At 42.9% G+C, this 58408-nt stretch overlaps 1 protein-coding gene across 2 annotated transcripts; it reads right to left on the bottom strand.

The window, feature by feature from the left end:
• Window positions 1-6763: 6763 nt before the first annotated feature.
• IHO1 (interactor of HORMAD1 1) lies at window positions 6764-49562 on the bottom strand. 2 transcript variants are annotated; one of them, XM_071212062.1, is made up of 7 exons: window positions 49491-49562; window positions 42913-43087; window positions 41574-41737; window positions 18133-18181; window positions 17842-17929; window positions 9143-9246; window positions 6764-7795 (listed from the first exon to the last, which is right to left on the bottom strand). In XM_071212062.1, exons 1-7 carry the CDS (start codon window positions 49544-49546, stop codon window positions 7682-7684), a joined length of 750 nt encoding a protein of 249 aa, XP_071068163.1. In that variant the 5' UTR covers window positions 49547-49562; the 3' UTR covers window positions 6764-7681. The 2 variants fall into 2 exon arrangements, with proteins under 2 accessions (XP_071068163.1, XP_071068162.1); XM_071212061.1 differs by having other exon boundaries at window positions 6764-8823; window positions 49491-49561.
• Between the last annotated feature and the right edge of the window lie 8846 nt (window positions 49563-58408).

The raw sequence follows: 58408 nt of genomic DNA, 5'->3' as shown, positions 1-58408 counted from the left end.
CCCCCGCCACCCCACCCCTGTCCCTTCTGATCGAGTCAGATGGGCTGGCAGAACCTGGCAGGGTGTTCCCATAAGGCTTCCTGCCACGTACATACCACACCCGACACCGGGACCCTTGGCTGAGCGGGGCGGGGGGAGGGCAAGGTAAACACAGGTCTGGCCCATTCCCCTTCTTACTGGAGCCCCTCATATCCCACTCCAGGCTTGGAGCCCCTGGAGGTCACGGGCGTTTCCCACTGCGATGACCCTGTTGGGACCAGATAGGTCAGGGAGTGGAGGAGGCGGCCGCACGCCGTCCTCGTGAGGTCAGCAGAGCAGCGAAAGCTGAGAAGGGCTGGCTCCGCCCCAGCCCTGGACAGGCTGGCTCTCCAGCGATTACTTGGATTAATCTCCCAGAACCATGATGTTCCTCAGGAAATCTAATCTGTCACGCAGGGCTTGATGCCACCCAGCAACCAAGCCTCAGGGGTGCCTACCTCCTGGCTCACACAGGAGGCTTGCACTTTGCACTGGGGCTGTTGACAAGACCAAAGCTGAACAGACCAGAGTCCAAAGCACAGTTCTAGCCCCCAGACCCCAGGCCCAACAGACGCCCCCCTCCCAGGCCCCCTGGCAGGCAGGTGCTGGCCCTTCGCTGCGGGGCGAGTGAGTCTTCTGGCCTTGCCAGCTGAGGCTGTGCATGCCTTCTTTTGGCAGAGAATGATGGTGTGGACCGGTTGGGTGGGCCTTCCAGCATGTGCACTGGCTCCCACCCTGACCTGTCACCTGTCCTGCCAGGGCCACAGCCCCCCAAGCTGATGGGAGGCTTCCGTCCAGCCATCACATCTGCCACCTGCCAGGACTCTCCCTGACCAAGGAGAGCAGGAGCAAGTGAGAAGAAACGCCCCCCGCGTCTTCCACTGCTGCCCACCCATGGGGGGAGTGGGCTGTTTGGACGGAGAGCTGCCGGGTTCCTTGATTCGGGAAATCAGGCTTCCAAATAGGGCACTCCAAAAAGAATGTGCGTAGATTCTCCTCCTTCCAGGCAGTTGAGCTTAATTCCCATATCCCTGCCACCCGACCCCACCTCATCCACCCTGAGGATGAGCTAGACGTAGCGACTCGCTTCTAAAGCCGCAGTGAGGGAAGGGGAAAGAGAAGTGTCTGCAGGTGCTACTGGTGAGTTCCTGTGGAGAACTATGCCCTGAGAGGAAGATAAAGGCACCTCTCCGTTGTATTCTTACCCAAATCCCATAATCCCGTCTAATCGTGAGAGCAACATCAGGTCGGGGACTTTCTACAGGAGGCCTGGCCTGTGCCCTATCCTGTCATAGGCAGGGAAATCAACAAAAGAAACTGTCACAGACCAGAGGAGACAGGGAGACACGATGAGTAAATGCAGTGGGGGATCCTGCTCTGGAACAGAAAGGGGATATTCACTGGAAAGAGTGAAGTCTAAATTAAAGTCTAGGCAAGCGGATTTGGCTCAACGGATAGGGCGTCCACCTACCACATGGGAGGTCCAGGGTTCAAACCCCGGGCCTCCTGACCCGTGTGGAGCTGGCCGATGTGCAGTGCTGATGCGTGCAAGGAGTGCCCTGCCACACAGGGGTGTCCCCCGCGTAGGGGTGCCCCATGTGCAAGGAGTGCGCCCCATAAGGAGAGCCGCCCAGTGCCAAAGAAAGTTAAACCCGCCCAGGAGTGGCACTGCACACACACACAGCTGACACAACAAGATGACGCAACAAAAAGAAACAAAAAGATTCTTGTGCCGCTGACAACAACAGAAGTGGACAAAGGAGAAGACACAGCAAATAGACACAGAGAACAGACAACTGAGGGGTAGGGGCGGAATAAATAAGTAAATAAATAATAAACCTTACTTTATTAAAAAAAATTACCAGTGATGTACCAGTGTCAGCTTAGTTTTGGCAACTGTGCCAGTTCTGTAAGATGTTGCCAGTAGGGGAAGCCGGTGAAAGTGTGTAAGAGCCCTCTAGCTGCAACTCTTCTATAAACCAAAAATTCAAAAATTTAAAATGCAGAAAGTGGACTTGGCCCAGTGGTTAGGGCGTCTGTCTACCACATGGGAGGGCCACGGTTCAAACCCCGGGCCTCCTTGACCCGTGTGGAGCTGGCCCATGCTCAGTGCTGATGCACGCAAGGAGTGCCGTGCATGTAGGGGTGTCCCCTGCATAGGGGAGCCCCACGCACAAGGAGTGCGCCCGTAAGGAGAGCTGCCCAGCGCCTAAGTGCAGCCTGCCCAGGAATGGTGCCGCCCACACAGAAAGATGATGCAACAAAAAAACAGATTCCCGTGCCGCTGACAACAACAGAAGCAGACAAAGAAGACAATGCAGCAAATAGACACAGAGAACAGACAACTGGGGCGGGGGGAAGGGGAGAGAAATAAATAAATAAATCTTTAAAAAAAATTTTTTTTAATGTATTTTATAAAAGAGTACAATCGATCCCAAGCTTGAAAATGTATCAGCACACGTGCACCAAACTCCTTATGGGGAGGATGGGAATTACACGGTCTTTTTTGGTGTTTTTCTTGTCCTTATTTTCTGTTTTATCTGCAGAGGATGTGCATCACTTCTATTAAAAGAATCAAGTAAAGTTGTTTTCTAAAAACCCTCATCACCAACCAGCCGTGGGAACGGCGAGGGGCAGAGCACAGGACGGGGCACCTGGGGCGGAGTCCCGGGGCCCAGCAGGAGGGCTGGGCAGGGCGCTGGTCCCCTGCTGGGGCGAGTCCCTCCTGAGGACGCGGAGCTCTGCGGGTCACAGCTGCTTCTCAGGAGTTCAGCCGGTTGCTCAAGGTCCGGTCCCTGCGCCGGCGGGAGGAGCTGCTGTGAACCGGCCTCCAGCCTCCCCCAGGAAGGCTTGGAAATCAGACGGCGTTTTCCGCCTGGGGTGGGGACCGCGGCCCTGAGGAGCCGAGCACGTGGGGCGGGGGCGAGAGGGGGGGAGGTCAGGCTCTCCCCGGCCAGACAGGCAGGTGTGCCTTTGTTTTAGCAAAGCCTTTATGTGAAAACTCAGATTTACCAAACAGGCCGTTCATCCTGGACTCCTTGAACGAGGAGCTTTACCCCCTGTAGAAACAGGTGCACGGTACAGCAGCTGTGACCTGAGCCCCTGGCGTGCCAGGCCCAGCTTAGCAGGGGGCCGGCATAGGGGCTCGTCGTTTCCCTGGCGACGTCCACTCCTGTCAGCGTCTTTGTCCCCATATGGTGCCCCAGGGAGGCCTTTCCTGTCTTTGTTATCTGTGACACTGCAGCGGGCAGGTGTGAACCTATCTTCTCAGAGCAGGGGTTGGGGAGAGGGTCTCTGCGTACTGCGCTGGAAGGGAATAGGGGTGTAGAATGTGTCCATAGGTACCCATACTATTAGAGCAGGTGTTGGTTTCCAGAAGCATTTTGCAGGAAGAAGAGTGCATATACTGGAACATAGATTTTAATAGAACTTCCTCACATTTATAGGAAGTTGAGACCAAAAATCTCGGGGAGACGCTGATAATTGACCTTAGTCATGTCTGAGAAACTTCATGAATGTTTTACGTCATCCCATTCTCTCCCCCGCAGTTCATCTTGGCAAGCCAAACAATCACTGAATTGTTTCCGTGGAAACACCCGACTGCAATTTGGATCCACAGAATCAAAATAGAAACAAGGCGGCTTCAAGAATAAATAGGAGTTTTGGAAACTGCTAGTTGCAAACGGCAGATTCAGAGCCTTGGCCCAGGGCTCGTGAGAACCTGGGCCCATCCAGAGCCCTACGAGGGAGGCATTCCAGGTCCTGTGGCTGCGTTCCACCACCAGGGTTCATGCCGAAGCCCCAGAACCAGGACCACACGTAGGAGACTTTTTAACACGCTCAAGGAGGGAGCTGACCTGCAGAAGATGCTGAGAGGCTGGGGGAGGAGAGCCAGGGGCCAGAAGGGACAGTCACAAGGGGAGGGATGAGAATGGCAGAAGAAGGTCCAACAAGGAGCAGAGAGAGCTACAGCCAAAGCCTGGGAGAAGAGTAAATTCATTCAAAAGGACAAATAAAGAGGAAGGGCTGTGGTTGGAAGCAGTGACCCAGCCCTCAGCCCTGCCCAGACGGAAGGGTTCCCCGCACCCCGGGGTCCAGCTGCTGCCTGGCCACCTGGGGCTAGTTCTAGACTCTGACTCTTGCAGGTGAGCTGTGGGGATACTTCCGGTGAGCATGCTTCTCCCTCTGTGTGGCTTGAGCCAGCACAAGCCCTGTGCTGGCCCTGGGACCTGCCTTCTGATCTCTGGGACTCAGGCTGTTCCCCCACTCCTGCTTCCCTCCCTACGGGAATAGATGAGCCACCTCCTGGCCCACCTGCCCTGACTCCTGGATATTCTCCTGGACTCTCCACTTCCATCCTAGGCTAGACTCCAAGGAGACCAGGAGACCAGGAGGAAGCAGGCAGCCAAGCCAGGGGCCTGCCCTCCCACCTGGGCACCCAGAAATGTGCCAAGGCAGCAAATCCATCCTGCCAGGGAGGGGCTGTGGGCTGCTAACAGTCAAAGAGTTTCCAAGAGGATTTGCACAAGAGGCCTAGCTCATGTCATTCTTCCTTCTGAGTGGCCAGGCGAGGGGCTCACCTGGTGCCAGAGTCACAGGACATTTAATGTGGCAGTGATGACAAGTGAAAGCGGCATGCAAAGAAGGTGAGGCCTTGGGAAGCCATTATGCCTGACTGTAGTAATTGCCAAAAAGGCTCTGCTATCCCAAGACAGTCCGAGGCTCTGGTAATTTGCTTTCTCCTTGGAGTTGTGGGAGAACACTAATATTTTAGGTTACAGCTAAATATTTACAGAGGGAACAAAGTTTTACTCAGGAAATCTACTTGACAATGGATCCCAGCCCCAGTGGGAAGGACTGTCTGTCCTCGGCCTGTTAGAAAATGCCTGATTTGATAAAGAGTTTTGGCCTAAGGCCTAGCATAAAAATATGTTCAAAACTGTCTGACACTTATAGGAAGCTACTATCTCTTCTGAAGACAGAGAGGCTGTTGGTCTCTGGGGCCTTTGGGTGAGAGACGAGGGCTCAGGAGCAGGCCTGGCAGTGAGAAGTGGGAGTCTCCAGAGCCCTTTGGAACTTCTAAGGTAAAATACAAAAAAAGAGAAGCTGCAAAGGGATGCTAGAAAGACCTCACTTGCAGGACAGGGCTGTAAGGGGTTGGTTGGATGCTAAGATAGCATCCCTTGCTCTCAACAAATATTTGTCAAGTATGTACTACTATCGGACATTTTCCTGGGTGCTGCAGATACAGCAGGAACAGTCTTGCTCCAGCTTCTGGAGTCAATATTCCACTGGGCAAGGCAGGTGATACACAAGGACATAGATTAATGATTTCAGGAGAAAACTAAAACAGAGCAGGGGGCAGGCAGGGAGTAGGGTGAGATCCTTCAGAAGAGGAGAGGATCTGGAAAGACCTCTCCGTAGAGGTGACATTTAAGTCGATACTTGACTGCCAAGACAATTCGGTGCTGAAGCAGCTTCATGCCCATCCTCAGACTGTAGCTGGAGTTAGATCAAAGGGGGGGCCCTGGGCAGCTCTCCAGGCCCCAGGCCCACAGCCCTCCCATGGTGTCCGCCCCCTCATAACCACATACAGCTCCAGCAGCATCCCACGAGCCAAAAACAAATACGTTACACGCTCCAGGGACATGCCTGGGCTGTGTCATGCTCACCAAATCTGGCAGGAACACAGTAGTTTAAAAAAAAAACAACCACCTTAGAAATAAAATAGAAACACAATATCCTTCTCTGATGACCACCAGAGGCAGACAGAGTCATTTTAATTAGCCCAGCCTCTTCAGGAGAGAGGTTTACCATTCTTTCTACAAAAACGCTCTGCTCATGGGACACTGAGTCACTCTGACCTTTGACTTCATTACACAAAATTAATTACTTCTGAAGAAATATAGAATTTTATAACAGCATAATAAAAGAATGAGGATCCTGCTTTGGCATTTCAAAGTCAATGAGAAGGCCACAGTCATAAACACTGATGAAATTCTCTCGAAAGGGGCTCAACTTTGAATTAAACTATGACTAAATATTAAACTTTTCAACTTAGAGTAATGAGAGATTTCGAGACACAGATTCCTCTGGCCACAAGCCTCATTCTAACAGCTTGACGGCCCTTTGGGCAGCCAGTGAAGGGCTGGAAGGAACCCTCTGCGTGGCTGAGCGCCTTCCTGCACAACGGTGAAAACCAGCAGGGGGCGCAGTGGTGGCTGGTAGAGGGCAGGACCGGCAGACATCCCGAGCGTTCCACCAGGGAGGGGACAGGCAAGGGCAGCCTGAGGCAGATTCCCAGGTCTGAACTTCACTGGCCTAAGAGAGGGTTGCTGCAATTGCTAGTGGCACCCAGCTAACGGCCACAGGAGGACCTTGATCTGGAAATGAGAGTAAGAACAATTCAGGCTGGTGCCTCACATCTGCCAAAGGTGTTGCAGACAAACTCAGTGCCTCCAGACTTTTATGGGATACACATACCCCCTGAGAATAAAGAGTGTAAAAATAAGAGATCAAGAGCCATTCCCTTCTACAATGGTCCACTCAGAGGCTCCAATCTCATTGACTGTACTGGCTTGGAAATGAGCAATCTGGAAGTCTTCCATCCCATGAGGATTTTCACTTTCACACGTAAGGGAAATTTTTAAAAAGAAACCAAACAAAAGAAAACAAAACAATCTGAGCAGTGTGGTGTTTGTTCAAATTCATCTTGTGAGATGCCTAAGGAACAGAAAAAATGGTATGCATCTTATCTATTTGATTTATTTAATTAAAATGATGGGAGGTCAGTTCAACAAACTTAATGAAAGAAAAAATACATGTTTTTAAATGTTTTATCTTTATTTTTTATTACAGAAGAAATACATGTTGCAAATATTCAAAACTTCAGCAAAATACAAGTGGAGAGCCATTGTTCTCAGAAATAACACAGGGACTACAGATGCTATTATTAGCTTTAAAAGAACGACTAAAAAACAGGACGGGGGAGAAAAACAACCAGGGAGAAACATGGAGTCGTGTGGCCTGGGAAAGCAGCAGTGCTCTGGACATCTGTTTGGTGCATGTCACCTCTCCTTCACGACTTTACCACTCTCTAATTCTCTGTTCACAAGAAGACTGTCTTACTGTGCTCTGTCATTTATGCACTGACCCAAAACTGTAAACAGTTTGGCAGCAAAACAAGATAAAATTAAGGGAAAAAAACCCTTGAGGCCTGGAAAGTCATGTGTAGGGAATATTCTGAAGACCAAAACTGGGTGCAGGAGCCATGCTGCCATAGTGGCATCTCTGTGGGAGCCGTTCTGATGCTCGATATTCCGTAAGAAAACCAGCCCCCTTCCACCAAACACTGGCGCCCTCCAACCAGTGCCGCCCCTCCAGGCTGCTGCTCCAGCTCTCCCCCACCAGCTCCACACAGCTCATCTTAACAAGTGTGGGTGCACTCATCCCACAGGGCGCTTGTCATGGGCAGCCCTGGGACCCAGAGTGCCGGGCCTGCCCCCACCAACCAAGCCCAGCCCCGTAGGGACTCTGACCCTGATGGCCCCAAACAGGTTGCCGGGCTTTCTGCTGGTGGCCAGCCCAAGTGTCCTGCAGTTTGTCCCTCCAGCTGAGATCAGTAGCATCACTGTGAGCTGGTCAGAAGTCATCATCGCTGCTGTCAAAAGCCAGGGCGTAGAGCAGATTCTTCGCTGGCTCCTTGCACAAAGTGGACTCTGCACTTCCGAGGTTGAGGTCGCTGAACCAGCTCATCCGGTGGTCTGCCTGGGAGCTGCTGGAAAGCAGGTGGTTGTCTTGAGAAGAGTGTTCACCAACCTGCAAGAGGCTCCCCTGCCCTGCCCTGGCTGTCCTACTGGGTGCGACTGCCCCTCCCAGAGTGGGGTAGCTTGGCTTTGCTGCACTCCTGGGGCTCCTGGGGCCTTGCAGGCACAAAGGATGTGCAAGAGGGTCCCGCTGCCCCATGGGGGGCCTTTGTGGGCCAGAAACTGGAGGTGAAGGACTCTGATGTTTACAATTGACAGCACAGCTCTTGCTTAGGGGTTGCTTTTGCTTCCTGGCTAGTAACCTGCCTTGGCGCCCTTTTCTGGCCTGCTGCTTCTTGCCTTTTTTCCCTCTTTCTACAGTCCTGACTTTCAGTTCAGTCACCAACCTTTGTTCACACGAATCACATGAAAATACACCTCTGGCTTCATGTTCTTGGCAAGGATTCTTAATGCTGGTTGCAAAGTTATTTAAGTCCAGGGACATGAGCTGTGAGGTTTCCTGAAAGACCGTGTCCCTGTCATCAGGAACCTGGTGGCCTGGGACAGTGGAGCCATGGTTCTTGGCTCCTGTGTCAGTAAGAAGCCAATGTTTGCAGTTAGTCTGTACCTCCTTGTCTTTCACACGCCTGTTTCCTTTACAGGGCCCAGTTGCTGGCAGCGTGGCCTCTGCTTGGGCAGCACCACTGTTTCCTCGCTCACCCCAGACACCAAATTCTCCAGGCCGTGGGAAGCCTGCACTAGGATTCCACCCAGCAGGGAGGGCCTGGGCCTGCCCCATAGCTGGTTTCTCAGAGGCAGACTTTTCCTGCCTGGTGAAATTGAGGCTCTGAGTGAGAGCTGGGGAGGTCTGGGAAGTGCTGTCTTTCACGTGCCTGTGTATCTGAGGCCCTGAGGTCAATCTCTTCAGCTCTGCTAGGACACCAGGCACATTCAGCTGGCCTAGATGCTCACACAGCTGCTGTAAATCTTTGCTCTGCTGGGCAACTAAGACTTCAAGGTGCGTCAGGTTAGATTTTATTTCTACAAACTCTGCTTGTCTCTGGGAAAAGGGAGTAAGAAAGAGGAAAGTGATGGATGGAGAGTAAAACTCAGAATGCACAATAAGACGTGACAGACAGCAAACCAAAGCCTGTGCCAGCAGAGCCACAGCTCACCGCCTCTGCGAGGCACCCCAAGGTCAAAGCACAGCTGCAGCCTGGAGCAGGGCCTCTGCGGCCACATTGTAGAGGGAGGCAGCACCGAGGGGCCTGTGTTGGCCTCTGGGCTTGGCTGAAAATTTGCAGCTTTAAAGGTGTCTCTCAGGTCATAATGACAAAGCCAAAGATAAACTTTAGGAAAGGCATCAGGGCTACACTTACAGCTTCAAGTTTCTTCTGCATCTCGAGGATGGCCTGCTCCGTGCTGCCTTTGTCCCGCACTGCCTCAAACACCAGGTCACTCTGGGCCCGCGCAGTCTCTTGCACTAAATACAGAATAGTGACAATTCACCATGTGAAGACTACAGGATTGCCCCCTGGCCAGACCACAGCAGTGGAATGGGAGGAGCTGGAGCCCAGCATGGGCCACCTGAGCCTGCGCTGATGGTGCCAGGACTCTGTCCTGCTAGCCCAGCCCTGCAGGGAAGAGGAAGCCCGGGCAGGGTGGATCCTTCTGCACTCTCTTCTTCCCTCCCTTCCTGCTGGAGACCCTAAGAATTGCTGCCCAAGGACAGCACCTGCAACTCCTGCTTGGCCTTCCTTCTCAGCCCTGTCATCAGAGAGATCTTTCTAGAATGTGGATATGAAAATATCTCTTCTGAAACCTTCCCTGAGACCTTCAATGGTCTCCCACTGGTCACTGAACATAGTCCATATCTTTTAATTGGCTGACAAGACCCAGGATGTCTGGCTTCCACTTACTTCTCCAGGATCACTTCACTTTACCAACTGTCTACCTTGTCTCTGGGCTCCAGCCAGACTGTTCCCTGAGCAGTCTCTGACCTCTGGCCTTTGCACATGCAGTTTCCTCAGCCTGGAGTATTCCTGCTTCTACCCCTGTCACCCCAGCCTTCTCCATAATCACTGCCTTAGTCCAATTAATTCCTATTCTTCCTTCTCTCAGCTTAGCAGTTACCTTTTCAGAAAACACCATTTCCTGTCCAGTCTGAGTGCCCTTCTCTCTGCTGGTGGCTCCATATGTGTGCTCTACCATCACTTACCCTCCATGGTAACTGTCAGGTCACTCATCCATCTCCTATTTACACTTGGCCCCTCACAGCCTTGGTTAGGTGCTAACCACATCAGGACTGATATTGATGTCCTTCTTTTGCATGGGTGTGATGTGGCAATTTGAGGCTATTTTATAAATTCCCAAAAGAGAAAGATTATGTTTTTAAACTCATCTATTCCTGTGGATGTGATACCCATCTGATTGCATTAAATTTAGTTGAGGGCCCTTTGATTAGATTACTTGATAAGATCACTTTATGGCTTTTGATTGGACTATGACATTGAAGCATGACTCAAGTTGAATCTCTGCCCCCTTGCTGGGTCTGATATAAAGGGAGACACAGAAAGACAGAGACGCAGGAAAAGGAAGCTGCTGTGTTTGCTCTTCCCATATAAGAGAGAGAACAAGAGGATCGCTCAAGCACAAAACCCCATGGGCCCATGGAGCTGCTCAAGAGGAGAGAAGCCCTGCTATGTGCCTGTGAAGATACTCTTATATTCATTCAACAAATATTTAATGACTCTTACATTTATGCAACAAATAATTAATGAGCAAATACAATGTGACAGGCACTGGACCAGGTGTTTTGAGTATAACAACGATCAAGACAGATAAAATCTTCTTGAAATTACAGTCTATCAGGGAAAACAGGTAGTTCATGAGTAATTACACAAATAATTATTCATAGATATAATTAGGTGCTCTGAAGAAAAGTATAGCAAGCCTTGAAACATAGCCTACTAATAGGCTATCCCAGTCTTGGAAGATGGGTAATTGAGTTTCCTAAGGCACTGACTTAGTGTAAACCCATGGGGCATGTAGCAGTTTGATATTATTGATGAATTCCAAAAATAAATATTGGATTATGTTTGTAAACTGGTCTTTTCTGCTGGGCGTATTAGAGCATATTGGACTCAGAGGCTTTACTTTTACTTGATTAAATAATGATTAAGGATTTAATTGGGCCACGTCAGTAGGACGTTGAGTCCCCACCCCTTCGTGGGTGGGAACTCACAGATAAAACTACATGGTAGAGCAGAGAAGTTAGTTGGAGTTGGAGCTGGAGTTTTGATGTTGGAGTTTTCATTCTGGAGGCTTGACCTGGAGCCCCAGAAAGTAAGAACACAGAAGAGATTAGTTATGAGGAAAGAGAAGCAAGCCCTGGGAAGAGAGGAACCTGAGCCTGGAGAGAAGCAAGCCCTGGAGAAGAGAGGAACCTAGGAAGCCTGAACCCTGGCAGACGTTGGCAGCCATCTTGCTCTAGCATATGGCAAAAGACTTTGGTGAGGGAAGTAACTTATGGCCTGGTAACTGTAAGCTTCTACCCCAAATAAATAGTTTATAAAAACCAACTGATTTCTGGGATTTTGCATCAGCACCCCATTGGCTGACTAATACAGGAGATAACCCATGGAGGAAAGCACATTACCAACAGAAGAAAGAGCATGCTCCCCAAAGAGGAACCATGAGGTCAGAATGCCCCAAGTGAGGAGCAGGGTGACCTGAGTGGAAGCCATGGTCAAACAGAGGGTATGTCAACCTTGTCAAGATTTGTGGACTTTCTAAGGCATTATTCACTGACACAGTTAAGCAGAAGGTTGACATGATTATATCTTTTTAAAAGGAGCACTCATCCTGTGATGTGAATGATAAACCAGAAGGGGAAAGACCAGATATAAGACCAGAACACACATCAGAAATGACTCAAATAAAAACAACAATTTGAAATCAGTGGAAAAAAGATAGATGATTCAGGGAAGCGGATGTGGCTCAAGTGATAGACCTTTTGCCTACCATGTGCAAGGACCTGGCTTCGATCCCTGGGGCCTCCTGGTGAAAAAGAAGAAGAGAAAGCATACCCACATGGTGAGCCAGTGCCTGCACGGTGAGCCAGTGCCCACACAAGTGCTTGTGTGGTTAGCCAGTGCCCATGAGTGCCCATGCAAGTGAGTCATGCAGCAAGATGATTATGCATCGAAAGAGAGACAAGGTGGGAAGCAGTTGTGGCTCAACTGATAGAGCATCTGCCTACCATATGGAGGGTCCAAAATTTCGATACCTAGGGCCTCCTGACTTGTGTGGTGAGCTGGCCCACACACAGTGCTGCTGTGCACAAGGAGTGCCATGCCACGCAGGGGTGTCCCCCATGTAGGGGTACCCCATGCACAAGGAATGTGCCCTGGAAGGAGAGCCACCCTGCGTGAAAAAAGTGCAGCCCACCCCAGGAGTGGCGCCACATGCACAGAAAGTTGACGCAGCAAGATGACGCAAAAACAACAAAAAAGTGACACTGTTTCCTGGTGCCAGGTGACAAGAATGCAAGCAGACACAGAAAAACACACAGTGAATGGACACAGAGAGCAGACAACGGGGGGGGGAGAGGAAAGAAACAAATAAAATAAATCATTAAAAAAAAAGAGAGACAAGGGGAGAGTCAAGGTGGAGCGCAGCAGAAACCAGGAATTGAGGTAGTGCAATTGACAGGGGGCCTCTCTCCCCATCAGAGGCCTCCAGGATCAATCCCAGTGAATCCTAGAGAAGAGAAAATGAGAAGAGAAGACAACAGAGACAGTAAAAACAGTAGGGCAGGAGGAAGGGAAGGGGGAAAATAAATAAATAAATCTTAAAAAAAAAAAGATTATTCATTCAGTAATGGCACTGGGAAAAACTGGATAGCCATTTATAATATAATTATCCGGAAACTCTACCACAATCCTATTGAAAATACAAAGCTCCAAAACATGGTTGAGTTTAGAAACAATCAGGAATTCTTTTACTTCTTATTCAGGCTTCTTTCAAAGTAGTGCAGAAGAGGACAAGGAATTGAAATGGCTACCTCAAAACCTTCTTTATGGCTTTTCTACTTCAGTGAATAAAGTGAATAAAGAATGGCTTTTCTACTTCAGTGAATAAATTCTAAGAGGGAGTGCAGAGGGAATCTACTGTAAGTTTGGATCATCTTAAATGCATAATAAGTAAAATTTATAAATAATCAGGAATAATATATCAGAAATGCTATTTATATTTTTATAACTATCAAAACCATGTTTCAAGATTCTTGACAAAAATTACATTTATTATTTTAGATGTGTAGAAAACAATTTGAAAAAGGGAGTGTGAGTTCTCCAACTTCGCTTTTCTTTTTCAAGATTGTTTTAGCTCTTCTGGGTTCCTTGAAATTCATATGAATTTTATGGTGGCTTTTTCTATTTCTGCAAAAAAAGGGGTTTCTCAGGATGATGATGAAGAGAAGTTCTAGGGCTAAGGACTGGGGTAATGTCTATGCCACAGACCTAAAGAACTGTCTGCCCAAACTAGAAATGGAAGACCAAGAGCTCCAGACAGAATGTTTCTAATAAGAAAATGGAACAGAAAGAATTCCCAGTCTTTCTGAACATAGTAATTGGAAATTTACAGTTTTATCTGAAAATTTATTGTCAGACACAGAGCTAGGAGCATGGGAAACAATTTTGAATAAAATTGTTTGTTCACACAATTGTACTAACATGAATTTAGCCATATAGAAGAGGAAAAAAATAGTAATAAGTAAACACATAAATAAATGCAAATTGTAATAAGTGCTATGATAGCAAGTGTGATAAAATAAGAGCACAAGAGGCAACTACTTTAGATAAGGTCATCAGAGATGGAGACATTTAAGGTAAAATCAGAAAGATAAAAAGGAGTCAGGTCTGCTGAGCCTGGGAAAGGTCATTCCAGGTAGACAAAACAGCAGGTGCAAAGGTTCTGAGCCGAGAGAGGGTTTGTTGTTACTAAGAATAGACAAGCCAGTGTGATCTTGCAAAAAGAGTAAGAAACGGTGAATTTTACATGTATTTTACTACAATAAAAAAAAAACAGTAAGAATTTCTTTAGAAGGCAAATTTTCCTCTACTTCTCAAAACAAGTACAGGTTAAATTCCACTTTAAAAATTAGAATGAGGCAGTTTACTTATGTTTCAAGTGCCAGATTCCTGCTCCTAAACTCAAAAGGGATTTTTTTTATTCACGTATTTTTCCAGACATCTATGTAGATATTTGTAGTAGAGAGCAAATGTAATGACCTTTCCCAAGAGTTTGTAGTGATGTTTCTTAGCGACAGTGTGCATTTCTGGTGCCCAGGAAAGTAGAGGATAAGGAAGATAAAAGTGCTCAATTCTGGATTTGGGGCTCAGAAATCATCCATCTATGAGTCCACACATTCCATCCTTGTCCTTGGGGAGACGTGTTTGGAGCCTTCTTGTTTACAGGAGTTTTATATTGATCCATTACTTTCAATGTCTACCCATATTTTTCATTTAAAAATTTTATTTATGAGTAAGTAAATTCATAGTCAGAAACCAGAATACAGGTTACCAGGGCCCAGGGTGGGAGTAGGGAATGAGAAGTTGCTTAAATTGTACAGAGTTTCTATTTGGGTTGATGGAAAAGTTTTGGTGATGAATTGTGGTGATGATAGCACAACATTGTGAATGTAGTTAACAGCTCCAAATTGTATAGTTGTATGCAGCGACAAGGGGAAATTTTAGGTTGTATATATTTCCAGAATAAAAATTTTATAAAACCATAGGATTATACAACACAAACAGTGAACCCTAATGTAAACCATAGACCATATTTAATGGTACAATTATAATAATATTCTTTCATCATTGTAACAAATGTACCACACTAACACAAGGTGTTATTAATGGGGGTGGGGATGTAATATGGGAATTCTGTATTTTCTGCATGATTTTTTTATAAACCTACAACTTCTCTAAAAAAATTATGAAAAAAACTAAAATCAAAACAGCATAAAACTGGTATACAATGAAAAATGTATCTTCCATGCATCCACTTCCTTGATTTAACTTTCTTAGCAGTTTCTGGAATTTTTGCATTAATACATATACACATCTGTGTATAGATCCTTTGTGTGTGTGTGTTCCCTAGAAGTGGACTTATTTCTGCTTTGGCTATAAGATATCTTTAGCTTTTTTGTATTTTTTTTGGATGGGTACATTTGCTTTTGTAAGTGTTGCCCCAAGAGAGGAAGAAGAAGAGGTGGGTAGGGTTCTTTTCTCCTTTTGTCATATTATCTTTGCCTTCTTGTACCCCAACTTCCTAACTGATCCAATATTATCAGTTTTCTATAATCCTTTGATGAAAAAGGCATAAAATGTCCATACACTCTAAGTTATTAAGACTTTAAATAACATAAGAATACTCTTGGGACAATATTTTTGTATATTTCCCTTTTCTAGTAGAGGGTATGGTGGCACGTGGGATTATTCCCTCACTCTAAAATTATAAAAATGTTGCCCACATTTTCTTTTAGTTCCTTTATGATTTAATCACCATACTCAATATACTGATTACTGACATATATTGATATGTAGTTACTGATTACATTGATATATGAAATTTATTTTGATGTAAAGAGTTATCTATTTTCCAAAAGACATTTAAAAATTTTTTGATAGTGGCACCTCATTTTCTTTTTCAATAGAACTGATATCTTTCAAGAGAAAGTACTGCTTTCCAGTTACTTGGCCTACTTCCAATGGGTAAAGTAGGATGTGGGTGGCTTTGGCAATTCATTTTATTACTCTGGTCCATGGTGTCTTCAGCTGAAGAACAGGAAGAAATAGATTAGATGGTGTGATGGTTTGGTTCATGTATCAACTTGGCCAGGTAATTGTGCCTTGTTTGGTCAAGCAAGAACTGGCCTGACTGTTACTGTGAGGACAGTTTGTTGACCTAAATCATGGGTAAGTTGATTCCATCTATGGCTGATTAAATCTGCAATGAACTGGAGAGACTGCCTTCAGCGATGAGAGACATCTCATGCAGTCAGTTGAGGGCTTTAAAAGGACAAGGGATGGGAAACGGACTTTGCCCAGTGGTTAGGGCGTCCCTCTACCACATGGGAGGTCCACAGTTCAAACCCCGGGCCTCCTTGACCCATGTGGAGCTGGCCCATGTGCAGTGTTGATATGCACAAGGAGTGCCCTGCCACGCAGGGGTGTCCCCACGTAAGGGAGCCCCACGCACAAGGAGTGCGCCCTGTAAGGAGAGCTGCCCAGCGTGAAAGAAAGTACAGCCTGCCCAGGAATGGTGCTGCACACTTGGAGAGATGACACAGCAAGATGACGCAACAAAAAGAAACACAGATTCCCGTGCCACTGACAACAACAGAAGCAGACAAAGAAGAACACACAGCAAATGGACACAGAGAACAGACAACTGGGGCCAGGGGGAGGGGGAAAGGGGAGAGAAATAAAAATAAAAAATAGAAGAAATCTTTAAAAAAAAAAAAGGACAAGGGATGATTTCAGCAGTCAGAAGAGACATTTCCATCTCTCCTTCAGCCAGCCAGCTTCTCCTGCGGAATTCACTGAAAACCTTCATTGAGTTCCAGGTCTGCAGCCTGTTCTATGGAATTTGGACCTGTGTATCCCCACAGTTGTGTGAGACAATTTTTTACCAAATCTCGTAATACTTAAATATACCTCCTCGTGGTTTGTTTCCCTAGAGAACCCTGACTAATACAGATGGCTACAGTGACCCTTCTGGTTGTGCAGGCAGAGTGTGACTAGAGGAAGATTTCATGATCTCACCCTATGAAGGCACCAAATGCATACATGCCAGCACCTCCACATGGTATCGTTACCTCCCCTTCCCTGCTGAGCACAGCGAACACAGACCGAAAGCACTGAGGGGAGTTCAGTGCTGTAGGCTGACCACACTGGGCTGGCCAGACAACAGAGGATAGCTGATAGAAGATGATGGAGTGACTTTCTGCTTCTGATCATTGCCTATCAAGAAAGGGAATGATTCTGGATAGACTAATTGTGCTCATTTTCAAGAAAGATCTTACCTTCTAATTAATATGATGCCACTCACTCTTTTTGCACTGTTTGCCCTCTGGATACAGCTCCCTCTCCTGAGTCTGACTTTCTGAAAACTCAGGAACCATTAGGGGTGAGGGATCAGGATCCCTTTGGCTGCTATGGGTCAGGCTCAGTACTAGCCCTTGGTCTTGTGTTGGGGCCTTGGGCAATTTCATTCCTTTCTCTGGGCCTTAAATGCCATAACCTTTGCTGCAATGACTTTTGTACTTCATCAGTTTTAAATGTAGAAAGAAAAAGAAAAAAAAAAAAAAGATGGTTTCTTTGGGTATCCCTGATTTGCCTCCACTCTGCCTTGCTACCTCTTGTGCATGTGACAGTCCCAGGCTTCCAGCACTAGTTTCCAAACAGATGCACAGTTGCCCTGCGCGGGGATACCTAGATTGGGAGCCAGCAGACAGTACAGTGCTTCTTTGCAGACAGATGGGGATTAATTTCTAAGCCACACAAAGGCATTAATTTTTGTAAATCATGAGCAATCCATTCCATGGCATTTGAATAAGTTGACTTCAATTTGTTTAAAATAAAAAATAAACACACAGACAAATGCAAACAAGTACAGATGCACAGTCATCGGTTGTTGAGTTGAGAGCCTCTTGGTTCTAGAGAGGTGTCCCTCTACGGAGAGCTATGTAATGGCTCTCTTCTCTTCAGTATGGGTCACTAACATGGTTTCATCTGACAGGGCTATTTGTCGTGAGGCAGCAGGGTTACTGGGTCAAGGATGAGTACTTCACAAAAAGGGTCGCAGGACCAGGGTGTTCCCACACAAAGGTGGGTCCACTACCCAGCCCAGCATGCTTCATTCTCTTCAGAGCTAACCTTCTGTACCCACCCTCTCCTCCACAACTCTCTATACAACCTTACCACTGGTGGAAACCTGGCTTGGGTCAGAAAGTTCATATTCACTGCTCGCCAGTGCCCTCTGCTGATAACCTCAAGCATGAGGCACTCACATGTCTTGGCCACAGTCTCCAAAGAATCCAAAATAGATTGGCTTCTTGAACTGAGATGTTCCTCAGACTTTTCCACAGATGTCTGCAACTAAGAAATACAAAACTAAGAAATACAAAATTAAGAAAGAATTTACAAACTGTTGCCTTATTTCACTAACTTGGAGAATTGTCATTTAATGACCAAAAAAGAGAAGCTAGAATATTCCACATGAATGAAAGCCAATACAATATAGTTATTAGACTTCTTAAAATATAATATGTTCTAATTCCCTGAAATGTAGATATACTTACTCTGTGAATGCTTTCTCTGACATGGGAAATGAAGTTGTATAAAGTCTCACTAGAATAGGAGAGAGAAAAAAAGAAGACAAATCTTTGTGAAATATTCAAACAATACGTAAGGGAACTGATTCTATGAACATGGCAGGTCTCCACCTAGTGTAGCATTGAAACAGTGATTGATTAATGTTGGAGAGACCCTGAGAAACCTCAGGGCTCAGCAAGAAGCAAAAAAAAGAGAGCACAGACTTTTCATGAGGGCAGCTCAAGTGATAACCACAATAGAAAAGACCACCTCTCATTTTTACAGCAGCGCTGGCTTCAGAAGGATGAAAAATACTCTTTCTGGTATTCCAAAATTCCCAGACACATCTTAGTCTTGCCATTATTTTGACTGTAAGAATAAGGTAGTATAGAGACAATTTTGAGGGGAAATATTAATCTCTAATGAAAAAAATCACAACTATTCATCAAATAACTATCCTATTCTTTAAAAGATTCAGACATGGAATGTCATTGACAACATTTGATAGACTTTGTTTCTTTCATCTACAAAATACAAATGCAAATAAAAAAATTTGAGTCCCGAAAAGAAAACTCCATACCAGGCCTTTTTTTTTAGATTTATTTTTTACTTATTTCTTTCCCCTTCCCTGCATCCCCCTCCCCCAGTTGTCTGTTCTCTGTGTGCATTCACTGTGTGTTCTTCTGTGTCTGCTTGGATTCTTGTCAGCGGCACAGGGAATCTGTGTCTCTTTTTGTTGTGCCATCTTGATGCGTCAGCTCTCTGTGTGCTGGGCAGCTCTCCTTACAAGGCGCACTCCTTGTGCGTGGAGCTTCCCTATGCAGGGGAGACCCCTATGCGGGGGACACCCCTGCATGGCAGGGCACTCCTTGTGCGCATCAGTGCTGCACATTGGCCAACTCATCACACAGGTCAGGAGGCCTTGGGTTTGAACCCTGGACCTCCCATGTGGTAGGTAGACACTCTATCATTGGGCCAAATCTGCTTCCCATACCAGGTTTGTTTTTGTTTTTTTTTAAAGATTTATTTATTTTTTAAATTTATTTCTTTCCCCATTACCACCCCTCCCCCGCCCAGTTGTCTGCTCTCTGTGTCCATTCTCTGTGTGTTCTTCTGTGTTCACTTGTATTCTTGTCAGCAGCACCAGGAATCTGTCTCTTTTGGTTGCGTCATTTTGCTGTATCAGCTCTCCATGTGTGCGGTACCACTCCTGGGCAGGCTGCACTTTTTTCGTGCTGGGTGGTTCTCCTTACGAGGAGCTCTCCTTGTACGTGGGGCTCCCCTATGCGGGGACACCCCTGCTTGGCACAGCATTCCTTGTGCACATCAGCACTGCACATGGGCCAGCTCACCACATGGGTCAGGAGGCCCTGGGTTTGAACCCTGGACCTCCCATGTGGTAGGCGGATGCTCTATCCATTGAGCCACATCTGCTTCCCATACCAGGTCTTTTTGATGGATCACCTGACTGACTTTAAAAGGAGAATTTAATAGAACTGTTTGGAAATCTAGAAACCACATACTTTATATGAGAGATTGGGATGTTACTTGAAAATAATTAAAAGATTAAAAATGAAAATGTTAATGCTAAGAACAGAATGTTGTTTAATGATAAAAGCAAAGAACGAGTACCTAGATATTTAAAATATCAGAAATAAAAAAAATAAGTAGAAGAGTTAGAAGATACAATTAAAGAAATATCGTAAAGAGTAGAACAAAAGACTAAGAGATGGAAAATAGATGAAAGGTAAAAAGAAAAATATTAGAGGATCAATCCAGGAGATCTAACATATCCCCAAAATAGGAAATCCAGAAAGAGAGAAGAGTGAAACTAGAGAGGAGATTTTCAAACATATAGTACAAGAAAAATTCCTAGAACAGAAGGTCAAAGGACCCAAGTTTATAGATTAAAAGGAATACAAATACCCAGATACTATGACATGGGATCACTGTAAAATTTCAGAACTCAATAGATAATGAGAAGATATTAAAAATTTTCAGAGAGAAAAAAGCAAGAGACATACAAAGGATCAGGAATCAGAATGGCATTCGATCTCTTAAAAGCAACATAGAAAGCAGAAGACAATGAAGCAATGTGCCTTAGAAATTTTGAGGAAATATAATTTTCAATCTTGAATTTTATATCCAGCCTAGTTTTCTGTCAGGTGTGAGGAGAAAATAAAGAATTTCAGATATGCAAAGTTTCAAAAATTGTTTAGGTGCCATGTACTTTTCTCAGGAAGTTTCTGGAGTATGTGCGCCACCAAATCCAAGGAGTAAACCAAGAAAGAAGACATAGGACCCAAGAAATGGAAGAGTCAACACAGGAGAGAGCAAGTAGGAATACCTAACATGATGACAAAGGGAAGACTCAGGAAGACAGCTGTGCCTCAGACCAAGAACACCAAGTTCATGTTGGAGCTAGGAGGGCTGTCTCTGAGAAGGAAATGACAGTGAGAGAGTTTCTGATGAGTTTGAATATATAAAGAAGCTTTTCGGATCTGCTGCAGAATTTGGGAATGAATTCTATTTACTTCTTTAAAAAGCAGCAAAAAAAAATAAAGCAGTTTTTAACATTAGGAATATATAATAGTATATATAATTTTTCAAAGCTATCTATAATTGTTACAAAGTGACAAAGCTGTAAAGGTTGAATACTGATTTAACTGAAAATGAAAATGTTCTTAGAGTATATTGGAATGATGAAAGACAATGAAAGATGAGATGGGGTAGAGAGGAAGCAGAAAGGTAAAAAGAAATAAAGACTCAATTCCCAGAGTAGGAAGTCCTTATTAGCTGAAAAAATCAAGAAATGATAATGTAAGCCATCTAACATATGCCATTAGATATATGCAGGTGAGTACCAGTATAACTAAAAGGATTCCAATTTGGTTTCAAAAAGAAAAAGAAAATCAGGAATGGGAAAAGATAGGCCTACTGTTTTTCACTATTAGCTTACTTGAATTTTTAAAAAACTATACATGTATTAACTTCATTGAAAAAAAAACATAAAGAGGCAACTTTTTTATTTTTTATTTATTTTTAAAAGACATTTAGATTACATAAAATGTTACATAAAAAATTTTAAGGGATTCCCATATGCCCCACTCCCCACACCTCCCACTTTTCCCCACATTAATAACATCTTCCATTAGCGTGGTACATTCATTGCAATTGAAGAACACATTCTGGAGCATTGCCACTAAGCAAGGCTTATAGCTTACACTGTAGTTTACACTCTCTCCCACTCAATTCTGTAGGTTATGGCAGGATATATAATGGCCTGTATCTGTCATTGCAATGCCATTCAGGTGAATTCCAAGTCCTGAAAATACCCCCATATTACACCTTTCCCTCTCCCTGACTTCAGCACCTTTAGTGGCCACTGTCTCCACATCAATGATATAATTTCTTTTTTTTTTTTTAAGATTTATTTATTTGTTTTCCCCCCTTCCCCTCCTCCCATCCTGCTGTTTTTGCTGTCTGCGTTGTCTTTTCTTATTTTCTCTCCTCTAGGATTCACTGGGATTTGATCCTGGAGATTCTGATGAGGAGAGAGGTTCACTGTCAATTGCGCCACCTCAGTTCCTGGTTTCCACTGTGCTTCACCTTGACTCTCCCCTTGTCTCTCTTTTGATGTGTCATCATCTTGGTGTGTGACTCATTTGCACGGGACACTAGCTCACCACTCAGGTACTGGCTCACCATGTGGGCACTGGCTTGCCATGCGGGCACGCTTTCTCTTATTCTTTTTCACCAGGAGGCCCCAGGGATCAAATCCAGGTCCTCCCATGTGGTAGGCGGAAGCTCTATCACTCGAGCCACATCCACTTCCCATAATTTCTTCCAATGCTAGAAGAGACAACTTTAAAGATCTCTAAAGTTTAACAATGCTACCAAAGCAGTGTTCCTGAAAACCTCTATTAAATTACACCAGCAGCTAGAGCAATTCTTTATTCTCATGACCCACACCCTTATTAGCATATTTGGGAACCAAATTTCCAACATTAAACTATATCATACAAATTAAACACCTTTTTTATGTAATTTTATATTAAAATATTTTATATACAACATAGCTCCATGGTTAAGTAATTGGTTTTTAATCCTTGATTCTACCTTGACTGGATTGAACTGTCAAGTTCTGATTTACCCAAAGGTGCCTCTAACACAAGAGTAAAAACATTAAAACTTTAAAAGCTTAACAACTGAATCTTTCACAAAAAGTTGCCATTCATTTGGAAGACATTTTTATTCTTCCTTATAAAAATAAATCTAAACAAATTTACATAAAAACACAAAAATGGGAAACGGATGTGGCTTAAGCAATTGGGCTCCTGTCTACCATATAGGAGGTCCAGGGTTTGATGCTGAGGGCCTCCTGGTGAGGGCAAGCTGGCCCACACGGCAATCTGGCCTACATGGAGTGCCAGCCCGTGCAGGAATGCCACCCCATGCAGCTCTGTCAGCCGGTGCAGAGAGCTGGCGCAGCAAGATGACATAACAAGAAACACGGAGGAGAGAAAACAAGGAGATGTAGCAGAACAGGGAGCTGAGGTGGCGCAAGAGAGTAATTGCCTCTCTGCCACTACAGAAGGTCCCAGGATCGGTTCCCAGAGCCACCTAATAAGAATACAAGCAGACACAGAAGAACACACAGCAAATGGATACAGACAGCAGGGAATTGGGGGGGGGGGGAGACGGGGGGAGAAATAAATAAATCTTAAACACACACACACACAAAGATGCTTAGAAATAAGAATTTCTCATCCACCAAGATCTTATCTACACGTCCATAAAGAGACAAGCATGACAATCTCTTTTCTCAGAAAAGAGTCAATTAGAGATTCTGTTCATCTATATTTAAAAAGCTATTTTAAAAAACAGAAGTAAGTTCTGTACTGCCCTGTACTGGTGAAAAACTTTGCTTTGAAAATTCATTCATCCATTCAACAAGTATCTATTGAGCCCTTTTCTATGACAGGTTCTTAGTTACAAACTTTGGTGATATGCAGTGAAAAAATTCAAGTCCCCCTACCTTCAGGGAACATACATTCTAGTTGGTGTTTCTGAATGTGGTTCCGAAATCCACTTAAATTGAATGATCCTCTTTATAAAACTAACTGATCAAAACTTTTTGAATCTGATAAGCTTATGACAATAATAACATTGTGTTTCTGTAAATTATAGTACTTGCAAGGCTGTCAGCAATTTGTACCAGGGCACAGCTCTGCCAACTGCTCGCCATCAGTGTGTGTTCTGAGGGGTCAGTACTTATGCTGTATTAAATATTTAAAATATCACCCCCTGGTACATCCATACGATAGAGTACAATGCAGCCATTAGAAATGACTCTGTTGATGAAATAGAAAAAAACAATGATTAAATACTATTAAATTTTAAAAGCAGATTCTAAGATAGTATGTGAAAAGTTATCCCATTTTTATTTTTAAAAACAGACAAAAAACAGACAAGAGTTATATAATACAGTGTAATGGTGTTCCCAGAGCATGCTGATTCAGAGGTGGACTTGAGCCCACCCAAGGTGTCTGCCTAGAACTCCCACTCAGTTTGGATGGAGCTTTTCCTGATGGCTTCAGTCAGAACTAGTGACCTGTCCTCAGGGCTCCCAGAGCTTGTGGTTGCAGTCCCTACACCTGCATTCACAACTTTTTATTACTAAGTTTAAAGTCTATCTTAGGCTGCTCTGCATCTGACCCTACCTTCTCTTTGAGGAGTTCCCCAGGTAATGTATCCTGGGGGTAAGCAGAGCTTCTTTCTCTAGAGTGTGAGCTTGCTTTCTCAGCCTCCCCCGCATCCTGGGTTCTCCCCTCACACATGCCTTGCCCAAACTTTCTATTCCTAGTTTTCTGACTGTTTTTATCAAGAAGGGGTGCCAGATTTTATCAAATGTCTTTTCTATGACAATGGAGATAATCATGTGGATTTTCCCCACTTGGTTCTGTTAATGTGTATTACATTGATTCATTTTTCCCAAGATGTCTCCCTTGTCTGCTCATTGTCTGCTCACTGTGTCTGTTCATTGTCTCTGCTCATTGTGTCCACTTATTGTCTCTGCTCACTGTCTGCTCATTGTGTCCACTTGTTGTCTGCTAGTCTTCTTTAGGAGGCACTGGGAACCAAACCCAGGACCTCCCATGTAGGAGGTAGGTGCCCAACTGTTTGAGCCACATCTGGTCCCTGCCCATTGTGTCTGCTCACTGTATCTGCTCATTCATCAGCTCATTGAGCCAGCTCATTGCACCTGCTCATCTTCTTTAGGAAGCACTGGGAACCCAACCCAGGACCTCCCATGTGGGAGGTGAGTACCCAACTGCTGGAGCCACATCTGCTCCCCTTGACTCATTTTATTATGTTGAACCACACTTCAATACCTGGAATAGGGAAGCGGACTTGGCTGAATGGAAAGGGCATCCGTCTATACCACATGGAAGGTCTGTGGTTCAAACCCCGGGCCTCCTTGACCCATGTGGAGCTGGCCCACACGCAACACTGATGCGCGCAAGGAGTGCCATGCCATGCAGGGTGCCCCCCGCGTAGGGGAGCCCCACGCGCAAGGAGTGCACCCGTAGGGAGAGCCACCCAGCACGAAGGAAAGTTCAGCCTGCCCAGGAATGGCGCCGCACACACGGAGAACTGACGCAGCAAGGTGATGCAAGAAAAAGAGACACAGATTCCTGTGCCGCTGACAACAACAGAAGCAGACAAAGAAGAACACGCAGCAAATGGACACAGAGAACAGACAACTGGGGGGCGGGGGATAAATAAAATAAACCTTAAAAAAAAAATACCTAGGATAAATCCCACTTGATCATGGTGTATAATTCTTTTAATGTGCTGTTGGATTCAGAATTTTGTTGAGGATTTTTGCATCTATATTCATAAAAGAAATTGGTCTGTAATTTTCTTCTCTTGTAGTATCTTTATCTGGTTTTGGTATTAGGATGATGTAGGCCTCATAGAATGAGTTAGGTAGTGTTTCCTCCTCTCCAATTTTTTGGAAGAGTTTGAGCAGGATTTGTATTAATTTTTCTTGGAATGATAGGTAGAATTCACCTATAAAGCTATCTGGTCCTGGGCTTTCTTTGTTGGGAGACTTGTTTTTTGTTTTTTCAATATATTTTAAAAATACAGATGGGTGGAGATTCACACAATAACCAAAAGAATACCAAATTCCCTTCTGGGGGAGCTCTGTCACATTCTCTAAAGGAATAACAAAAATGCTCTGAGTACTGGGACAATGACTTGTGAAGAAGGATGGTCTATTGAAGGACACTTGATATTGATGACTATGCTTATGAGACTTTGCTCTTGAAATTGAAACATAGCCTAGTGACATAGGGTGCCTAAGAGTTACCTACTGGGAGCCTCCTTGTTGCCCATATGTGGCCTCTCTCTAAGTCAAACTCAGCATATAAAAACAATAACTTCCCTCCAGCATGGGACATGACTTTCAGGGATGTGCCTCCCTGGCACTGAAAGATGGCTACCAAGTACCAACAAGGAATGGATCTGGAAAAAAAAAAGACCTTTACCAAAAGGGGAAAAGCTAAAAAGAAATAAGTTTGTATGGCTAAGAGACTTCAAAGTGAGTTGGGAGGCAATCCCAGAGGTAGCACTTATGCACATCTCAACAGGATCACATTGACAACCAAGTAGATATTACCCAAATAGCAAATTTTCTCAGGATTGTGGAGACATCCAGACACAGGGCAGGGCAGATAGCTCAGAAATTTGGCCCCTTCCCAGTGGGCTCTAATCTGATAATTATGCTCCCCAGTATGACAGAGTTAGACTGAGCAGTGGTTTCCCTATTCTGTCCTTCTATTTGAACCCATAATTAGTACTAGAGTTGTTAGGTGTACATCCAAGAGACTTAAATCTTTGGACTGTCCATGTGCCAGCTGAGCCATGGCTCTCAAAAAGGAGTTGCAACACCTACTCTCCAGTTCTGGACTCACCCAGGACAACTAATGGGAAGGAGATGATGGACAAACAATATACCAAGGAACTGAGAGTGCTTACAGCTGCAAGCAAGAGAGTCCCAGTCATCGGATGTATGGGATTGAAGCCCCCCTCAATTAATGGTGGAGTGGACATCACTATCCCAGAGTCCTCATATTGGGAAACAAACTGTGGACTAAAATAAACTTACTAGCTATTCTACTATAGACTTATTGCGATTTCAGCAGTGGAAGAAATACCATTGTTGTGGAGGCAGTGACCCATGGATGTTCTAGACTTAGGGAGAGGGAAGAACAGGTGTAATAGGGGGACATTTTCAGGACTTGGGAATCACCCGGAATGACATTACGATGACAGATACAGGCCATTATATATCTGGCCATAACCTACAGAGCCAAATGGGAGAGAGTGTAAACTACAATATCAATTATAATCCATGCTTAGTGGCAATGCTTCAAAGTGTGTTTAGCAACTGATAAAAGATGATGCTAAAAAAAAAAAGATGATGCTAATGTGGGAAAATGTGGGAGGTGTGGGAAGTGGAGCATATGGTAATCCCCTATACATTCTTTGTAATACATATGCAATAGAAGTATCTTTTAAAAAATAAAAAAGTAAAAAAACCTTAAAATATATTTATTTATTTATTTATTAGAGAAATTGTGAGCTTACAAAACAATCATGCATAAGGTACAGAATTCCCAGTTACCCCTTCACCAACACCTTGCATTGTTGTGGAACATTTGTTACAATATTTCTACTAGCCATGGTCCATACATAGCTTACATTTGGTATATTTTTCCATACACTTCCCTATTATTAATACCATGTATTAGTATTGTACATTTGCTATAATTCATGAGAGAATGCTCTCATATTTGTACTGTTAACCACAGTCCATTACCTACCACTTAGCTCACTGTCCTATGATTTGTGTAATACAACCCATCCAAAGTGCACACTCAGTGGCTCTCACTTTCACCACAGAGTTGTGCAGTCATTGCCTCAGTAAATTTTTAAACATTTTCCTTAGTCCAAAAGAAAAAAATCACATACCCCCATTACTGACTACAACAGTTTGATATAGTTCATGAATTCCAAAAATAGATACTGGATTATGTTTGTAAACTCGTCTGTACCCAGGAGAGATTAAATTATGATTAGGGCTTTGATTGGACCACGTCAGTAAGGTGTTGAGTCCCTGCCCCTTGGTGGGAGGGGACTCACAGATACAAGACATGGCAAAGGACAGAGTTGGAATTTTTGATGCTGGAGTCTTCAGCTGGAACCCTGGGAAGTAAGCACACAGAAGAGCTTTGTCTTCAGGAAAGAGAGAAGGCCCCAGAAGAGAAACAAGCCATTCGCCTTGTGGAGAGAGGCAAAGACTAGAGAGCCTCATAGTCTCCAGCTGACCTTGTGCAGAAAACAGAGGAGCTGAGCCTTGAGAGAAATGAATCTCAGGAGGGGAGGACCCCAGGAAGCCTGAACCCTGGCAGACGTTGGCAGCCATCTTGCTCCAACACGTGTCAAAAGACTTTGGTGAGGGAAGTAACTTACACTTTATGGCCTGGTAACTCTAAGCTTCTACCCCAAATAAATACCCTTTATAAAAACCAAATGATTTCTGGTATTTTGCATCAGCACCCCTTTGGCTGACTACTACTCAGACATTTAGTATCGCTATAGTACCTTCTTTGACATTGATGCAAGAATATCACAATATTGCTGTTAATTACAGTCACAAGTTATATTAATTGTATTTTTTCTATGCATCAACATATTCTTATCAGTTTGTAATAGTGAAGTACATTTGTTCTACTTCATAAAAAGACATTCTTGTATTTGTATTATTAATCACAATTCTCACCCACCTCTGGGTTTGCTATTTTATTCAGTCCTAATTATTCTCTAGTTTTCTTTCAATTGACATTTATATCCCTAAACTGCCTTTTTCAGCCACATGTACATTTATAAACCAGCCGTGTTAGTTACACTATCATGTGTTACCATCACTTCTAACTAGTTCCACACTTTTATAGTCAAGCTTATTAAAAATTCTACATAAAGCATCTATACTCCATATCTCAGCCCTCATCTGATCTCCTAGTAACCTATTCTCTAGATTTTAACACCTCGTGTTTAATCTTCATATTTAGTTTATATTAGTGAGACTGTACAGTATTTGCCCTCTTGTGTCTGGCTTATTTCACTTAGCATAATGTTCTTAAGGTTCATCCATGTTATCATGTGTCCCAATTTCATTTCTTCTTACAGAAGCATAGTATTCCACTGTATGTATATACCACATTTTATTTATCCACTCCTCAGTTGATGGAACTTGGGTTGTTTCCATCTTTTGGCATTTGTGAATAAGGCCACTATGAACACTAATGTGCAATGTCTGTTTGTGTCCCTGTTTTCAGTTCTGGATATATTCCTAGAAGAGGGATTGCCAGATCATAAGGCAGTTCTATGTTTAGCTTCCTGAGAAACTGCCAAACTGTTTTCCACAAAGGCTGCACCATTCTACATTCCCACCAACAGTGAAGGAGTGTTCTTATTTCTCCACATCCTCTCCAGCACTTGTAGTTTTCTGTTTTTTAATAATGGCCATTCTATGAGGTGATATCTCATTTTAGTTTTGATTTGCATTTCCCTAGTAGTGATAATGATCATTTTTTCATGAGCTTTTTTGCCGTTTGTACTTCTTCTTTGGAAAAATGTTTAAATCTTTTGTCTTTCTTGGGAGGTTTTTTTTTTTTTTTTTAAAGATTTATTTTTATTTATTTAATTCCCCTTCCCTCCCCTGGTTGTCTGTTCTCTGTGTCTTTTTGCTGCGTCTTGTTTCTTTGTCCGCTTCTGTTGTCGTCAGCGGCACGGGAAGTGTGGGCGGCGCCATCCCTCGGCAGGCTGCTCCCTCCTTCGCGCTGGGCGGCTCTCCTTATGGGTGCACTCCTTGCGCGTGGGACTCCCCTACGCGGGGGACACCCCTGTGTGGCAGGGCACTCCTTGCGCGCATCAGCACTGCGCATGGGCCAGCTCCACACGGGTCAAGGAGGCCCGGGGCTTGAACCGCGGACCTCCCATGTGGTAGACGGACGCCCTAACCACTGGGCCAAAGTCTGTTTCCCTGGTTTTTTTTTTTTAAAGATTTATTTTACTTATTTCTCTCCCCTTCCACACTCCCACCCCCATTGTCTGCTCTCTGTGTTCACTCGCTGTGTGTTCTTCTGTGTCCGCTTGCACCCTTGGTGGCACCGGGAAACTGCATCTCTTTTTTGTTGCATCATCTTGCCCCATCAGCTCTCCGTGTGTGCAGCACCACTCCTGGGCAGGTTGCACTTTTTTCACATGGGGCAGCTTTCCTTGCAGGGCGCAGTCCTTGAGCGTGGCATGGCACTCCTTGTGTGCATCAGATCTGCTCGTGGGCCAGCTCATCACACAGGTCAGGAGGCCCTGGGTATTTAACCCTGGACCCTCCATATGGTAGGTGGATGCCCTATCTGTTGAGTCACGTCAGCTTCCCTTCGGAGTTTTTCGTTTGTTTTTGTTTATTTTTATTGTTTTTTTAAATTTTTCTTTTTCTTTATTTTCTTTTAAATGTTACATTAAAAAAAAATGAGGTCCCCATATACCCCCACCCCACCCACCCCGCCCCTACCACATCAACAACCTCTTCCATCATCGCGGCACATCCACTGCACCTGGCGAATACATTCTGGAGCACTGCTGCAGCACATGGACAGTGGTCCATATTGTAGTCCACACTCTCTCCCAGTCCACCCAGTGGGCCACGACAGGACACACAATGTTCAGCATCTGCTTGGGAGGTTTTTGATGATGGATTCAATCTCTACCTGTAATTGATCTGTTTAGATCTTGATCTTCTATTTCTTCTAGAGCCAGTGTAGGTCGTTCATGTGTTTCTAGGAATATGTCCACTTCATCTAGTATGTCTAATTTGTTGGCAAACAACTGTTCATAGTATCCTCCTATGATTCTTTTTATTTCTTATTTCTTTTCATTTCAGTAATAATGTCCCCATCTCATTGTGATTTTATTTATTTGCATTTTCTCTCTCATTTTTCTTTGTGAGTCTGGGTAAAGGTTTGTCAGTATTATTAATCTTTCTAACTTTTGGTTTTGTTAATGCTATTAGTTTTTATTCTCTATTTCATTTATTTCTTCTCTAATCCTCATTTCCTTCCTTCTGCTTGCTTTGGGTTTAGTTTGCTGTTGTTTTTCGAGCTCCTATAGGTGTACAGTTAGAACAGAACTTTCATTTCATATTTTACTTTTAGATTTCTTTATTTCAACTGCCTGTCTGAATCTGTTTCTTTATTTGAAAAATGTAATGTTACATGAAGGTGTCTTATCTCTCCCACAAAGTTAAAATATAGACTATTTTCAGGGAAAATAGCATTCAACTTATTGATACTAGGAATTAAAAAGCATTTTTATGCTTTGATGTTATAGCAGTTTGGCACTGTTTATGAATTCCAAAAATAGTTATTGGATTATGTTTGTAAACTGGTCTGTCAGAGGTATAACTTTTAACTGATTAAACTATGGTTAGGACTTTGATTGGGCCATGTCAGTAGGGTACTGAGTCCCTGTCCTTTGGTGTGTGGAGACTCAGAGAAATGGTATGGCAAAGGACAGTTGGGAGTTTTGAGCTGGAGCCTAAGAAATTGAACACATAGGAGAAACACAGAGGAATAGAGATGGCTCCTTAGACACGGCAGAAGACCTAGGGAGAGAGATAGAGCTGTTCGCCTGATAGTCTACAGCTGAGCCCAGAGAGAAAACAGAGCCCTGGGAAGAGAGTAACCCAGGAAGCCTGAACTCTGGCAGACATCAGCAGCCATCTTGCCCCAACATGTGGCAATAGACTTTGGTGAGGGAAGTAACTTATGCTCTATGGCCTGTTAACTATAAGCTTCTACTCCCAAATAAATACCCTTTATAAAATCCAACAGATTTCTGGTATTTTACATCAGCACCCCTTTGGTTGACTAATACAGATATCTTAGAAGAAGATGAGAAGAATGAGAAAAGGCAAAAACTTGGTGCAAAATAACCAATAAGAGGCACAGAGTACACAGGTAAAGCATTATTTTTTAAAATTTTTATTTATTTATTTATTTTTAAATTATTTCTATATATACAAAGAGAATGCAGAAATATCTGGGGCACTTAAAATTCAGGTCTGTTGCTTTCTATATTTGTGCCACCTTTTTAAAATATATCTTCCCTGCCCCTAGATATGGCTCCCTTGTCTGTCTGCTCGCTATGTATGCTTGTTGTCTCTGCTCATGGTGCCCACTCATTGTGCCTGCTCACTGCCTGCTCATCTTCTTTAGGAGGCACCAGGAACTGAACCTGGGACCTCCCGTGTGGGAGCTTGAGCCACATCCACTCCCTGCTCATTCTGTCTGCTCACTCGTCAGCTTGTTACATCAGCTCATTGCATTGGCTCATCTTTAGGAGGCAGAGGGAATCAAACCTAAGAACTAAACCTGGGACCTCCTATGTGGGAGATGGGCACTCAAGTGCTTGAAGTACATCCATTTCCCCATGTCTTTTTTTTTTCATCTTTTTAAAATATAAGTGTTTAGGGATATAGATTTCCCTCTCAGCACTGCCTTCACTGAATTTCATAAGATTTTTTCTTTTTAAAGATTGATTTTATTTATTCCTCCCCCCTCATTGTTTGAGGCTGCTGTCTGCTCTGTGTCCATTTGCTGTGTGCTCTCTGTATCTGCTCATCTTTTCTTTAGGGGGCAGCGGGAACTGAACTTGGGACCTTCCATGTGGGAGAGAGGCACTGAATCACTTGAACCACCTCAGCTCCTTGGTTTGTTGTGTCTCTCATTGTCTTTCCTCTTTGTGTCTTTGTCATGTCATCTTATTGCATCAGCTCGCCTTCTCCAGGAGGAACCGGGAATAGAACCTAGGACCTCCCATGTGGTTGGTGGGAGCCCAATTGCTTGAACCACATCTGCTTCCCTTCCATAAGTTTTGATAAGTTGTGTTCTTGTTTTTGTTTATCTCAAGATATTTATTGATTTCCCTTGTAAATTTCTTCTTTGACTCACTGATTAAGAGTGTGTTATTTAACTTCCATATATTTGTGGATTTTCCAGTTCTCTGACTATTACTGATTTCCAGCTCCATTCCACTGGTGTCAGAGAAGATGCTTTGTATAATTTTAGTCTTTTTGAATTCGTTGAGAATTGTTTTGTGACCTAACATGTGGTCTGTCCTAGGGGATGAATGATCCATGTACACTTGAGAAGAATGTGTATCCTGTTGTTTTGGGGTGCAATATTCTGAACATGTATGTTAGGTCTTGTTCATTTATCATAGTATTCAAATTCTCTCTTTCGTTACTGATCCTCTGTCTAGATGTTCTATCTATTGAAGAGTGTGGTGTATCAAAGTCTCCAACAATTAATGTAGAGGTTCCTATTTCTCCCTTCAGTTTTGCCAGTGTTTGCCTCATGTATTTTGGGGTATGGGGGTTAGGTGCATAAATATTTATGACTGTTATTTTTTCTTGGTGGAATGACCCTTTTATTAGTTTATAGTGTTCTCCTTTGTCTCTTATAAGAACTTTTTAAAATATATTTATTTATTATTAAAAGATACTTAGATTACATAAAATATTACACAAAAAAATATAAGGGATTCCCATTAGCCTCATTACCCACACCTCCCCACTTTCCCCCACATTAATAACTTCTTTCATTAGTGTGGTACATTCATTACAATTGATGAACACATTCTGGAGCATTGCCATTAAGCAGGTTATGGCAGGATATGTGATAGCCTGTATCTGTCATTGCAATGTAATTCAGGTGAATTCCAAGTCCTGAAATGCCCCCATATTACACCTTATTTTCCCCTCTCCATGGCTTCAGCACCTTCAGTGGTCACTGTCTCAACATCAATGATATAATTTCTTCCATTGCTAGAATTACAGTAAGTCTATAGTCGAATACCAATAAGTCCACTCTAGTCCATATTTTATTCCCCAGTTATGAGGATTCTGGGATGGTGATACCCACTCCACCTCTAACTGAGAGGGGCTTCGATCCCATATGGCTGATGGATGGGACTCTCTTGCTTGCAGCTGTAGACTCTCTCGGTTTCTAGGTGTAGTGGGTGTCCATCCTCACCTCCTTATTTGATGTCCTGGGGGGGTCCAATGAACTGAAGAGTAGGTATTGCAAATCTGCTGAGGCTCAGAGCCCAGCTAACACATGGACAGCCCAGAGATTCAAGTCTCTTGGATGTACAACTACCAACTCCAGCACCAACTATAGGTTCAAATAACAGACAGAAGAGGCATGTGTAGAGAAGTTACATCTGAGTCCAACTCTCACACTCGGGTGCACAAACTCCAAAGTAGGGCCCACTGGCAAGGCACCAAACCTTGGAGCTATCTGCCATGACCATAGGACTGGGTGTCTCCAGAGCCCTCAGGAGCCCCACTACTTGGGATAGTATCTACTTTGGATGTCTAAGAGATCCTGCTAAGATGTGCATAAGCATTACTTCTCTGATGACCTCCTGGCTCACTTTGAAGTCTCTTAGCCATATAAATTCATTTGTCTTTACCTTTTCCCCCTTTTATCCAAGGTCTTTTTCTGGATGCCTCACCAGTAGGTGCTTGGTAGTAATCCCTTGGTGCCAGGGAGGCTCATCCCCAGGAGTCATGTTCCAAGCTGGGGTGAAGGTAATGCATTTATAAGCTGAGTTTGGCTTAGAGAGGGTCCACATTTGAGCAACATGGAGGCTCTCAGGAGGTAAATCTTCTTTTTTTTTTTAAAGATTTATTTATTTATTTATTTCTCTCCCCTCCTCCCCCCACCCCAGTTGTCTGTTCTCTGTGTCTATTTGCTGTGTCTTCTTTGTCCGCTTCTGTTGTTGTCAGTGGCATGGGAATCTGTGTTTCTTTTGGTTGTGTCATCTTGCTGCGTCAGCTCTCCGTGTGGGCGGCACCATTCTTGGGCAGGCTGCACTTTCTTTCTCCCTGGGCGGCTCTCCTTACGGGGCACACTCCTTGCACATGGGGCTCCCCTACGCGGGGGACACCCCTGCATGGCAGGGCACTCCTTGCACGCATCAGCACTGTGCATGGGCCAGCTCCACACGGGTCAAGGAGACCCGGGGTTTGAACTGCAGACCTCCCATGTGGTAGACAGACGCCCTAATCACTGGGCCAAGTCCGCTGCCAGGAGGTAACTCTTAAACACCCTACAATACTAGGCTAATTTGCAAATTCAAGAGCAAAATGCTCATAAACATAGTTGTCAATATCAAGGACCCATCAATGGACCATCCATTTTTACTAGTCATTGCCCCTGTACTTGGAATTGTTGCTGTTCCTTTGAGAATGGGGCAGAGCCCCCCAGGATAGGAATTCAATATTCTTTTGGTTGTTGTATGAATCTCTACCAAATGTGGAAATGCCCCATGAGCATTTGAACATATTTATAAAGCTTATATCTTGTAACAACTTTTGATTTAAAGTGTATTTTGTCTGATATTCGATTAGCTCTTTTTTTTTTTTTGTTACTATCTGCAGGGATTATCTTTTTCCATCCTATCACTTTCAACCTATCTGTGTCTTTGGGTCTAAGGTGAGTCTCTTAATAAACAACATTTATGTGGATCGTGCTTTTTTATCCGTTCTGCCAATCTAAGTCTTTTTATTGGAGAGTTTAATAAATTAACATTGTTTTATTACTGTAAAGGTCGTACTTCAGCCTTTTGATTTTTATATGGCACATCATTTTGTCTCTCTTTCTTTACTGCAGAGTCATTTTCTGTATAGTTGATCTTTTGTGATGTATCTGATTGGTCCCTTTCTCATTTCTGTTTCAGTATATTTTTGAAATACTTTATTTGTGGTTACCCTGGGGTTTGTATTATATAATCTATGTCTATAACCTACTATTTTATTTTATTTTTTAAGATTTATTTATTTCTCTCCTCTTCCCCCCCCACCGTGGTTGTCTGTTCTCTGTGTCTGTTGCTGCATCTTCTTTGTCCACTTCTGTTGTTGTCAGCGGCATGGGAATCTGTGTTTCTTTTTGCTGCGTCATCTTGTTGTGTCAGCTATCTGGTGTCGGCGGCGCCATTCTTAGGCAGGCTGCACTTTCTTTCGCGCTGGGCAGCTCTCCTTACGGGGCGCACTCCTTGCGCGTGGGGCTCCCCTATGCAGGGACACCCCTGCGTGGCACGGCACTCCTTGCACACATCAGCACTGCGTGTGGGCCAGCTCCACACGGGTCAAGGAGGCCCAGGGTTTAAAACCGCAGACCTCCCATGTGGTAGACGGACGCCCTAACCGCTGGGCCAAGTCCATTTCCCATATAACCTACTATTTTAAAAAATACCAACTTAGCTTCAACAGCACACAAGTTCTCTGCACACGTCACTTATTTTTTCCACTTTATGTTGTTTTTGTTCCACATTACTTCCTTATATTTTGATTTCAAAGTTCCAAACAAGTGGGATTTATCCTTTCATTAGTTGATTCTGAGGAGGGACTTTTCCAGGGGATGATTACATAACCATGTTGATGATGTCACCTCCAGCCAACTGATTTTTTCTTAAAGATCTCATTAACATTTATTTTTGATTTTGCAGAAGATTCTAAGAATGCAGTTATTTCACTGTCTTGCTAGATTTTTTGGGGGGAGGTACCAGGGATCAAATCCTGGACCTCACACATGGGAAGCAGGTGCTCAATCAGTTGAGCTACATCTGCTCCCTGGCCAACTGATTTTCTGTTTTTTAATATTTATTTATTTATTTATTTCTACCCCCCTCCCTCCATTGTCTGTTCTCTGTATCCATTCTCTGTGTGTTCTTCTGTGTCTTCCTATATTCTCATTAGGCTGCTCCAGAAACTGATCCTGGGACCTTCCAGAGTGGGAAAGAGGTGATAGAGTGCTGGTCTGCTGCATCTCTTGTTATTTCTCCTCTGTGTCTCTTTTTGTTGCATCATCTTGCTGCACCAGCTCTCCGCATGGGCCAGCACTCCTGTGCAGGACAACACTCTTGTGCATATTCCACACAGGCCAGCACTCCATGGAGGTCAGCTTGCTACACAGGCCAGCTTGCCTTCACCAGAAGGCCCTGGGCATCAAACTCTGGACCTCCTATATGGTAGATGGGAGCCCAATTGCTTGAGTCACATCCATTTCCATGGCCAATTGATTTTTGACAAGGATTCACTCAGTGGGGAAAGAATAGGCATTTAACAAATGATTCTGGGAAAACTGATATCTACATGTATAAAATGATGAAGGTAGACCCATAACTCACACCATATATAAAAAAATAACTCAAAATGGATCAAAGACCTAAATATGAGAAACAACAATATAAAACCTAGAAGAAAACATAGAGAAACATTTTCAGTACCTTGTGTTAGGTAATGGTTTCTTAAACTTTATGCCAAAAACACACACACACACACAAAATAGATAAATGGGACTTCAACAAAAAACTTTTGTGCATCAAAGTACTTTACTGTGAAATTAAAAACACAAGCTAGGGAAGAGGACTCGGCCCAGCGATTAGGGCGTCCGTCTACCACATGGGAGGTCCATGGTTCAAACCCCGGGCCTCCTTGACCCGTGTGGAGCTGGCCCATGCGCAGTGCTGATGCGCGCAAGGAGTGCCGTGCCAGGCAGGGGTGTCCCCGCATAGGGGAGCCCCACGCGCAAGGAGTGTGCCCCGTAAGGAGAGCTGCCTAGCGTGAAAGAAAGTGCAGCCTGCCTAAGAATGGCACCGCGCACATGGAGAGCTGACACAACAAGATGACGCAACAAAAAGAAACAGATTCCCGTGCTGCTGACAACAACAAAAGTGGACAAAGAAGAAGACACAGCAAATATACACAGAGAACAGACAACCGGGGCGGGGGTGGAGGAGAAGGGGAGAGAAATAAATAAATAAATAAATCTTTGGTGGGGGGGGAAGACAAGCTAGAGAGTAGGAGAAAATATCTGGAAGCCACATATCTGATATGGGTTTAATATCCTGAATATATAAAGAACACTTACAACTCAACAACAAAAAGACAAATATCCCAATTAAAAATGGGCAAATGACTTGACTAGATGACTAGACACTCTACCAAGAAGATACACAAATGGGTAATAAGCACATGAAAAGAAATTCAACATCATTATTCACTAGGGAAATGTAAATTAAAACCACAATGAGGGAAGCAGTTTTGGCTCACCTGATGGAGTATCCACCTACCACATGGGAGGTCCAGGGTTCAAATCCGGGGCCTCCTGACCCATGTGGAGCTGGCCCACGTGCAGTGTTGATGGACACAAAGAGTCCTGTGCCACACAGGGGTGTCTCCCATGTAGGGGAGCTCCATGTGCAGGAGTGTGCCCCATAAGGAGAGCCACCCCACGCAAAAAATGTGCAGCCTGCCCAGGAGTGGAGATGCACACATGGAGAGCTGATGCAGAAAGATGAGGCAACAAAAAAGAGATGCAGTTTCCCAGTGCCACTGACCAGAATACAAGCAGACATAGAACACACAGTGAATAGACACAGAGAGCAGAAACTGGGGCGGGGGGAATAAATAAATAAATAAATAAATAAACAAACACACACAATGAGGGAAGCAGATGTGTTGCAAGCAATTGGGCTCCCGTCTACCATATGGGAGGTCCTTCCTGGGTTCGATGGCCTCCTGGTGAAGGTGAGCTGGCCCACAAGGCAAAGCTGGCCTGTGTAGTAAAGCTGGCCCACATGGAGAGCTGGCACAACAACATGACACAACAGAAGAAAAGAGACACAGAGGGAAAGACAATGAAAGACATAACAAACCAGGGAGTTGAGGTGGCTCAAGCAATTGAGTGCCTCTCTCCCATGTTGGAAGGTCCCAAGATCAGTTCCCAGTGCCTCCTAAAGAGAAGACGAGAAGAGAAGACAAGTAGACACAGAAGAATGCACAGTAAATGGACACAGACAACAGACAGCAAGGCAAGTGGCAGGGGGAGGGGGAATAAATAAATAAAATAAATCTTTTAAAAAAACAAAGAAAACCCACAATGAGATACCATTTTACCCCCACTAGAATGGCTACTATTAAAAAAATTATGGATTAGATATAGCTCAAGTGGTTGAGAGCCTGCTCTTATGTACAAGGTCCGAGGTTTGATCCCTAACACCTCCTAAAAAACAAACAGACAGACCAAAAAAACCCAACTCTCACTGGGAAGCAGATGTAGCTCAGTGGCTGAGTGCCTGCTTTCCATGTACAAGGTCCTGGGTTCAACCTCTGGTATCTCCAAAAAAAAAAAAAGGAAAATAAATTTTGGAGCACATGAGGAGAAATATAAATGCTCATTCATTGTTGGCTGGGAATATAAAATAGTGCAACCACTATGGAAGACAGTTTGGTTTTTCCTCAGAAAGTTAAATATAGAATTACCATATGACCCAGCAATCCCACTTCTAGGTATATACCCAAAAGAATTAAAAGCAGGGACTCAAACAAATATTTGCACACTGATGTTCATAACAGTATTATTCACAATTTCCAAAAGGTGGGAGCAATCCAATTGTCCATCATCATATAAATGGATAAACAAAGTATGGCATATCCTACAATGGAATATTATTCAGCCATAAAAAGATATGAAGGGAGTAGATGTGGCTCAAACGGTTGAGCGCCTGCCTCCCACACGGGAGGTCCCTGGTTTGGTTTTCAGTGCCTTCTAAAATCAAAAAACAAACAAGAGGCGGCAGACTTGACCCAGTGGTTCGGGCGTCTGTCTACCACATGGGAGGTCTGCGGTTCAAACCCTGGGCCTCCTTGACCCATGTGGAGCTGGCCCATGCACAGTGCTGATGTGTGCAAGGAGTGCCATGCCACACAGGGGTGTCCCCGCATAGGGGAGCCCCATGCACAAGGACTGCACCCCGTAAGGAGAGCCACCCAGCGCGAAAGAAAGTGCCTGCCCAGGAATGGTGCCGTACACACGGAGAACTGACGCAGCAAGATGGCACAACAAAAAGAAACACAGGTTCCCGTGCCACTGACAACAACAGAAGCAGACAAGGAAGACACAGCAAATAGACACAGAGAACAGACAACTGGGGTGGGGGGGGAAGAGGAGAGAAATAAATAAATAAATCTTTAAAAAAAAACAAAAACAAAAAAACAAACAGGAAACAAAGCAAAGCAAACAAAAAACCAACTCAGGGGAGTGATGTGGCTCCCACATTTGAGGCTCCAGGTTCAATCCCTGGCCCTGTACCTAAAAAAAAATAAAAGTAAAAGAACAGAGTTCTGATATATACTGTAACATGGATGATTCTTGAATTCTTGAAGACAATATGTTAAGTGAAAAAAGCCAGACACAAAAGGATAAATATTATATGATCTTACTTATATGAAATGATTAGAATATGTAAATTCAGAGTCAGAAACTAGAACACACATTACCAGGGATTAGGGCATGTGTAGGGAAAGGGGAAACAACATACTAAATAATTAACACCAATGAATTGTATATTTGAAAGTGGTTAAAATGGGAAATTTTAGAGTATATATGTTACCAAAATAAAAATCTTTAAAAACCAAAGCATTGTACAATACAAAGAGTGAACCCTAATGTAAATCTGGATTACAATTAATAATGTACTTATAATAATATTGTTTCCTCAATTGTAACAAAGGTATTACAGTAATGCAAAATGTTAATAATAGGGAAAACTGTGTGGGGTTGTAGCAGTTTGATATAGTTATGAATTCCAAAAATAGATATTGGATTATATTTGTAAACTGTTTTGTACCTGGGTGTGAATAAATTATAATTAGGGTTTGATGGGGCCACATCAGTAGGGGATTGAGTCCCTGCCCCTTGGTGGATGGGGACTCACAGATAAAAGACATGGCAAAGATTAGTGTTGAGATTTTTGATGTTGGCATTTAGATATTGGAGTTTAATGCTGAACTCTTAAGCTGGAGACTCGGGAAGTAAGCACACAAAGGAAAGAAAAGCAAGCCTGGGAAGAGAGGAACCCAGGAAGCCTAAACCCTGGCAGACATCAGCAGCTATCTTGCCCCAACATGTGAAAATAGACTTTGGTGAGGGAAGTAACTTATGCTTTATGGTCTGGTATCTGTAAGCTCCTACCCCAAATAAATACCCTTTATAAAAGCCTACAGCCTTCTGGTATTTTGCATCAGCACCCCTTCAGCTGACTAATACAGAAGTATATGGGAACTCTGTACTTTCTGCATGATTTTCTATAATCTTATACCTTCTCTAATTAAAAAAATGAGAAAGAAGGAAGGAAGAAAGGAAAGGAGGGAGGGAGGGAAATATTCAGAGGGACTTACCTAAATCAATGTCTAAAAAAACATTTTTTATTAGCTACAGAAACATCGTTCAAACAAAATATAACCCAAAGTTCAGAGAACAGTGAAACTTAAGGCTGTTCTGTCTGAAGCAGGACGGTGGTGCGAGAACCTGCTCATGTGCACGGTGTCCTGCTGTACCCCTGAGGGACCCCTGAAAAACCACTAGGGTTCTAGGGCCTAGATTCCTAAAAGAAAGAAGTTTGGAAATGTCTAGGAAATGTTTATTAATCAACAGAATAAAAAACTTTAAATAGAGCAATAGGTATGCAATAGAAAGGTACTTAATCTAGAAGTTCTTTAGCAAATTCTGTTTGTCTTTCTGGACTGAAAGTACCTAGTGGTGATGCTAATTGGTAGATAGTCACTGTCACAGAAATAAATTGAAATATCTGTGCTTGGATGATTTCTGTGGTGGCTAAAAGTGTAGCCTTGATGATAATTTCTTACCAAGTAAGGGCCAAATTAATTTCTCCATGCCTTCAACTTTCTTATTGCAAATTAATATAGCAGTCCTAATTTATCTCACATATTTGCTAAAAAAATACAATATAAAACACTTAAATGAGAATATGCAAAAAATTGGGGGTTTATTTTTTTTAAGATAACATTTCATAGTGGGAAAATCAGCCTGAAATATGACTTTAAAAATTTATGCACTATATTTTTGACCCTAAAACAAATAATGGTATCTAATTTCCTAATTCTGATGATCTGAAAAGGAAAGCAAATTGAAAGTCAGAATTTTAGGAAGAATAGATATATCATTACTTGAATATTGCACTTCTCTAGGAAATCTTCTAGCTTTTACTTTTCAGAGGGGCAAAAACTGTGGAAGCTATATTCAAAACTACCACAGGTCACATTGGCAAAAAGGCAAATCAAGAGTAATTAGAGTAATTGTTAGATGAGCTGCAAAGATAAAAGTGCTATCATGCTGAAATTGACATTTTATTATAGACATTCTATGTTTTGTTTCCCCCAGAAAAAAAAAAAGAGCAGTCATATATACCTGGAAGGTTTGCATACCTGTCACATTTGTCTTTTGTCCATTTCTTTTTTTCCTCAAACTGTTCCAAGAGGCCTTTTGATTTTCCAATTGACAAAGGAAGAGGAAATAAGCTTCCATTCTTTGAATCTCCTCCAAATAGCTGGGGTTTTGTTTGATACTTTGTGAAAATACTAGGTTCACTCTATTAAATGTAAGAAAAAATCATTATAGCATTCACTATTTTCTGTACAATAGAGTCACATTTAAATACAAATAATAATGCTAAAAAAACAACATAGCAAGTAGTACTTCCATTTTATTTTTGTCTACACAAGAAAATTATATTTAAATAAAGCAACTCTTTTTATTAATATAGTTTCTGCCTTATTAGCCTGGAGATGTTTAAAATATCAGCTAAAATGGCTTAAAACCAATTGCATGAATTTAAAGGGAAAAAAGAATTATTTACGCTGTCTCTGAGATGATGTATTAGAATTTACTCATAAATTTAACTCAAATTGCTCCTGCTCAGATGCTAATGAACTAAAGACCTGTTGATTTAAGTTTGACATGGACTTGACCATGGGCACATGGTGAGACACTTCCTGTATTTTAAGGCAAAACTAACTCAAAGATTCGGGGAATACCTTTACTCCTTCAGATTACTGGGTACCAATTTTTGTACTGGAATACTTATCTCAGCTCATACCCTATTAACCTAAAGCAATGACCTAATCTTACTCATTAAGTCCCTATTTGATGCAGATAAGCCTGTACATAAAATTAAACCTAGCTCTAGACAAGGCAAAAAAATTCTGATTCACAAGAAGAGGAGACAGGCTGGTCTCAAAAAATCAAGGATTCAAGGTACTCTGTCCCTCACTCTGGGACATTAGTCATTAACTAGGGCCTCAGAATCCTCACCAGCTCTTTCCACACCAAGGCAATGTGATACAGTTTACTAAAATTCACAAAGCATCTGAAATTTTTAGAAAAAAAAATTCCATCTAAAATAAACTTTGTTCCTTTATTCCTATTTTATGGCAATGCTTTTTTCTCATTAAATTTTAACAAGTAATAGGATGACTAGTTTTAGAAATGTCATGTAATATTTGGTGCTAGCCAAGAGTGGTCAAGGGATGGCACTATTTTATTTTGCTTAGGTAATAGAAAAAACTGCAAATATAATATTTTTTTCCATTTCAGACTACCAAGCCAAATGAGTATGATTCTAAAATACATTCCAACACAGAATAAGTCTTCTTTATAGTTTATTTCCCTAATGACTGTGAAATGTGTACAGAAAAATTCGGGAACTCAGATTCCCGAAGAAAAGCATACTTTTCATAAATATTCTTTCAGCTTGATCAGACTCACATCTAGAGAATTCTGCTGTGACTGTTTTGGATGTTTCAAGTGGGTACCAAAGTCCAAGGGTGCTGACAGGGTCTCTGAATTTTCTGGACAGAACTGGGATCCAAAGAGGAACTGAGAATCACTGAGGCTGGAGTGATCAGTCTGATTATTATTCCAGTTAGATGACCTAGTGGTCCTGAAATTAAGCAAGAAAAGAAAAAGAAAAAGAAAAAAAAAGGTGATCACATGGACAAATATCCTGAACAAATGAAATAAGAATTCACGGGAAGTAGACTTGGCTCAATGGATAGGGTGTCCATCTACCACATGGGAGGTCCGCGGTTCAAACCCCGGGCCTCCTTGACCCGTGTGGAGCTGGCCCAAGCACAGTGCTGATGCACGCAAGGAGTGCCGTGCCACGCAGGGGTGTCCCCGCATAGGGGAGCCCCACACGCAAGGAGTGCACCCTGTAAGGAGAGATGTCCAGTGCGAAAGGAAGTGCAGCCTGCCCAGGAATGGTGCCGCACACATGGAGAGCTGACACGACAAGATGACGCAACAAAAAGAAAAACACAGATTCCGGTGCCGCTGACAACAGAAGCGGATAAAGAAGCAGCAGCAAATAGACACAGAGAGCAGACAACAGGGGTGAGGGGGGAAGGGGAGAGAAATAAATAAATAAATCTTTAAAAAAAAAAAAAAGAATTCACAACCACGCATTTCAGAATATTCTAGGCAGAGTGCTACCTTGTTCTGACCTCCTAGTCTCCAACAGACTGCCAGAACTAGCTACAAAGAAACATAGGCAAGCTGCCCAGCGCAAAAGAAAGTGCAGCCTGCCCAAGAATGGCTCCGCACACACACGGAGAGCTTGCGCAGCAAGATGACGCAACAAAAAGGAACACAGATTCCTGTACTGCTGACAACAGAAGCAGACAAAAAAAGAACACGCAGCAAATGGACACAGAGAACAGACAACTGGGGCGGGGGGGAGGGGAAGGGGAGAGAAATTTAAAAAAAAAAGATTTATTGAAAAAAAAAACCACTGTCCTTTTTTTTCCTATTTAAAGAAAGCCTTTTTGTATTCTTTGCAGAAATACCAATAAAAGACCTTAAACGTATCTATATCTGAATATGTACAAGAACCATCAAAAATTATTCACAGGAAAGCGGTTGTGACTCAAGCAACTGAGCTCCCATTTACCACATGGAAGACCCAGTTCCATCCCTGGGACCTCCTGGTGAAAAAAGAAACAAGTCATCCCCGACCTGCGTAGCATGGAGAGGCGCAGGCCCCATGAGCCAAGTGATGCACCAAAAAGACAATGACGCAACCAGATAGAAAACAAAATTACTCACAGAACAAAAATAAATCTCTAGAACAAACCCAGGTAATGAAGTGCAGATATGGATCTCACATATGGAACAATCTAAGTGATATTAGCATAAAAATATGTCCTTAAAAATAAAATAAAATATAGAGTTTTGTTTTTCTAAGATGTATTTTTTTCTTGAAATAAAAAATAAATTATTTGGAGCTATCATTGTAATAGTCATGTGTATGAACATACTCTTATAAAGACCCTGGAGATGACAAAACCAAATTTTAGAAGGTAAATTCCTCATAGGTGTGATTCAGGTTAATGTGCTACTATCTGCTTTAATTAATTTTAATATAAACAGCAAGGGTCTAAGCACCAGTCAAATGTAATCTTGATATTTAATTAGTGGTCATTGAATCAACAAATATTTAATCTTTTGGTGAAGTGGGAATTGAAATTTTTCCATTGAAAGTTTAGAAATGACATAAATCTGAGATTTATACATAAACATTTGTACCCACACACGGATGATAGAGACCTCTAAAACACAACTTCTATGGAAATATTTCTATAACAACAAATAAACCTGGTTTATGGGGAAACAGATGTGGCTCAAGCAATTGAGCTCTGACCAACCACATGGGAGGTCCTGGGTTAGGTTCCAGGTGCCTCTAAAAGAAGACCAGCAAGACACCGAGCTGATGCAACAATATAACACAAGAAACACAGGGAGGAAAACATAACGAAAGACACAACAAAGCAGGGAGCAGAGGTGGCTCAAACAATTAGGCGCCTCCCTCTCACATAGGAAGTCCTGGATTCGGTTCCCAGTGCCTCCTAAAAGGAAAATGAGCACACAAGGAACAGACACAGGAGCTCAAACAATGGCAGAGTGGGGGGAATAAATAAATAAAACAAATCTTAAAAAAAAAAACTGGGTTTAAGTCCCAAACTAAAAATTTCCTAGGGACAAATGAGGATATTTGAATGAAAAATAAGAATTGAGTAGAAATTAAAATACATGGGAAGCAGACATGGCTCAACTGATAGAGCGTACGCCTACCATATGGAGGGTCCAAGGTTCGATCCCCAGGGCCTCCTGACCCATGTGGCAAGCTGGTCCATGCACACTGCTGCCATGTGCAAGGAGTGCCATGCCATGCAGGCGTGCCCCAGCGTAGGGATGCCCAACACGCAAGGAGTGCTCCCCACAAGGAGAGCCGCCCCACTGAAAAAAAAAGCACAGCCTGCCCAGGAGTGGCACTGCACACATGGAGAGCTGACTCAGCAAGATGATGCAACAAAAAAGAGACACAGTTTCCTGGTGTCTCCTGTCAATGCAAGCAGACACAGAAGAACACACAGTGAATTGACACCGAGAGCAGACCAAAGGGGGGAAGGGGAGAGAAATAAATAAAAAATTAAAATAAAAAATAAATACATGCTGAAATACGGGCAAAACCTTCCACTTTCCTTTCCTTAGTGACTCACTGCATTTACCAAGTCCGGTTGGCCTGGTTATTCAAACACCTGAAGATTAACCCATCAGTAAACAAAGCCAGTTCTTTCTGGATCTTCCTCTCAGATCAGTGAGGTTCAGCTTTCTTTCTATGATTCCCCATGGTATCAATAACAATATCTAGGATTCCTGAGACAATGTCAAACCAAATCAATTTCAAGTCACCTTAATATATACACAAATAACACCTGTTCTATATATATATATATATTTCTTTTTTTTGAGGTTCCGGGAGCTGGGGATTGAACCCAGGACCTTTTATGTGGGAAGCTGACAAACACTGAGCTACATCAGCTCCCCAGAGTTGGTTGTTTTGTTCATTTTGCTTTTGTTTTTTTGTTTTGTTTTTTAGGCAGCACAGGGAACTGAAGCCGGGACCTCCTATGTGGGAAACAGGCATTCAACCACTTGAGCCACGTCTGTTCCCCAACACCTTATATATTTTTAAGGAGAAAGAGGGACTGTCATAAAATCTGACAAATGAGAGCAAAAAATCTAACAAACTTAAGAAAGTTTGGAAAATTTACTCCTCTATAAAATGGATTAACACTCAGGAAAAGGAAGCCCTAGGAACTGTGCTTTGTGTCAGCATGCAGAACATTATCTTTTTAAAAATTTAATCTGTTCATCATTAATGGAAGAGATAAATAACATGTAATATGCATATAACTGATGCAGCAGTTAGAAGTAATAAGCTAGATTTACATAAATCACATGGATAAGTCTCAAAAACACAATTTTTTGAGTTCAGGATGAAGTGAAAATACAATGAGCTCTATCACATATCATTTAAGTAATTTTTAAACCTACATCATATACACCAAACAAGTATGTAACTGAGTGTATGTATGGAAGGTAAATTAGAAGGACACATATTAACTCTCCTAGAGCATATGCCTACAGGGAAGGAAGGGAGCAGGAATGGAAGAAAAGAGGGAACCGTAATAAAATAATACAAGATGGGCCTTTTTTTTTTTTTTTTTAGTTTGAATTTTTTTTTATTGACTTTGTAATAATATTACATTAAAAAAATATATATATGAGGTCCCATTGAACCCTACCACCCCCACCCCACCTCTCTCCCCCCCAGCAACACTCCTTCCCATCATCATGACACATCCATTGCATTTGGTAAGTACATCTTTGGGCACCTCTGCACCTCATGGTCAATGGTCCACATCATGGCCCATACTCTCCCCCATTCCATCCAGTGGGCCCTGTGAGGATCTACAATGTCCGGTGATTGCCCCTGAAGCACCATCCAGGGCAGCTCCATGTCCCAAAGACGCCTCCACCTCTCATCTCTTCCTGCCTTTCCCCATACCCATCAGCCATCATGTCCACTTTTCTCAATCCAATGCCACCTTTTCTATGTGGACATTGGATTGGTTGTGTCCATTGCACCTCTATGTCAAGAGGAGGCTCAGATTCCACATGGATGCTGGATGCAATCCTCCCACTTTCAGTTGTAATCACTCTAGGCTCCATGGTGTGGTGGTTGTCCTTCTTCAACTCCGTCTTAGCTGAGTGTGGTGAGCCCAATAAGTCAGACTGTAAGTGCTGGAGTCTGTTGAGGCTCAGGACCTGGCTATCACATTGTCAGTCCAGAGATTCAAATCCCCTAAATATAAGATGGGCCTTTTGTAGACTATAAAATATGATCAACTCAGGTCTCTGCACAGGAGGGTCTATTAAAAATTGTTTTTGAAGCAAGATGTTGTTCCCTTTCACCCATTTCGTGTCTTGGCCTTGTTTGTTTTAAATACTGCCAGCTCTGAACACTCTATTTGCTTCCCATGGTTATTTATGCCAGTCTTTAAACCTCACATATGAAGGGGACAGTGATATTGAAAATGATACAACCACATTTAAACATAATACACTGAGCCTATTACAGAGACAATATATAAGTAGGTAGACAAGTAAAACACAGTCTTCAAGACATCTCCATAACAGTTTGTTACATAATGCTGTTGTGTAACCTGAGAAAACATGCTATTCATTAAAATACACACACCCTGTTTCTTTTCTAAATGTTAAATTTAAAGTAATTAGATAGCATATAAGTGCAGATTCTAAACCCAAGGAACCTTCATATTATTAATACAAAACAAAAGAAACTCTAGTTCAGTTCAGGGAAGGGCAATTAGTTTGGCTCATAGAATCATTTCTGAGATTAGCTAAGGTAATGGGCTACACACATATATTGTAATATGAGTTACATAATCATGGCTCAAAATAGCTCTCTGTGACTTCCCTCTTGAACCAAAGAGAATAATTAGCTGGGCTGGGGGGAAGAAAGCAGCTCTGTGAGCCTACTGGAATCATGCAGGATTTATATCCCAAAACTACGATCTGGAATTAATAAAGATAGATTTTACCTACTGTGTCAACAGCAAACACTTTTTTTCTTTTTGAGAAATAAGAACACTGCTCTAGATTTTTGCTGTATTTATAACCGTCTTCAGGAAGGTGTTAGGGAGGGGAAAAAGTCTATTGACAAAAGCAAACCAAAAGCAGATAGAAATCTCTTATACACAACATCTGGAGCACACCCATATAAACTTCAAGTGAAAGATGGCAGGCCTATTGCACAACTGATGGATTCCAAAGTAAGCAGCTTGGTGGAATAGTAGAGGGGCTAATATCTCAATAAGTCTTGTCCACAGCTAGTGTGGCTCGGAACTCCATGGTACCTACAAATTACACTACACAACTGAATACATATCTAAAAATTGTCTTGATTTTTCTCTCTGCTATTTCAATAGTAGTCCCTTCAACTGAGGTGAGAGTTTGCAGATAATGGAACAAGTATAATTCTCACTGGCCTTGTATGAGTCGCCCAAAGGGGTGCTGATGCAAAATACCAGAAACAGATTGGTTTTTATAAAGGGTATTTATTTGGGGTAGGAGCTTACAGATACCAGGCCATAAAGCATAAGTTACCTCCCTCACCAAAGTCTATTTTCATGTGTTAGAGCAAGATGGCTGCCAACATCCACCAGGGCTCAGGCTTCCTGGGTTCCTCTGGGTTCAGCTCCTCTGTTTTCTCCACAGGCTCAGCTGTAGACTATGAGCCTCTCTACACTTTGCCTCTCTCCACAAGTTCAGCTGTGGACTATCAGGTGAATGGCTCTGTCTCTCTCCCTGGGGTTTCTACCATGTCTAAGGAGTTGTCTTTCTTCCTCTGTGTTCTTCTCCTGGCCCAGGTCCTCTCTTCCCAGGGCTTGCTTCTCTTTTGTCTGTGTGCTTACTTCCTGGGGCTCCAGCTTAAGACTTCAGCATCAGAGTCCAACATTAAAAACCCTCCAACTCTATTCTTTGCCATGTCTTTTATCTGTGAGTCCCCACCCACCAAGGGGCCCTAATGATGTGGCCCAATCAAAACCCTAATCATAACTTAATCATGCCCAGGTACAGACCAGATTACAAACATAATTCATTATCTATTTTTGGAATTCATAACCATATCAAACTGCTACAGGCCTCATAGTCTTTAGTTCCTGGGCTGTACCCAGAGTCATTGCTCAATTAACACAGGTGGCTAGTTTCACATTGCTTTTATAATCAGAAAATGGGCAAAAGGAAAAAGACAAGCATGGAAGGGTGAAGCAGTGATAGGGTAGGAGATGAGCAGGGGAAGGAAGAGTTTATGTGGGGTGCCTCTACTACTGTAATCTAACAGGAAGGGAATGCTAGGAAATCAGTGCAACCATGAGATACTCTTAAGCACCAGAAAAAATAATCAGAAAACTTACCCAGAGCCTGAGGGAATACTAAGCATCTCTTTGATATTCCAGACATTAAAATTCATTTCTTATGATATTTCCTATTAGAAAGAAGGAAGGAACATTAATTAAGGAGGTTAACGTGGTTTGTTTTCTTCTCAAAGATTAATGATGATTATTCTATGTAATGAGAACATTTCATCAGTTACATTCACATCAAATTGGTGAAAATTTCCACTACCTGCATAACACAAACAGGTATTTTCTGCTGCTAAACTATATAAAAATTCATATCTTTTTAATAACAGGGACAGGGACAGCCAAAAGTCACCTGTGAAACAGTAAATTTGCCTTCCATCCTCTGGCTCTCCTGACCTTTTCTTTGCAATATTTTTTCTTTCCATTCTATTAATAATCTGCTCTCAAAAAAAGACCAATAAATCCCATCTTTCATTGCCTGATATGATAGATGACAATCTACTACATCTCCTGAGAAGACCAGTTCTTCCAACACCATAGGATATCGGAATGCCAACAGAGTTTTGGAACTTAGGTAAGAGAGAAGCTAGGTGAGGAGGGAGTGCTTTGGGCAAAAGCGCTTCCCACACTGACAAGCAGTTGCCTACTGTGTTCATGAATAACCCAACACTGCACACTATAGTTCATTATGATGACCCTTTAGCCTGGATTTTAGGAAACAAATCCAATTTCAACGTTTTGTGTCCCTAAGCTCTCAAGAAAATTCGTATTTATCAGGATATACATTACCATTGTGGGCATCAGAAAATGATTCTCATACATGTAGTGAACTCAAGACCATCAAACAAAAAATACTGTCCCAAAACACACCTAGATAAAATTAAACAGAAGTACTAAACCTTCTTACATACTTACGTTTTATATAATTTAACCTTTAGAGAAATGTTACAATGCAGGTTTTAAAAAATTTTCTAGAAAATAGATGCATTTGAATGTTTTGTTTTTAAAGGTTTATTATTTATTTATTTCTCTCCCTTCTCCCCCCACCCAGTTGTCTGCTGTCTGTGTGCATTCACTGTGTGTTCTTCTGTGTCCACTTCTATTCTTGTCAGCGGCACAGGAACCTGTGTCTCTTTTTGTTGTATCATCTTGCTGCATCAGCTCTCCATGTGTGCGGCGCCACTCCTGGGCAGGATGGACTTTCTTTCGCACTGGGCAGCTCTCTTTATGGGGCGCACTCCTTGCGCGTGGGGCTCCCCTATGCGGGGGACACCCCTGTGTGGCATGGCACTCCTTGCACGCATCAGCACTGCGCATGGGCCAGCTCCACATGGGTCAAGGAGGTCCTGGGTTTGAACCGTGGACCTCCCATGTGGTAGGCGGATGCTCTATGCATTGACCCAAGTTGGCTTCCCTTGAATGTTTATAACCACTTGTTTTGCAAGAACTTAAGTGCAGATCACAAGATCAAGGAGCTAAAGACACTATCACTTACTCTGTTCCTTCTTTGTGCCAGGCACAGTGCTAGTTATATACACCCACTCATTTAATCTTCACAACAATTTTTTGAGGCTGATGTTATTATCCCCATTTATAAATTTGTGAGTCAAGGTTCAGAAAGGTTAAATAATTAGCTCAAGTCCTCTCCCATAATCAGGTGTCAGCCCAGTAGCAAAGCCCAGGCTGTTTTGAACATACCATGCTCCTGTTTCTAGACATTGGTTCTGGTGTACATACTTCCTAGAACCAAGCAGCTCTTAATTTCTCCCTTTATGAGCATCAGGGTAATGAACTGATAGGGTATGGCTTTAAAGGCAACCAGACAAAGGTTCAGATCCTGACTTTTTATAAGCTGTGTAAACTTGGGCAAATCATTTAACTTCTTTGAACCTCAGTTTCCTTGTCAGTTTGTCAGTTCAATGAGACTGCCACCTCCCTTAAAGGGATTCAAGATCCTGAATATCAGGTGCCTGACACAGACCCAGACACTTACTAGGTACTCTTGATTACTTTCTTAGAGGCTGTGGTTTTACCATTCTCAAATGAATCTATACTCTCCTGGGGCTTTCCACCCTCACCCCTTTTCAGTTCAAAGGACTCTCATTTTCACACTTACCCCAGCTGTGAATGAAGATGCTATAGGGTTGAAACTAAATACCACAATTTATTTTGTCTCAACCCTGTTAAACATAGGATAATTTCTTTTTTTTTTTTAAGATTTATTTTATTTATTTTTCTCCCCATCCCCCTGTTGTCTGCTCTGTGTTCATTTGCTGTGTGTTCTTCTGCATCTGCTTGTATTATCAGGCAGCACTGGGAATCTGCGTATCTTTTTTGTTGTGTCATCTTGCTGCGTCAGCTCTCCGTGTGTGCAGCGCCACTCCTGGGAGGCTGCACTTTTTTCATGTGGGGCAGTTCTCCTTGTGCGGTGCACACCTTGCGCATGGGGCACCCCTACATGGGGACACCCCTGCGTGGCACTGCACTCCTTGCACACATTAGCACTGCACATGGGCCAACTCACCACATGGGTCAGGAGGCCCTGGGTTTGAACCCTGGACCTCCCATGTGGTAGGCGGACACTCTATCTGTTCAGCCAAATCTGCTTCCCCAGTGAAGCCTTCTGGTCCTGGCTTTTCATTTATGGGAGTTTATTTCATTATTCTTTATATATCTGTAGTTATAGGTCTATTGATGCTTTTTGTGTGTGTCACTTAAGGCAATTTGTATATTTCTAGGAATTTTCCCAATTCATCTAGATTATCTAATTTGTTGACATATAATTCTCTTAGTATTCTCTTATAATCCTTTTTATTTCTGTAAAGTCAGTGTGATGTCATCATCTTCATTTCTGATTTTAGTTATTTGCATCTTTCTCTTTATCTAGCTAAAGCTTTGTCCAACTGTATTGATCTTTTCAAAGAAACAACTTTTCTTTTGTTAATTTGCTCAGTTGTTTTTCTATTCTCTATTTCATTTATCTCTGCTCTAATCTTATTTTTTTCCTTCCTTATGCTAACTTGGTGTTAGATTGCTCTGCTTTTTCTAGTTCCTCAAGATGCGAAGTAATGTTATTGATTTGAGATCTATCTTCTTTTTTAATATAGGCATTCATAGTTATAAATTTCCCTCTGAACACTGCCTTTTCTGCATCCTATAAGTTTTGGTATAGTGTATTTTCATTTTCATTTGTCTCTATTTTCTAATTTCATTTTCCTTGTAATTTCTTTCTCTTTTTTTTGTCATTTCTTATTTAACTTATCTGTTGTTTAAGAGTATGCTGGTTAATTTCCTCATATTTGTACATTTCCCCATTTTTCTTTGGTTATTTATTTCTAGTTTCTTTCCATTGTGGTTAGAGAAGATACGATGGATGATTTCAATACTTTTTAATGTACTGCTTCTTGGCTTGTGCCCTGACCTATGATCTATCCTGGTGTATGAGCAACATGCATTTGAGAAGAATGTGTATTCTCCTGGGAAATATTTTATTTGTTTGTTAGTTCTACTTAGTTCATAGTACTGTTCAAGTCCTCTGTTTCCTTATTGATCTGTCTAGGTGTTCTATACAGTACTGAAAGTGGTGAATTGAAATCCAAATATAATTATAGAACTGTCCATCTCTCTCTTCAATTCTGTCAGTATTTGCTTTACATATTTTGGAAACCAATGGTCAGGTGTATATATGTTTATATCTTCTTGTCAAATTGACCCTTTTATCAATATATAATGCCATTTTCTCTTAAAACAGTTTTTAACTAAAAATCTATTTTGTCTGATATTACTATAGTCACTTCAGTACTCTTTCGGTAATGATTTTCATGCAATATATCTTTCTATTCTTTCACTTTCAATCTATTTGTGCCTTTGGATCTAAGATGAGTCTCGTAAACAGCATATAGTTGTATCATATCTCTTTATCCATTTTACCAGTTTCTGCATTTCGGTTTTGGAGTTTAATCCATTTACACTTAAAGTAAGGGAAGTGGATGTGGCCCAAGTGATTGAGCCCCCATCTATCACATAAGAGGTCCAGGGTTTGATTCCCAGGGCCTCCTGGTGAAAGCAAGCTGGCCTGCGTGGTGAGCTGGCCCGAGTGGAGAGCTGGCCCATGTGGAGTACGGGACAGCACAGAGTGCTGGCCCATGCAGAAGTGCTGGCCTACACAGAGCACTCGCTCGTGTGAAGACCTGGTGCAGCAAGATGACACAACAAAAAGAGACACAGAGGAGAGACAATATGAGATGCAGCAGACCAGGGAGCTGAGGTGGCACAAGAGACTGAGTGCCTCTCTCCCACTCTAGAAGGTCCCAGGATTGGATCCTGGTATTGCCTACAGAGAAGACAAGCAGACACAAAGGAATGCTCAAGGAATGGACATAGAGAGCAGACAGTGAGTGCAAAAACAATTGGGGGGGGAGGGGACTTGGCCCAGTGGTTAGGGCGTCTGTCTACCACATGGGAGGTCCGCGGTTCAAACCCGGGGCCTCCTTGACCTGTGTGAAGCTGGCCCATGTGCAGTGCTGATGAGAGCAAGGAGTGCCGTGCCACGCAGGGGTGTCCCCTGGGTAGGGGAGCCCCATGCTCAAGGAGTGCTCCCCGTAAGGAGAGCCGTCCAGCGCGAAACAAAGTGCAGCCTGCCCAGGAATGGCACCGCACACACAGAGAGCTGACACAACAAGATGACACAACAAAAAGAAATACAGATTCCCGTGCCGCTGACAACAACAGAAGCAGACAAAGAAAAACATGCAGTAAATAGACACAGAGAACAGAAAACTGGGTTGGGGGGGAGGGGAGAGAAATAAATAAATAAATCTTTTTTAAAAAACAATGGGGAGGGAAACGGACTTTGGCCCAGTGGTTAGGGCGTCTGTCTACCACATGGGAGGCCCGCGGTTCAAGCCCCAGGCCTCCTTGACCCGTGTGGAGCTGGCCCACGCGCAGTGCTGATGCGCGCAAGGAGTGCCATGCCACGCAGGGGTGTCCCCCGCGTAGGGGAGCCCCACGCCCAAGGAGTGCGCCCGTGAGGAAAGCCGCCCAGCGTGAAAAGAAAGAGCAGCCTGCCCAGGAATGGCGCCGCCCACACTTCCCGTGCTGCTGACGACAACAGAAGCGGACAAAGAAACAAGACTCGGGTGGGGGGGTGGGGTTGAATGGGACCTCACATATATATTTTTAATGTAATATTATTACAAAGTCAATAAAAAATAAAAAAATTTAAAAAAAAAAAAAAAAAAAAAAGAAACAAGACTCAGCAAAAAGACACAGAAAACAGACAACCGGGGGAGGGGAGGGGAATTAAATAAATAAATAATAAATCTTTAAAAAATAAAAATAAAAAACAATGGGGAGTATAAATAAATCTTTTTAAAAAAATACATTTAAGGTAAATACTGATTAAGGCAAGACTTACTCCTGCCCTTTGGCTTTTTCCCCCCTTTTGTGTGTCTTATACCTTTTTTGTTCCTCCTGCCCTTCATTACTGCCCTCTTTTTTACTTAGATGATCTTTTGCTGTGAACCATTTTGAATCATTTCTCATTTCCTTTTGTGCAAATTTCTTAGATATGTTCTTTGTGGTTACCCTGGGGATTACATTAAAATCCTAAATATACTCAGTTTTCTTTGCCTTGGTTCCAACTTAACTCTTTTTTCACATATGCTCTATTCCTATATTTCTGTCTTTCCCTTCATGTTGTTCTTCTTACAAGTATCATTTTTATACACTGTGTGCAGAAGAACATATGATACTTTATGCATTTGAATTTTAAGCCATGTAAGAAGTAAAAGCATTGCAAACAAAAAATGCAATATCAGCATTTCTACTCATCCATATATTTACCTAGAGTGGAGGTCTTTATTTCTTCCTATAGCTTTTTTTTAATTACATTTTTTTTAAAGATTTATTTATTTATTTATTTATTTCTCTCTCCATCCCTCACTGTCTTGCGCTCACTGTCTGTTCTCTGTCCACTCGCTGTGTGTTCTGTGTCTGCTTGTCTTCTCTTTAGGCAGCACTGGGAACCGATCCTGGGATCTTCTGGTATGGGAGAGAGGTGCTCAATCTCTTGCACCACCTCAGCTCCCTGGTCTGCTGCACCTCTTACTGTCTCTCCTCTGTATCTCTTTTTCTTGTGTCATCTTGCTGAGCCAGCACTCCTCCACAGGCCAGCGCTCCTCCACCGGCCAGCATGCCACGTGGGCCAGCATTCCACATGGACCAGTTTGCTTGGGCCGGCTTGCCAAGCAGGCCAGCTTGCCTTCACCAGGAGGCCTGGGAAGTGAACCCTGGACCTCCTATATGGTAGACAGGAGCCCAATCACTTGAGACACATCCGGTTCCCTTCAGACAGCGTCGAGTTACCTTCTAGTGTCCTTTCAACATGAAGGGCTCCCTTTAGCATAGGGGTTCTTAACCAGGAGTCCATGAACTGATCCATGAGTTTGAATTGAAAATTTAAAAAAACATTATTCTTGTGGGGGACGTATTGGTGCAGGTGTGATATATTTATTAAATAATACACAGTACAGTGTGGACTTAGTATGATTTTTATTTTGATGTAGCATGTTCTGAGTGCAGTCGATGAACACCTGCAAAAAGGTTGGTAAAGGATGGAAGAGATAGTTTTATGACACCATGGGAAAACTCCAATTTCTAAATGTTTGCCAAAAATGACTGTTTGAACAGAAGTTGAGCCATGTTAGGTTATCAGGTATTGAAATTATGGGGAAGTTGGGAAACATAATTTTGAATAATCCTAAAATTTAATTTAAAGACATGCTAATGTTGAGTGTCATAAAACTATCTGCTGCTACATTCTAAGCTGGTTGGATCCAGATGGTACAGAATTTGGGGCAGAACAACAGAACAAAGACTAAAGAGCAGACTCTGGAAGAATTCTGGACTGGGCTTACTCACAATTAAGGTAGGAATGGCTGATTGAGGAAAAGAAATGAAGAAAAGATGAGCCACTATGTGATTCATTTTCTCCAAGAGTTTATTCTAAAACATACAATAGGTTCCAAGACAAAATTTTATTCAAGCTATAGGTGGCAACAGATGGTACAGGAGGGAATCCAAATGTTTAAACAAGAATGGAAAAAAGGATCACAATGGCCTCAGGCACAAGGAACAGCTTACGTTTTGCCAGATTTCTTAATTCTAGGGGGTCCTTTTTGTAGCCTTTGCTTTCAGCTCTTCAAATTTCCTTTGCTTTGTTTGTTTTTGCTCGAAAGGCTTACCTTCTTTGTCTGTTTCCTTTAGCCTGCTTCATAAGATGCATCAGGGGCTTCTTGCTACCCTCATAGTCGGACATAGTACCTGCCACCCATTCCTCAGACCCTGCCACCAGAAGTAGAGATTCTAGCACCACACCCTGTGTCTATACTGCCATGCAGACCCACTGATTGGCCTTCTCTATTGAATTTTTCTTTATTGTACTTTTCAGCTCCAAAATTTCTATTTAGTTCCTCTTTATAATTTCTTTCTCATTGTTAAAATTCTCATTCTTTTCATACATCATTTGCCTGATTTCCTGTAGTTCTTTGTCCATGTTTTCATTTAGTTCATTGATTCTATTTAGGGGAGTTGATCTAAAATCTTTGATTAATAATTCCAGAGACTGGGCTTCCTTCAGGACAGTTCCTGTTGAAATCTTTTTTTTTTTTCCTTCCTATACCTGGGCCATACTTTCCTGTCTCTTTGGATGTTTTTCTCATTTTTGTTGTTGTTGAGAACTGGACATTCTGAGTATTATATTTTTGTTACTCCCAAATCTAGTTCCCCACTCTTCAGACTACCAGGCCAAAAAATAACAGTGTGCACCTCCCAAGTCTCCTGATGGATATTTGTGAGAAAACCACTAACGATGAATGGGCCAGAAATGAGGCTAGCATCTGCAACCATCCCACAGGGATTCCCCAGGCTGAAAGAAAAAAAAGAAGGAATAAAGGAAGGAGGGGGCGGTGGACTTGGCCCAGTGGTTAGGGTGTCCGTCTACCACATGGGAGGTCCGCGGTTCAAACCCCGGTCCTCCTTGACCCGTGTGGAGCTGGCCCATGCGCAGTGCTGATGCGCGCAAGGAGTGCAGGTCATGCAGGGGTGTCCCGGTGTAGGGGAGCCCCACACGCAAGGAGTGCGCCCCTCAAGGAGAGCTGCCCAGCGCGAAATAAAGTGCAGCCTGCCCAGGAATGGGCACCACACACATGGAGAGCTGACACAGCAAGATGACCCAACAAAAAGAAACAGATTCCCATGCCGCTGATAACAACAGAAGCAGACAAAGAATTCGCAGCAAATAGACACAGAGCAGACAACCAGGGTGGGGAGGGTAGGGGGGAAAGGGAGAGAAATAAATAAATAAATCTTAAAAATAAAATAAATTAAATTAAATTAAATTTTAAAAATGCTTAAAAAAAAAAAAAAAAGGAAGGAGGGAGGGAGGAAGGGAATACTAATTAACAAACAAAAGTGCACTGTCTTCCAAGCCTCTATCAGCAGAAGCTGAGAGGCAAGCACAACTTTCAGCAGACAAGAAAGAAAAGGAAAGAGAGGGGAGGGGAAGGGGAGAAGGGAGAGAAAGGGGAGGGGGAACAAATATAAAATGGTGTACAGCCTCTCCAAATCTCCCTGTAGATCCTGGTGGGAAGCTGGAAACTGCAAGAGATCCAAAACCAAGGCTAGTGTCTGCAGTGGTCTCTCAGAAGTCGGCCTGACCAACCTCAATTTGCAACCCCAACCTTTTGGAGGACAATAATTTCCTCCGCCTGCCCTGGTCTCAGCTGGCTGCTCAGGACATCCTGGCTACTGTTTCCCCAGCTGCTGCCAGTTTCTACTGCTGTGGCCTGAAGAATGGGGGATGGTCACAGGCTCACACATGCCCTCACTTGCAAAACCTTGAAAGCTTGGCAGCCTCTCCCTTTTTTGTTCTAAGTGTCCAAATTGGTTCCAGGGTTACCACCTCTTTT

Source organism: Dasypus novemcinctus, chromosome 26, assembly GCF_030445035.2.
Source record: "Dasypus novemcinctus isolate mDasNov1 chromosome 26, mDasNov1.1.hap2, whole genome shotgun sequence".
Lineage (NCBI taxonomy): Eukaryota > Metazoa > Chordata > Mammalia > Cingulata > Dasypodidae > Dasypus > Dasypus novemcinctus.
Note: the sequence above shows the minus strand (reverse complement) of the source record. Positions and strands in the feature narration are given on the sequence as shown.

What these genes read in the sequence shown, in the direction of transcription:
- IHO1 (XM_071212061.1), bottom strand. Translation starts at nt 49,546, where the DNA reads ATGAATTTTAATGTCTGGAATATCAAAGAGATGCTTAGTATTCCCTCA. An exon ending in CACAGCAGAATTCTCTAGAT is followed by an intron (nt 41,738 to 42,912) that starts GTGAGTCTGATC and finishes TACATTTAATAG; the next exon opens with AGTGAACCTAGTATTTTCAC. An exon ending in TGCAGAAGAAACTTGAAGCT is followed by an intron (nt 8,824 to 9,142) that starts GTAAGTGTAGCC and finishes CCCTTTTCCCAG; the next exon opens with AGACAAGCAGAGTTTGTAGA.